Genomic DNA, 67,685 nt, shown 5'->3' on the forward strand with positions numbered 1-67,685 from the left:
TAATAGTTCCTACTCCTTGTCAACATAGACCTGTACGATTTCACAAGATCAAAGCACACTCATGTCAAAGTTTCTTATTGCCGCTTAAAAAGAGTTGAATTAGCTTAGGTACAATCTAGGCTGCATGTAAAATTTGTACAGGAAATGAAGAAGCCGAAATATAACACTAATCATCACACCTACATTGGTAAAAACTATTAACTTACAGTAATAAGAACATTGGCAAGACCAGTTGTACATGATTGGTACCTCTTTTTGTTGCTGAAAGTTGATCTTGAATAGTATTTTTCTTAAGAAAGCATTAGGAAATTTAATTGGACAGCTGCACGCTGAAACCCTCAGCTGGAAAGTTAGAAATTTCCATACATCCTCTTTTCCTTCTTAGTGGTTAAGTTATGCATACAATCACAAATTCAAAGATGAATTGATATTTGAAAATCCTTTTCCAAACAGTTTTTTCTAAAGTAAAAATCAGTAGGTCTCCTATTATGTCATACTTACTATGTTATGTGAAATAGTTGAACAGAGAATCTCTTGATATGCAGAAGGAATAAATATCTTACTTCACTTTGAAAATTGCCAAAAATCGGTGAGCAGATTCAAACATTTAGTCTATATGTAATAATATGCAGGTGAGGAGAACAACTAAAGTATCTAACTTACCAGTAAAGGGTGAAGCAATCAAATTGCTCTCTTTTTTGTGTGCCTGAGGTGACATCACCAGTTATAATGTAATGTATTGCAGAGCAGCTAAAAGGAGTTCTAGGAATTGCTAGAAAAATATATATATATAATCTCACAGGTAGACCCTTACTCCAAGAGTTCAATCGCTTCCATCACTGGGTGCCTCATTACCGTCACTGCGCATGAATACTTAATATGATTGAATAAAAATTCCATCATACTGTTAGACCATCAGTTAAGCTAGATAAAGATATATGTTTGTTCAAAAGACATGTAACTTGTAGCTGTTATAAAGTAAAAACTAAATATTAAAATCGAATTAGTATCGAAAACCAAGAAAGAGGAGAAATAGTAGAGAGAAAAGAGAGGAAACTTTGTATTCCTTAGTTTTTGTGTGTATTTTCCATCTAAATAACAATGCCTTTTATAGGTATGAAAAGGATATAATGGGCATTCATAAAATTATTTATAACACTCTCCCTTGGATGCCCACGTAAAATAAAGGTTTTAGTGAAAGAACAAATATATATAATTATTCTAATACGCATTGATTGCTGCCTCATTAAAAACCTTCTAAGGAAAATTCAGTGGGACAAAACCTCATAAGGGAAAAAGAGTACAGTGCGTATTAACTCCCCCTGATGAGAACATCAATCCAAAGACTTGAATCTTCGCATTCCAAACTTGTGCACCATTTTTTTTAAGGTTGCAGTTGGTAGAGACTTGGTGAATAAATCACTCACACTTTCACTCGAACGAATCTGTTGCACGTTGATATCACCATTTTTCTGGAGCTCATGTGTGTAGAAAAGTTTTGGCGAAATGTGCTTCGTTCTATCTCCTTTTGTGAATCCTTCCTTTAGTTATGTTATGCATGCTGCATTATCTTCATATATAATTGTGGATGCTTTGTCACATTTCAAACCACATTTTTCTCGAATGAGATGTGTCATGGACCTCAACCACACACATTTTCGACTTGCTTCATGAATAGCTATTATCTCAGCATGATTTGATGAAGTGGCTACGATAGACTGCTTTGTAGATCTTCAAGATATGGTAGCACCCCCACATATGAACACATAGTCTGTTTGAGATCGAGCTTTGTGTGGGTCAGATAAATACCCTGCATTAGTATAACCAACAAGATTGTTCTGCAATTGTAAGGATAAAATAAGCTCATATCGGTAGTCCCTTTCAGATACCGTAATATGTGTTTGATCCCATTTCAATGCCTCATAGTAGGAGCATAATTATATCTTGCTAACAAATTAACTGAAAAGGATATATCGGGACTTGTAGTGTTAGCAAGATACATTAGTGCACCAATTGCACTAAGATATGGTACTTCAGGACCAAGAATTTCCTCATTCTTTTATTGAGGTCAGAATGGATCCTTATTCATATCAAGTGATCAAACAATCATCGGAGTTTTTAATGGATGTGCTTCATTCATATAAATCTTTTCAACACTTTTTCTGTGTAGGCAGAGATTGATGGAAATAAATACCATTTGTCAAATGCTCAATTTGCAAACAAAGCCATAATTTTGTCTTTCCAAGATCTTTCATCTCAAATTCATTCTTTAAATAAGCAATTGCCTTGTGAAGCTCTATTGGAGTTCCAATGAGATTTATGTCATCAACATAAACAGCAAGTATAACAAACTCCGATGTTGTTTTCTTAATAAAAATACATGGGCAAATCGCATCATATAACCTTTCTTAGATAAATACTCACTAAGACGGTTATACCACATATGTCCAGATTGCTTCGAGCCATAGAATGATCTTTGCAATCTAATTGAATACATTTCCCGAGACTTTGAACTATATGCTTTTGGCATCTTAAATCCTTCGGGAATTTTCATGTATATCTCATTATCAAGTGAACCATAAATATAGGTTGTAACCACATCCATGAGATGCATATCAAGTCTCTCGTAGACCATGAAACTAATGAGATAACGCAATGTTATCACATCCATAACTGGTGAGTATGTCTCGTCATAATCTACACCAGGCCTTTGTGAAAATCCTTGTGCAACAAGATGTGCTTTGTACCTTTGTATTTTATTTTCTCATTTCTTTTTGTGCAAAGACTCATTTATAACCAACAGGTTTAACACCATCAGGTGTTTGAACTTTAGGTCCAAAAACTTCATGCTTGATAAGTGAATTCAATTCTGATTGAATTGTTTCTTGCCATTTTGGCCAATCATTTCTTTATCGACATTCTACAACAGATTGAAGTTTAAGATCCTCACTATCTTGCATGATTCTTATTGCAACATCGTATGCAAAAACATGATCGACTATTATTTCTGATCGATTTAGATTTTCTTCTATATTAATTGAATTTATGGATAGTTCCTTATTTCTTTGAGTCTCAAGCTCATTGATCCCTTCAAGGATATTAGAATTATTCATATTTTGAATTTCCATAAGAGATTCTTTCATAGTGTCATCTTGATCTTTTCTTTTTCTAGGATTTTGATCTTTAGAACCTAATGGTCTACCACGCTTTAAACGTGCTTTTGACTCATTAGCTATGACACTAGTAGATGGTCCTACAGAAACATCAATCCAAATTTGGACATTCTCTGCAGGAATATGTGATTTAGTAATCCTTTTCAAATTTGTAAATCCGTCTGGCATTTGATTTGCAATTTTCTGCAAGTGAATAATCTTTTGCACTTCTTTCTCACAAATAGAAGTATGTGGATCAAGATGAGACAATGATGGATTTTTTCACAAAATTTCTCTTTTGCTTTCACTATTTTCTCCCCCTAATTTTGGAAAAAGTGTCTCATCAAACCGACAATCTGTAAATTGAGGAATAAACATATCTCTATTTAATGGTTCAAGGTAACGAATAATGAAGGGCGATTCAAACCCAACATATATTTCTAGCCTTCTTTGGGCCCCCATTTTAGTGCGATGTGGTGGTGCTACAGGCACATATACAACACAACCAAAAATTCTTAAATGGGATATATTAGGTTCTTGACCCAAAACCAATTGCAATGGAGAAAACTTATGATAATTAGTTGGCTTGAGATGAATAAGTGTTGCAGCATGCAAAATTTCATGATCCCTCACAGAAGTGGCAACATAGTTTTCATAAGCAATGGTCTTGCTATCAACTGTATCTAATTAATGACTCAGGAAGACCATTTTGAGTGCGAACATGAGCTACAGGATGTTCTACTCTTATCCCAATATATAAGCAATAATCATTAAATGCTTGGAATGAAAACTCTGCAGTGTTATCAAGGCAAATTGTTCTAATCTATTTACCAGATAAATGTGCCCGTAATCGTATAATTTGTGCCAATAATTTTATAAATGACAAGTTACGAGATGGTAATAGACACACATGAGACCATCTAGAAGAAGCATCTATTAGGACCATAAAGTATCTAAATAACTCACTAGGTGGGTGAATAGTTCCACAAATATTCTCATGTATACATTCCAAGAACACAGGGGACTCAATCCCAACTTTTGTTGGTGATGGTCTCACAATTATCTTGCATTGATAACAAGCAATACAAGAAAAATCATCATTTGAAAGAATCTTTAGGTTCTTTAATGGGTGTCCATTTGAATTTTCTATAATTCGTCTCATCATTATAGATCCAGAATGTCCTAAACGATCATGCCAAAGTACAAAAATATTGGAATTAGTAAACTTCTGATTTATCGTAGAATGTGCCTCAATTGCACTAATCTTTGTCCAATACAATCTAGAAGATAAGGCCGAGAACTTTTCTATAACACATGTCTGCTCGGAGACATTTTTGATTATACCCAGATATTGAAGATCCATTTCATCAATTGTCTTGATATGATAATCATTTTCACGGATATCTTTAAAACTCAACAAGTTTCTCCGAGGCTGAGGAGAAAATATAGCATTATTTATTATGAGTTTAGTTCTCCTGGGCAAAATTATAATGGCTTTTCTGAAGCCCTCAATCAAATTAGCACTATCAAAAATCGTATTGACATTTATACTGCCCATATATAAATGAGAAAAATATTTCTCATTTTTGGATATCGTATGCGTTGTAGTAGAATCAATCAAGCAAATGTCTTCATAATTGCTTTGAAAATTATTCATATCTTCAAAAAGAATGAAATAAATCTTTATGAATACTTTATTTATATAATTTATTTCAAAGTAAAAGCTAGATAATATAATAATATATAAAAATGATGATAAATATTTATGTGGATATAATATTTTTTTAAGTCATCATAACAAACTTAAAGTCCTGATTATTTTTTCATCGCAATAGTATATATAAAATCATTACTCCCTTTTATTGTAATAAAGAGAATCAAATAAATTAAATAATAGACAAATTAGTAGTAACAAATCAATACCACACTTTGCTAAATCATGTATAAAGAAAAGTGAGGGAAGTACATCTTATCAAAAAAATGATAAATAAAGTGGAGGGAGACAAAATTTATCAATAAAGTGATAAATAAAATGAGTGGACAAATCTTATCAAAAGATTTTAATAAAGTTGAGGGGACAAATTTTATCAAAAAAAATTTCTATTATCAAAAAAATAAAATTATTCCATTATTATAAAGAAATTTCCATTATCATAAAAAAAAAATATTTCCATTATCATTAAGAAATTTTCATTATCATAAAAAAATATTTCCATTATCATAAAAAAATTTCCTTTATCAAAAAAAAATCTATTATTATTAGTGGAAATTTGTACATTGCTATCTTTAGAATTATTTTATGTCTATTACTAAAAGGTAAGTTTGTAGTAATGCAAGAACAAACATTTATATATATATATGTAAATTTTAATATATATGGACAAGAACAAACATTTATATAATTTATTTCTCAACAGTAAAAATACAACAAACATTAATAATATTATCATTAACAAATATTAAACATGATCATTAAATTTTCTCATATTCACAGAACCAACACCAATCAAATGATCTATCCTTCCTTCAGGGTGGACAAAAATATCTGTCACATCCAAGTATGTGAAGGCATCATGATTTTCGATCATAAAATTAGCTTCAAGATTTTTATCCTTATTTCTTAGTGATGCCTGATAAAGTTCGACCAAATGTTTGGGAGTACGACAATCACATTCATAGTGACTCCTTCCGCCACATCGAAAATAGTTTGTTCTAACTGCTTCATAATTCTCATCTTTTTCTTTTCCCTTTTTATATTGATTTTTCTTTGGTGCATAATTAACACCGGGAAAAGAACTTCATTCTTAGTCATAATTATGGCCACGACCACGTCTACAACTAGGACCACGGCCTCTTCCACGTCTAGCGTGGTGGGAGTACACCTCATTCATTTCAGAAAGTGGTGTAAATCTAGTAGGTCGGTTCTCGTGATTTTTCATTAACAAATCATTATTTTGTTCAGCCACGAGAAGATGGGAAATCAGTTCAGAATACTTTTTGAAACTTTTCTCTCGATATTGCTATTATAGGAGCACATTCGAGGCATGAAATGTGGAGAACATTTTTTCCATCATATCAATATCATAACCGTATCTCCACATAGTTTCAATTGAGAAGTGATTCTGAACATGGCAGAATTGTATTCATTAATAGACTTAAAGTCTTGTAGCCTTAAATGCATCTAATCATATCGTGTCTTTGGATGTATGACCATTTTCAAGTCGTCATATCTTTCTTTCAAGTTATTCCACAGAATGAGTGGATCCTTGACTGTGAGATATTCAATTTTTAAAATTTCGTCAATATGATGACGTAAGAATATCATTGCTTTAGCACAGTTTTATTTTGATGCTTTATTTTCAAGTTTAATGGTGTCTCCGAGAACCATTGCATCCAAATGGATTTCAGCATCTAGTACCCATGAAAGATAGTTCTTGCCCGAGCTTTGAAGGACAACGAACTCAAGTTTAGTTAGATTAGCCATAATAAATAGAATGAAAATTATAATACCTTAGTCTTCAATTTTGAGACGATCGAGTCTTGTGCTGATAACGTGTTATAAAGTAAAAACTAAATACTAAAATCGAATTAGTATTACAAGAGAAAACCAAGAAAGAGGAGAAATAGTAGAGAGAAAAGAGAGAGAAAACTTTGTATTTCTTAGTTTTTGAGTGTATTTTCCATCTAAATAACAATGCCTTGTATAGGCATGAAAAGGATATAATAAGCATTCATAAAATTGTTTACAACAGTAGCTAATATATTGTTATAAACATGTGATGGAAGGTATCTAATTTGGAGAGAGATAGGGAGAAACATATATCCAATAATGTTGGAAATCGAACGCGATTTATGTTGGCCTGGCCAAAGACAGCTTGAAATCAAATATTATAAATGTCTTGAAAATATTTTTCTTGTTTGCTGGATAACACAAATGTATTGGGAGATGCTTAAGAAAACTAAGCTCATACGCTAGAGTTGCTTTCACCAATATGTTCTTTCCTCTATGTTATTGCTACATTTTTCTAAAGATAGGGAGTAGTATTTTTTCTAAATAACATTTAGCATGGCAATGAAAACACACCTAACTTGTAACGGCGTGGATTCAGTTCGTCGAATAATCAAGGCCCTGCAACCAAAGCCATCTGATAATAAGACTTATGAAAACAGTAATAATGAGGCTGCCATTTCATAGATTAAAGTTAAATTCATGGATAGATCACATTCATTATGAACTTAAGTGATTAGTTTTTAGTTTTTCTCATATACATCACATATCTGGTGAACTTGAAGTATTAGATGCTTGCATTAAGAAACTAAACATACAGAGGAGGCAGGTCCTTAATGAGCTCTTGGACTTGAAAGGTTAGTGACTTTTTCATTCAAGCTATCAAATGCAGGATAATAAAGTCCCTTAATTTAATTTTCTACATATTATTATAGTAATTATTATGATCATTTCGTACGTTTTATACACTGATTATGTAAAAATTGGTAAATGTTATTTGGAAAAACACTAGCCATTTTCTCTTAAATACCAGACCAAATCTATCATTTATAGAGCAACATTTAATTCAATAAATTAAATTTTGATCCCTAATCAAAATCATAGAAATTTTTTCACCTTCAGTTGAACTTTTGAATTTCTATGATTTTGATTAGGGATCTTGCCCAGAATCAAGATGCTCAGTCAACGGTCCTTTATCAGTCTTGGAGGATCACCCATTTCATGAAAATCAAAAAAAATAATCGTCAACTTGCACATCTCTTCACCAAATCCTTCAGGGCCATCTCACTTTCCAATCCTCAGCGAGTTGGGTGTCTCCTCCCCACTTTCCAACATTTCTTCCATTAATTCATTATCTTCAAACTTTGATTTTCAAGTAGAGAATGAAGTCGAAGAAGACAAGTGTTCAGTATTTAGGTTTAGATTACATACAATACACGTGTTCTATGCAGAGAAAAAGTGGTTTAGAATATAACCATATATGTGTTTTTATGGAAAGAATGTAGTAGTACAATTTAAGTTGCCTTTTGTACAATTTTTTAATGCTGCGTTCGTCCCTTTGTTGTTCACTTATAAATAAGGGTAATAATATGTTAATTGTTAGCTCATCAAACAGTATTGGCATAAATAAAAAGTAGAATCGTACATTCCCCGGGGGCAAACCACAAATGCATTGAAAGTTGATACATATACTTTTTTTTTTACTGCTTACTTCTTCCATTCGCTCTTAGTTGTGAAATTTGATTTGGCACCTTCGTTAGAATAAGATTGACATGATTATTTTTATCACACTATTTTTATTAATTAATGTTTAATATAATATCTTAAAAAATAATTTAAAATACAAGTAATTAATATTTAATACAAAAGATAAAATATAAAAAAAATATTTTCTTTCTTTTGAGTAAATTTAAAATTTTATTTTTAAAATAGCGAATAAGTAAAAGTAAACAGAGAAAAAAGGAGTACTTTAATCCTATTTAATGTAATTAACCAAAGACCAGTAACTTATTTGAGCATGCTCTTCTCCCCAAAAAAGGATCAGTATGGTCCAACCAAGAGAGACATGGGAGGTTCTCTGCCCAACTGCATCCCTTTCCTGACCTTACTTCGTAACCTAATTTTTAGGGACGGCCTTGCTAGGGTGACACTACACACTGAATTGAATCGGTGCATCACACACTTGGAGATAGGGACAGGGGCATGCTGCTCCCTTTCCCTCTTTCTTTTCCCGCTTTGCTAATCTTCCCCTCTAACACAGGCCGGCGGCTATTCTCCAATATTTTGGCCGTAATGCAGAAAACGAAAAGTCCCCCTATATGAATGAACAAATTTCGATGTCCAACCGCAACATTAAAATTACGTTTATTATTAGCATCATTAGTATTTTATTTTATAAAGGAAGCAAGATTTTAACACCAATATAGTATCATGAAAGTGCCTGAATAGAAATTTTATCCATAAAAATGTAGTCAGTCCAATAATTTCGATGTTGATTAAGCTAATTCATGTAGTCGAACTTGATATTACATCAAAAGAACATAGATTAAAAAAATTATCAGAGAAGCAGAAGCATATGCAGCAAAGAAGAGGTTGAAGAACAAATATCCCTAATTTTAGCATATGGAACAATGAAGAATTGAGTATACGTGAAAAATATAAGAAGATGAAAATGAAAGTAAAAGTGGATGACATATGTCCACACAAACTCAGTGACTAAACGTGTGTCAACAAAATAAGATGTATGAACATGCAATTGGATTGATGCTATAAATAATATGCAAGTTTATTAGCTAAAATAGCATTTTTACCCTCAAAGCTGAATTGAATTCCATAAAACAGACATGTTGATACCAATGTCCATTCACTCTTCTAATATAGTAGAATATAGTATAACTAGATACATAAGTCTGTGATAGCATGGGCACAACATATATTGTTTTTTGTATCTTAATTTATGTGATACAAATAAAATTTGGAGAGTTAATCAATTTTATTATATGATTTTAGATAATTAAAATTGTTAATTATTGTAATTTATAATACTTTTTACGTAATTTTTAATAATATATGTTATTTTTGTCGAGGCTACAGTAAAATGTTTTGACAAGTAATAGAATTAATTTATTGTAATATAATTACTAAAACATCCTCAACACAAATGCCAAGTAAAGGACCAGATGACCTTATTACCAGGCAGACATGTTGACCTCCTGCCTGGTTAAACACTTGAACTAGCAGATGGGAATTAATTTTGTTGGATACATTGACTCTGGTAAAAGGATGTCCGTCTGTTGATGGCTAGCTCGTAAATATAAATATTTGTTGATTGATCTGGGGTCCGAATTCGAGGTTCGAACATCCTTTTGGATCCGAACTTTTTGTTTCTGAGGACAAATCTATCAAATTTGATCAATCATTAACGAGTAATCCTAAGTAATTGCCACACAAGCAGACATGATCATGAAACAGACAGGTCAAGCTGCTAAATGTGGCTTCTTATATAAGGGAATTTTATGAAAATTATTGTATCAATAAAAATATTTTTAGCTTGAAATCATAATCCAATTTTGTCTTTTTATGGCAAGAACAAAAATTTAAGTCATAAGGAAAGAAAGAAAAATGTATACTCCATCGTTGTAGCACACGGTAATCGTGAAAGGGAAAAGGTAATTTTTTTTCATTCCTTATATGATTGGTTGATTATATTTAATTAAAAAAACAAACTTACTTATCTAATATGAACAGTTTTTTAAAAATTTTTTATATCTTAAGGATAATTTTGATTATACATTATATATAAATAATTAAAATAATTACTTTTTTTTTAGTTTCAATTACATGATATATATCCTGAAGAGTTAAAATATTCCAATGTGTATATCATGAAGAGTTAAAATATTCCAATCCATACATTAAAGATCTTGGTATGTTCAGTGATCACATGCACAAGTTCTCAGACCCTCATTTGTGTATTCTATCAATGCCATCAGCAGCTGTTATCCTTGCCAACTTAGGTGAAAAATTCAAAACTATGATTATCTTTATTGAGGCTGTCTCGTTACCTCGATAAGTCAGAGCCTCAATGAAGTTGGAATCAAAAGGAATATCAAACTTTAGATTCATGCAAAAAAAAAAGCAGCTACTATAATTAATATGATCTGATATAAGACCTTTAATTGGGGGCTTCAAACTGTAAATGGAAAGCCAACTTCAATCTTATCCAAATTAATATTTTTTTGTATCAAAAGATGTCTATCTCATATATCCATAAGGCTCTCGATTCGTATAATTATAATTTTTTGAAAATATACAGATTGAAGTGCCTAACTCCTCCACCATATGGTGTAAAAAAATCAATGCCATCAAATTGAATTTTTCAATTTCAAAATTCATGAAAGCAATAAATCTCTGAAATCGAGCTCCTTATGTGATGTGTCATGTATTCAGTGATCACATGCACAATTTAGTGTTTTTTTTCATTTGTGATAAAATAGGAGCTGTGACTTAGTAGTTAGTTAGAAAGTTGTTAGCTTGTTATAACTAAGAGGTTAGTTGTAACTAATTAGTAGTTAGAGGATTGATAAAATATCTAGGACATGTATATATGAAGGACATTGGGAAGTCTCTAGAACAACCACATTTTTAATATTCTTCAATACAGTAGAATGCCCTAATTTCTCTCTTCCTCCTTCTTCCTCTGTATTTTGGTCACTGTCACTAAGTCTCCTTCACTTAGTTACTAATTCGTTATTGTTTTCTTCAATTTGGTGTATTAGAGTTCGGCTATTTTGAATTGCATTGCACAGGGTCTATTTCGGGAAAAGCGCTCTCCTATCAAAGATTTTTTTATATTCATGACTCGAACTCAAAATCTCTAATTAAGAGAAAAGCAATTTCATTCAGATTGGATCCCCAATGACAAGCTAACGGACATTTTCGGGTCCAGAACAAACAAAAGACACCACATTAGTGGTATGTGCACAGTTAGTCAACCACATTTGTTTATTCACTGAAAACTCCTTCTGACATGTTAAAAGGGACAATGGGGTGACATGTTAACAATAGACAATGGGGTGCAAGAAATTAAAGTTTCTTCCCAATTTATCGTGGCCCATTTGAATGTAACATATTAAATTAGGGATAATTACATGGTCATTCGGTAAAAGTAATTATGAAAAAATAGTGATTCATTGTATATACATGTATAGTCTGTGTATATTTTATGTATAGTCAAGCTATATTCAATTTTTGAGTTTATCATAATGTATATTCAGTGTATAACTCATGTATAAATAATATAAATAAAACATGGTTATATTTATTATAAGCTAATTAGCTTATTGTATATATTTGAAATTGTCCCATTAAATTACTTACCTTCGATTTTGTGTTGTGATTGAATGAAATTCCGTTCTCTGTTATTAAATATTTTGAGTTCAAAATATGAAAATGAAATATATATTTTTTTTGATAAAATTAATGTCCCTTTAATCGAATGTCACTCACAGTGGTGTAGCCACCTTAAATACATTCCATAATAGATATTCCTTATGTTTGAATTTATTTGACACTTTTAGCTATTTAGTTGGTGTAAAACAAATTGACACATAAATACATTGCATAATAGATACTCCTTACACATAAATCGGCGTATTTACTTATTTTTATAGTTTGATTTTCTATATATATAAATTTTGGGTCCGTCACTATATATTTAAAGGTGATATATAATTGAAGTCCTGATGCAGATATCGAACCACAGATAAAATGAAAAGGATTAGCCCTCCATTTTTAATGAGAGTTCTTGAGAATTCAAGCTTTAGTACTATAAATATGACGAGAAACACATGTATATGAGAGTGCAAAGAGAAATAAAGTTTTTCTTGGTTTTAGAAACAAGAAAATTATTAAGAAAATGGAAGAGGAATGTGTGAGTGTTGATCACAATGGCAAAGAAATGGAATGCCTTTCAATTGTTCCTGGATGGTATTCAGATCCGAGCTCTTTGTTTCCTGGTCAGTATTCTTTCCTAACACATACATCTCGATTATTTTATCGAATATATGTTACTTTTAATCAGTATTTGTATTAGGTAACGTTTGCACATCAAAACTTAAACAGATGTAAACAAAAATTTAATGTTCTTTTTTTTTATTGAAATTTTGAACCTGAAACCCTAACGATTTACAGTATGGAGAATGAAGTGATTATTCTTGTCTTGACTAATTAAAGTCCCTTTTGCATGGTGAATAAAAAAATGTTAGTACCGGGAGAATTTATGTCAATTAAGATAGAAAAGATATTATTCAAAGGAAGGTCAAAGTACCAGGATATTATGATCTTTCAGGTACTACTTTATATATATAAAATATAATTAATTTTAATTATCTAATTAATTATTGTGGCAGTCGTTAAATTATGGAAAGGTAATAGTTCTGGATGGAATAATTCAACATACAGAGAGGGATGCATTTTCTTATGTTGAAATGGCTGTCCATCTCCCACTTGCTTCTATTCCTAACCCAAAGAAGGTAAACTAATTTATTTATGAATTTATGAACAACTTAAACGATGGAAATTTTGTAAATTTAACAATTCAATGCCTTTGTAAATATTTTTAGGTTCTAATTGTTGGAGGAGGAATGGGATTTTCTTTGAGAGAAGTTTTACGTTATCCATCTATTGAGAAAGTTGATTTAGTTGAGATTGATGACATGGTCATTCATGTAAGTATTTATTGACATAGCTAAGTTGATTTAGTTGAGATTGGTCATTAAGCTAGGAAGGCTTTATTGAAAGCTTTAAAAGAGTGGGAGAAAGGAGACGCATGAGCGTTGGATAATGGAAAGAAGATAGAATTGGTCGTGTAGGTCATGTCTAATTATTATTTTTCAATTAAATATAGGTTTCAAGGAAATATTTTCCTGACATAGTTAAGGGATACGAGGATCCACGTGCAACACTTTATGTAGAAGATGGTATACTCCTAACAACAATTTTTATAAATGATGAAATATTGCCATTGAAATTATTCAATTATAATTAATAGATATAAGGCCAGCCTGGTGCACTAAAACTTTCGTTATGCGCAGAGTCCGGTGAAGGGCCCGATAATTAATACATATATGGGTACATTTTCAATTTTTTTTATTTGTATAATAATAGCTCCATCAATAAAATGTTGCAGGAAATGCATTTGTGAAGAATGCTGCTCCAGGAACATATGATGCAATTATAGTAGATTCTTCTGATCCCATTGGTAATTAATTATTATTTCGTATATAAATTAGAAATAGAATGACATGATTTGCACTTTTGTCCCTATGTTACCAACAGTGAAATTAAATGGAAAAACTAATTAAAAATATAATGTGTATGCAGGGCCATCACAATTTTTCTTTGAAATGCCCTTCTTTGAGGCAGTTTCAAAAGCCTCAAGGCCAGGAGGAGTTTACATAACTCAGGGTGAAAGTGCATGGCATTTCTTGGATATTATTCAAAAGCTTGTTGAAAACTGCACCAAAATCTTCAAAGGCTCTGTCAACTATGCATGGAGTAATGTTCCTTCCTTCCTAAGGTAATCTTCTTCCCTTCCCTATTATTGTGTTTATATTATCAACAAAAGCTTCACTTCACCTGCACAAGCACACGGTACTATACTAATGGAAGCCCTATATAACTATACAAACAATAATTCTAGGAGAATGCCCACATTCAGAAAATGAATGTAGTGGAGAAGAGGATGTTTACATTCATTAGGAGAGATATGATTAGAAATGAAGTTATATGTAGGTGGGAGTGACCTCCGTAGTGGACAAGATGAGGGAATCGAGGCTGAAATGATTCGTACATGTGAAGAGGAGGTGTGTGAATGTGCCCATAAGGAGGTGTGAAAGGTTGACTATGTTGGGTTAAAGTGTGGTGTGAATGGAAAATAAGAATTGAAAAATGTGGAGGAATCAAGTCAAGGAAAAATGAAAAGTCATTTCTACCTCATTGATAGAATAAAGAAAAAAACTTGTCTTTATATTAGAAAACACTTCCTTTAGCTCTTAAAGGGTTACGTAGAGAGTGTCATCTCCCATAGTCGTCGTCGCCCGCTCGGCGGCAAGTAATCGATTGATAATTTTTTAGAAAAAAATTATTTATCAATCTTGTTAATTAATTTCCTTTTTCTTTAATATTAATTATTAACCCACTAAATTATTAATTAATTAATTCATAGAGTTAATTTGAATTAGTTATAACGGAATTGACTACTTAATTCACAAAAAGGAATTAATTTAAAATTCGCGGATTTGGAAAGGATCTATTCCTTCTGAATAGATATTTTCCTTCCCAAAAGACATCATGCCTGTTCTGAACAGATGAGACTGTTCTGAACAGGTGAGTTCGCACCACTTGTTGACTATAAATAGAGAGGCTTCTTCTCAGTTTTCGACATCAAAATTTCTCCCTCTTCTGCATATATTTTCTTATAAACAAAGTTGTATATTTGTGTGATTATGTTGCTGATTTTTGAGTTCGCTGGAATTATCAAAGTTTGAGGTTCCGCTACTTCTTTAATAGTCTATCCGTTTTATCCTGGAAATGGTCTATCCTTTTTATCTTGAGAGGAAATAATCCATAATCTTAGGTATAATTAGAGGATTAAATTCCTTAAGAACATACAGTGAATTATGTGACCCCGGATACTGTTTCTTTCTTTTCATCTTTATTGTCTCTAGTTTGCTAACTATAATACAGAAGATAACAAGCTTAAGGAATTTAATATTTTTTTTGTATTTGAGGTTTCTGGAGATTAAAACCTTTTGGGTTTTCTACTCTGTCTGAATCTAATATTGATTGGAAGAATATATAAAATCTTCATCAGTATTCAAGGTTTAGTCGGTTAACGATTGGAAGAATATAAAAAGTTTCATCGTTAAAGTAGAAACAAGTTGTGTAAAAAATAAATCTTTATTGTTAGTATTCTGAAATACTAAATAATCTGCCTACTTTTATTTGTATTTCCGCTTCATCTTACATTTTGTTTGAGGGTTGGAGACTAAAATCGAAAGATTTCTACTCCAATGATTAACTTGGTTCGAAGAAATAAAATCTACATCCAGTTAATTAAGTTTTTATTTTTTTCTGTTCCAAGAATATATAAAAAACTTCATCGAGTTGAACAAAAATTCTTATTTGGTCATTCTATTGTTTAATACTACTTTTATTGTCAAACAGAATGGGAGATACAAATGTATCAAGTTTTGAAGGAAATATTATGCCTTTGTCTAATTGAAAACCAGGTTCTACATCAATGGCTATTGCAAAAAAAACCTGAAAAGTTCACCGATATTGACTTCAAACGGTGGTAGGATAAGATGTTCTTCTATCTAACAACCCTCAGTCTACAATATTTTATCAATGAAGATGTTTTTGTGTTAGAGGAAGGAACTCCTGAAAATGAAAAGTTTATTATAACTGAGGCATGGAAACACTCTAATTTCTTTTGCAAGAACTACATACTCAATGGATTGGACAATGGCTTATATAACGCCGTCAGTATTTGTAAAATCTCTAAAAAAAACTCTAGTATTCTCTTGAGAAAAAAATACAAAACTGAAGATGTAGGCTTAAAGAAGTTTGTGGCTGCAAAATTTTTAGACTATAAGATGGTTGATAGTAAGACTGTCATGTCCAAATCCAATAACTACAAGTCATTTTTCATGATCTCCTGGCAGAAGGTATGATCAAATTCAATAGTTTTATTGTTAAAATTATTGAATGTGTTACTGATTTTAAATTATCCATTGCAGGTATGATCATAAACGAGACATTTCAAGTAGCAGCATTGATCTAGAAACTACCTTCTTTATGGAAAGACTTCAAAAATTATCTAAAGTACAAGCGAAAGGAGTTGACTCTCGAAGACTTGATTGTTCGTCTAAGGATCGAGGAAGACAACAAGGCTGCCGACAACAAAGCTAAAGAAAACTCAACAATTATGGGAGTAAATATTGTTGAGGCTGATCCAACTAAATCAAAAAAGAGGTAGATACCTTCTTGACTGAAGAACTATTCTAGTAAAAAGAAGTTCAAGAGAGACTGCCACAACTGTGGAAAAGTTGGACATAAGGCTGTGGAATGTTGTGCTCCCAAGAAGGAAAAGAAAAAGATCAAGCCAACATGGTTGATACAAATGGGGATGTTGAAAATTTGTGTGCTATATTGACAGAATGCAACCTAGTAAGAAATTCCAATAAATGGTGGCTTGATTCTGGAGCCACGTCATATGTTTGTGTAGTTCTAGAAGCCTTTGCAACTTAAGCTCCTGCTACACCCAGTGAGACTATCTATATGGGAAATCCTGCAACAGCAAAGGTTGAAGGATATGGAAGGGTATTCCTAAAGATGATTTCGGACAAGGTAGTGACTCTGAACAAAGTTTTTCATGTTTCAGAAATAAGGATGAACTTGGTTTCTGCCGGTCTTCTAATCAAGAATGGATTTAAGTGCGTTCTTATTTCTGACAAAGTTGTAGTTAGTAAGAATAAATGTATGTAGGAAAAGGCCACCTAACTGAGGGCATTTTAAAACTAAATGTAATGATTGTTGATAATAATAAAGTTCAAATTTTGTCTTACTTACTTTAGTCAAATAATTTATGGCATTCATGTTTGGGATATGTTAATTATAAAACCTTGCGAAAACTGATCAAATTAAATGTGTTGCCAAATTTTGAGTGCAATAAATTAAAATGTTAAGTTTGTGTTGAATCTAAGTATGCTAAGCATCCTTATAAATCTATTGAAAGGAATTTCAATCCCTTAGAGTTGACTCACACTGACATTTGTGATATGAAGTCAACACCATCTTGTGGTGGAAAAAAGTATTTTATAACTTTTATTGATAATTGCACTAGATATTGTTATGTCTATTTGTTGAATGGTAAGGATGGAGCAATAGAAGCCTTTAGGCAATACAAAACTGAAGTTGAAAATCAATTGGGTAAAGAGATAAAAATGATAAGAAGTGATAGAGGTGGAGAGTAAGAATCTCCTTTTGCAGAAATATGTTTGGAAAATGGCATCATCCATCAAACTAATGCCACTTACTCACCTCAATCTAATGGAATTGCAGAAAGGAAAATTGAACTTTGAAGAAAATGATGAATTTCTTACTTATAAGTTCAGGTTTACCACAAAACTTGAGGGGGGGTCATGCTTACATCAAATCGAATACTCAATAGAGTATCCCACAACAAAACACAGTCTATTCCATATAAGAAATGGAAAGAAAGAAAACCCAACTTGAAATATTTCAAAGTGTAGGGGTGTCTAGCCAAAGTCCAAGTTTCTAAACCCAAAAGGGTCACAATAGGACCAAAGACTGTGGATTGCGTTTTCATTGGATATGCTACAAACAATAAAGCATGTCTAGTTCTGATTCACAAGTCCAAACATTTAGATATTCATGACAATACGGTAATTGAATCAAATAACGCTGAGTTCTTTGAACATATCTATCCATATAAAACTAGACTTGAATTATATAGTGAAGGGTCTAAACGATCTCGAGAAAAACCAAAGGAGAATGTACATAATAAAGAGATTCAAAGACGTAGTAAATGTCAAAGGACATCTACTTTCTTTGAATTTGATTTCGTAACATTTCTTCTTGAACATGAGCCTCAAACATTCAAAGAAGTTATGTCCTTGCGAACTCATCTTTTTGGAAAGAGGTTGTCAATAGTGAGATTGATTCAATCATACTTGGAAAGTGGTTGTTCTTCCTCCGAGAAACAAATATTTGGATTCGAAATGAATCTTCTAAAGAAAAATGAAAGTTGATGGAACTATTAGCAAATACAAAGCAAGATTTGTCGTCAAAGGCTTTAGACAAAAAGAAAGCATTGACTATTTTGACACATACTTACCTGTAACTAGGATTACATCCATTCATATGTTAATTGCACTAGCTGCGGTATATGACCTTGAAATCCATCAAACTGACGTAAAAATAATTATTTTAAATGGAGAATTAGAGGAAGAAATTTATATAGAATAACCCGATGTCTTTGTGGTTCCTAGTAAAGAAAAGAAAGTGTGCAAACTTGTTAAGTCACTTTACAGACTAAAACAAGCACCCAAACAATAGAATGCGAAGTTTGACCAAATAATGTTGGCAAATGGATTAAGATTAATGAATGTGATAAATGTGTTTATATTAAAGACACTCCAAACAAAGTTGTCATTATTTGCTTATATGTGAATGATATGTTGATAATGAGTAACGACATTGTTAATATAAATACTACCAAATGTATGCTTGCTAGTAAGTTCGATATGAAAGTTCTAGGATTTGTCGATTTGATATTGGGAATTAAGATTCACAAAATTTCTCAAGGTCTAGGCTCAAAAGGTACTTGAAAAATACAAGTACTTAAATTTCAAAAGTGCAAAAACACCAATTGATGTGAATTTTGATCTTGCTAAGAATAAAGGTAAAAGTCAGGCTCAATTGGATTGTGCTAGAGTGTTGGGAAGTTTGATGTACATCATGAACTGTACATGACCTGACATAGCGTGTGCTATAAGTAAATTGAGTCGATACATAAGTAATTCTAATCAAAATCATTGGATGGCAATGAAACGAGTTTTGGGGTATTTAGAACACGCCCAAAACTTTATTTTGCATTGTAACAAGTATCCAACAATTGTTGAAAGATATAGTCATTCAAATTGGATTACTGTGTCAACTAAAACTAAGTCCACAAGTGAATACGTTTTCACCATTGGTGGAGGAGCAATTTCTTGGAAATCATCCAAACAAACATGTATATCTCGCTATACAATGGAGTCTGAGTTCATAGCCTTAGACAAGGCCGGTGAAGAACCTGAATGGCTTCAAAATTTCTTAGAAAATATTATATTTTGGCCCAAACCAATGGATCATATATGCATACATTGTTATATTCAAGCTATAATAGGAAAATCTAGGAGCGTTATGTATAATAGTAAGTCTCTTCACATACGACAAAGACACAATACCTTTAGACAACTACTCTCTAGTCAAAGGATAATGTGTCGGATGCACTTACAAAAGGCCTAACTAGAGAGGGAGTTGAGAGATCATCAAAGGGGAAGGGACTATGACCAAGGATAAATCATTGTGGCGGTAACTCTACCTAGAAGACTAGAGATCCCAAGATCTAGGTTTAAAGAGATCAAACAAAGTCACTGATGACAGTTCAACATTGTCAAAATAATTTTTATGATCCATTCTCATGATGGACAATGTTCAGTAATAAGGATAAGGCATTAGGACCTTTTAATGATATCTAAGTTTGATACAGGGCATATCAAATGGTGTTTATACGGGATAACACATTTAGAGATCACATATGTAAGTGTGAAATGTAAGCTGCTTCAAGGAGAATCCGGTAAGGCCAATTTTCTACTCACTTATGAACCAGGAAGTGTTCATAGCTAAAACGAACAAAACAATGAGAACCAAAAATAGTTAAAGGGTTAATTGTCTTACTTATGTTGTCTAGGTATACACCAAAGCTTGACGGTTCAAAGATATCAAATCTACCGATTGACCGAATATATCTGATATATGTTCACTATGGAAAGTTCAAAGGTAAACTTACTTATCCATATGCAATTAATCCTTACTTACAAATAACATAATTTTTTATATACATGTTTTATTCCCCATTCATGTGGGGGATTATTGGGTTAAAGTGTAGTGTGAATGAGAAAGTAAGAATTGAAAAATGTGGGGGAACCAATTGAAGGAAAAATGAAAGGTCATTTCTACTTCATTTATAAAAGAAAGAAAAAGTATTATTCTTATATTAGGAAACACTTCCTTTAGCTCTTAAAGGGTTAAGCAGAGAGTGCCATCTTGCGTCGTTGTTGTCGTTGCTCTCTCAGCTCGGCTTCGGCTTTGGCTTTGAAAAATGATTGATTGATTGATTGACAAAATTTATTTATCAATCTCATTAATTAATTTTCCTTTTTAATATTAATTGTTAATCCGCTGAATTATTTATTAATTAATTAATTCATAGAATTAATTTGAATTATTTATAACAAAATTAACTAATTAATTCACGAAACGGAATTAATTTGAAATTCGCAGATTTGGAAAAGACTTGTTCCTTCCGAACAGATATTTTCCTTCCCAAAAGACATCATGCATGTTCTGAACAGATGAGACTGTTCTGAACAAGCGAGTTCTCACCCCTTGTTGGCTATAAATAGAGAAGCTTCCTTTTAGTTTTTGACATTGAAAGTTCTCCCTCTTCTGCATATATTTTCTTACAAACAAAATTGTGTCTTTGTGTGATTACGTTGTTGCTTTTTGCGTTCCTGGAATTATCGAAGTTTGAGGTTCCGCTACTTCTTTAATGGTTTATCTGTTTTATCCTGCAAGGAAATAATACATAACCTCGGGTACAATGAGGGGATTAAATTTTCTTAAGGACACAGTGTGAATTTTGTGGACTCAGATACTATTTGTTTCTTTTCATCTTAATTGATTTTTGGTTTGCTAACTTTAATACAGGAGATAACAGACTATAACAGAAGTTAGGAGGGTCTATTTTGCATTATTTGTTACGCCTATTTTTTTTTCCTTTCTTATTTCCTTAAAATCGTGCTTTCATGAATTCCTCCATTCGTTTGAGTCGAGGGTATATCGAAAATAATCTCTGTGTCCTATAAAGGTAGATGCAAAATCTGCATATATCTTATCTTCTCCAAACCCCACTTTATAAAAATGCATTGGGTATATTATTGTTGTTATACAAACAATAATTCTAATATATACCATTTGCCTCGGGAATATTGGTTTTGTTATTTGTTCTACTTAGGGGCCTCCAGTTGGTTTCAAGAATCCTATTAACAAAGTTGATGTGGATATCATCTCTACAAAATCTGAATCACCTTTGAAGTAGTATAACTCAAAGGTACCTTCTTCTTTTTCTTTTGAATTAAGAGTTTAAATTTATATTTAGTCTTCTAATAATACTACTTTTTTTCTTCATTGACTCAAAGATTCATACTGCTGCTTTTGCTTGGCCAACTTTTGTTGAAAAGGTGCTTTGCTCTAAAAGTTGATTCTTGTTGGAGGATCAAATATCTATTTAATGTTCAAATAAAATTGCAAATCTTATTTTCTTGTAATAAATGTTACTTTGAGAGGATTTCTAAGGTTAATGCATTAATTGTAGGTGTTCGGGCAGTTTGGATATGAAAATTTCAATTTGGATTTTCTGTTTTTGGATCGAAGGAATGACAACTTAAATATCAGATTGGATTGGATTTTTTAAAATTCATTTTCGGATTAATCTATTTGAATATTTTGAATTTTTGATTTTGACTTTTGAGGTTTTAAGGTAGGCCGTAATAATTAACAACATCAATTCACCTGATAGATTGTTCCTTAGAACGTATGATTTTCTACCGTTGACAAGAACTGAGGCCACTTTGTCGCTCATACTATGTAATTTCATATTAAACTTAATATAGGAAAGATCTATATATAATTAAAAGGAAAAAAGTCTAGCCTAGAATTATGTCAAGTGGCAGCATAGGATTAAGCCATGTGTTAATTTTAGGACAAATTAGTTAAGTTAGGTAATAATTAACTAACTTTTAAATTTTTACAGCTTTTTTTTAAAAAAAAAATAATTAATTTTGATAGTCATTTAAAATATTAAATTAAATATGTTTAAATATGAAAATATATTTTTGTAGTTCTTAAAAACTTATTGTAATCTAAACCAAAAGATAAGTTTTAATTAAATTAATGTACCTGAATTTAAGTTAAAATATTAACAAAGCGGCAGCGTGGGATTAATGTTACTGTGGTTATTTTCAAACTGAATATTATTGTTTGTCTTTAATTTTTATAGATTTTAAAAAATAATTCACAATTTAATAGTTATTATAATTTGTAAACTGGAAATGGTGAAATTTAAAAATAGTTTTAGTTTTAAAAGAAAAAAGAAGAACTTGGGTTGTTAGGTTTTTTGTTCTTTTTAAACTTGATTGTTTTTTAAAAAGTTAATTTGAATGTAAGATAGGATAAGTTTTAATTTTATGTACAGTTAACCAAATATAAAAATGGTAAAATTCAAATTCATTAAAATAATAAAAAATTAATTGACTTAAATAACTTCAACCACACCTAAGTAACTTCCCATTTCTCATTTTCCTCTATTACATGCACACAATTGCACACCACACAAATATATATTACACTTCCAAGAAATATATGAGCACAAATTTTATGTCAGGAAGAAAAATAGGCAGAAGGGCATCATGCTATATTATATCACTTGAAGTGGGATAATTTGTTTCTTATTTAATTTGAAATGATTGTAAATAATATTTTAATAGTTTCTCATAATCAACTACTTATTGGCTTGTCCCTTTGCCTCTTTTTAGGTTATTTGATTATTTTGTTGTTGAGGCTTCTTAATGTCTAATTTTATTTGTATTATTGTAGGTACCTAAAAAGTAATTATATAAGATCAAAACAAAATATTATCTTGGAAGCAAGAAAAAACCACACAAGATACATGACATAAAAATCCTTTTAAGTTACTTTTCTCCATGATGTATGGTTGAAAGATTAATAGGACGGCTCAACATAATTAGAGGTCTAAAGCGAAATTTCAATGATCGACGTAAAATATAAATAAATTTTATATGTATTTATTTAAATTTCAATTTTTAAAATGTTTAGATGCAAATTACTATTTAATATTTTTGTTATACATGACTTCTTTAAATACTTTTTTTAACTGAGGCACTCATTATATGAATTGTTGACATAATTCTAAAAGTAATAAGTCGACTAACTTTAAATAAAGATAAGAGTTAGAATCATAGAATCTGATTCAATAATTTGATAACTTGGTATACCCTACTTTAATATGTTTGTTGTAATGCTTGCTTGAAAATTAAAAAAAAAAATTAAAAAAAAAATACAATTCACTTTGTTCAAAACTTTTAGGCTATTGATTCATAGTTTTGACAGATTATTACTCTAACTTATCAAAACATTGAAGAAATATAGTGCAAAAAGGAGTTTAAAAAAGAAGAAGATAAATAATGTGAGTGTTAGCGAAGAAAATGTAAGAAGGCAAAACAACGTTTAATTTATTTATGTTATTTGAATGGGTTTAAAGAGAACAAAATAATATATATACTTTTTATCATAAATAAATTTTTCATAAAAAAAATACATATAATTTATTCTTGCTAAAAAATTGAAGCCCCCCAAGACATATGCTTTAATTTTTGAAGATAAAAGCCCGGCTAAAAGATATTATCCTTGGTTTGAGTTTTCCCTTTGATTTTTGTCAAATTTTGCTAAAGTAGTAAACATGAATTATGGTTAGTTAGCATTTGTGTATAGACTAAAGTTTTTATAAAAAAAATAGTTAAATGCATCAATCAAACCATAAATAACATTTATATTATTTTTTAATTATTTTTTTTTGGTGCGAGTTTGCATTACAAGAGAAAAAAAAAGTGTTAAAAATATGTCACTTGACAATTTTAAAATGTTGAGATGAAATAATTAATTTTCAATTTATTTTGAAAGAAAAAAATATTTAAATAAAGATAAAAAAATAATTAAGAAACTAATCTTACTCACACAACCTTAATCTCATCTACTGAAAAAAGGAGCCCCATTGATCACCTGAAGAGATTTTTAGGCAGAATTGGCATAGCTCACTCAATTCCTTTTTAAACTTTCGCAAAGCTCTCCTTTCCGCACAACCCAATTCCCTATTCTCCCACGATATACACGCACATATATCATCACATACACATTCAAGATGGAGGAGGGAGTTGTCAGAGGAAATTATGAAAGAAACAGAGAACTCATTTTATACAAAAATATCATGACACATCCATATTTCTACTTCGGCTAGAAAAATGATCATGAAGGGCCTCAACCTGTTTTAATCATTATATCATTTGAACTTTGAAGTTTTAAGGGATTACTTTGTTTCTGATTCAAATTGAAAAGGTGGTAAGTGGTATTTTAATTTTTCTCATATTCAACTACTTACTACATTATTTTTCCCCCCTCTTTTTTGATTGCTTATTTTTTGACTAAAATTATTGTTTTTTGGAATTAAAGGAAGAATTTATAATAATAAAATTAAGTAGCAGAGGATAAACACTAATATCTTATAAAATTATTGATCATTTTGTCATGGATGTAATGGAGAATTTTTGACTGGCTCACTAAAAATATTTTATTCCAATATTCATCAGAAGTTCATCTATGAGCCAGTCACACAATTTCAAATAACTTTAATTTGATAATAACTAAATATATCATTGAGATGTATTTGATTTTTCAGTTTTTGATAAATATCGGAATTGATTATTTAATCATTATGAAGCTAGACAATAAAAATAAATAAACTATTTTTGAGCAAAATAATTATAAATTTAACACAACTTTTAAAAAAATTAAATATCATATTTGTAATTTGGTGTTGAATTGGTTCAAATATTTGTGATGTGCAAATAGTTGTATTACTATGCTGATATTCATACCTCAAAAATTATTGATGAACTTCTATCATCAAATTTCATTAACTGAGTGCAATACTAAGATTTTAGCTATTCAAAACTTTTTAGAAAATAAATAAATTATTCTTACTTTAGTTTTGTTTTTTTTTAATAAAAAAATTATTTGATATTTATAGCTATATATATATATATATTAACTCAAATTCTAATCTACTGATTTCAAATAAGAGAATATTTTAAAGTAATATGAATATTAATTTAAGTTTAAGTGCTTCAGATAATTGTGCTAGAATTTAGCTATTAATAATTTTACTTAAATTAAAAACACACGTTCAGAAATGAGTTTCAAGACCTATTTTTGTGAAATTTAAAATACTTGTGCTTCAATACAAATTATTTAGAGAGACTATTTTTGTGAATCATATTTCCACAACATAGTCCTAAAAGATAATTGCACAAAGTTGATATCACATAACTAATATATTAAGTTTTATTTACAATGCTTAAAAGAAAAGAAAATATGTTTTCTTATAATTTAGGTTTTAATAAATAAGAAAGTGATTTATAAATATTTTTACTAACATATTAATTTGCTATATAGAGAGAGAGAAAGACAGAGAATTATGATAAGCACATTTTAAATTTTATAAAGAAAAACAAAAAGGAAAGGATAAAATAAAAAATAAAAAATAGGAGAAAAAGATTATATCTCAAATAATTCATTTCGTAATAGTAGGAATTTTCATGACAATTTTTTATTTGAAATTTTTCCACTTTATCAAAATTTTAGGAGTTTTTAAATTCAAAGATAAATTTCTAAGAAAGAGTTACTATTTTATCTAAACACCAAGATAAAAATTTAAAATTTGAATTTAATACTTACAGTTTATGGGACGGTTATAACTGCTTCACTTCATCTTAATTATATAAAATAATAATAAAATACCCCCAAAAAATTAACTAACCTAAATCAACTCTAAAACTTTCACCCACATATCCTTAACCTCCGGATTTCCCATTTTTCACATGCATTATTACACGCAATAAATACCACAAGAAATCATATTCAATATGTAGTTTCTTTTAACATGTGATGCATCATATTAAAAATATTTTTTCCATGCTTATTGCATATATTAAAATAATGATATTCATTAATAATAACAAACAACAAAATTTATAATAAAGTTAGTCAAGGACTTTTCTATTTAAATTTAGTTTTATTCAAAATTTATAACTTAAAATAAACTATGATATTATTAAAGAAAATAGTTAACTAAGATATCATAGAGAAATTGATCTATAAAAGAATTATAATGTCAGGTTATTCATTAAAATAATTTGACCACTAAGATAAAATAAATAAAGAATACATAAAAGAAATTAAATAATAGATAATGCAACAATGATATGCAAAGAATGGAAAGTGAAATAATATTGAAAATATTTGATACAAAATTTGAGAATGTATTGAAACAATTAAAAATAAAGTATAAATCTTATCTAAGACATGAAGCTAAAATTCAAAAGTTATGTTGTAAAAATAATTAATTAATAATTGCACTGCATATTTTTGTAACAACAACAGCAACAGAGTCATTGTTATTTAATAGGTAGGGTTTGAGGAAGTTAAAGATTTACTAAAATCGTACTTCGATTTTTATGAGATAGAAAGTTTGTTTGTGATAGACCTTTGAAATGATGAAAAAGTAAATTCTCACTTAAGATTTTTGTTTAGATAAAAATAAAAATTATATTTTTTTCTATCAAAAAAATATTGAAGAAATGAAAAGAATTAAAAGAACTTATTTTGAGAGATTGTCAAATATTCTCTAAATTATAGTGTTCTTATTTTTTAATCATTTTATACTTTTGAATTGTTTGTATTTAATTATGATATTTGGAGTATGTCGAAAAGTTATTTGATGACTTTATTTATAAATAAAATTTGTTCTCAATTATTATTAGGTATATTGTATTGCAAATAAGATAATAATTAGGTATTTTTTGATTTAATATGATCTAACATGTTCAAAACAATAAAATCATAATCATAAGTATATAACATCCGCGCATCGCACGGATACTATATTAATTACATAATATAACAAACATATGTTATGTATTAACTATACATGGTTATAATTTTAAAAACTTACATTTTATAACTATACTTCATTTCTTCTATCATCTCTTATCTCCTCCTCCTCCCTCTCTCTCTCTGTGTTTCCTCTCGTCCCTCCCACTCTCTGACTTTTTCTTACAAGGATAAAAGATAAAGGTGCTTGGATTAATATAATTGAAAAAGAAAATTACTAAAGAACTAAGCTTATCTTCTTATGATAATCCCTCTCATTCACCATGTGGAAACACTGAATACAACGAATACAATTGCTTGACACTTTAAAAATATTAAAATTCAATCATCCGCACAACTTGAAATATAAGGACTCCAGAAAATATTACTTGATTATTTCAAACTCAAAAAAAAAACATGAAATTTAAGTTCATTTATATAAGTTTGAACTACAAGATTTATACTAAGATCTATGACAAGATCGTGGAGTTTCATCAACTATATTACAAGGAATTCTTTCAAATGTGAGTTCTTCAATATCTCGGCTGTTCAAGAAGTTTGCTTGATATTCCAGGACAGTCTTGGGGTTTAAAAATGTAACATGGATGAAATAAACTTTTCACAATATTTTATTTATTTATTTCACTCATAATATCTGTTTTGAAGACTATATATTCTATTGTTAGTATCTTACTCTCTTGAGGTATGCATGGAAAAAAATAGTCCTTAAAACATCAAACCAAATAATGGATCACAACATTACTAATATCCTTATTCAGTACTAATCTTATACACTCTACCAAACGACCCAAAAGTTACAAAAAAAGGCTCTTTCTTTGTTCGAATGAGATAGAATGTTTTTTCATCACTGTTTTTGTTCCAGTGAAATTTACAGGGAAAATGACTTTTTAAAGAGAACTAGCTTTACATATTCCATGAATATTTCCAATAAGCTATTCACTTCACCAAATCAATTCCATAATTCATATTCTGTGTGATAGCAAAATCTCTATGAACATCACTAAAATTTATCCACCTTAAATACCAGTCCACAGAAACACAGCTCTTCCCTAAACTATTATTACAACATCAACACAACAATGCTAATATATTATTGTTTCCGATTCTCTCCCCTATTTGTATTATCGAGCTGCAGAATTTTACACGTGGAATGAATTCAGCTGTAGGTAAAACATTGGACTCATCTGAATGGTTCAACTGGTGCAGATTCTTGGAGAAGTTCAGCAGCCTCAAAACACTCCGCGGCTTCGAGTGCAGATGCACCATTTTCACTTTTGTAAACCAACCCAAGATTGTACCAGGCGGAAGGATTTGTTCTGTCAAGTCGTAAAGCATCGGTCAGAAAGCTTTTCATGACAGGCAAAGATTGGCCATCGAGGTGTCGAAGAACAATGGCAGTGGATACCAAACTCGGAACATGGTTGGGTTCTATGTCTAAAGACTTCTGAAAAGATTGTAGGGCTTCTTTGTAGAGTCCCCTAGCTTGATAGAGTAACCCTGCAAAATGACCACCATTAATTGTGCCTTTATCAAAGTTGGCTAAGAGAGCTCATGTAAAAGACAGTGAAATTGCAAGATAGAAAACATGAAACAAAATCATGTTCTTTACTTAACTTCTAAAGATTAATCGAGACTAGTCAGGGTGTCAATCAAAAACTTGAGTTATGGAGAAGCACTTTAAAGAGTAAAGGATTTAGGATGAGTAGGAGTAAGATAGAATACAGACACAATACACTGCAAGTTTAGCTAGAGAGGTAAGAGTGATGTTGAGGTGAGATTAAATGGAATTGAGGTATCTAAATGTCGACAATCTAGATTATGGAACTCAAATTTTCAGGAGAAATGTAATAATAGATGAAGAATTGCACATAGGATTAAATTGGGATGGTTGAAACGGAGGAGCACCACACACTACTAAAAAAAGACGGACAATGTCGCTCCTAAAAAGCAACGAAAAAAGTGATACTGTCCATCGTTTTTAAATTATTTTTTTTACAAAAAAGCGAGAGACGTGCCTCTATGTCCGGCATTTTTTTGGCGGATTTTTGCACCAAAAATATATGTAATTAATAATTTAATATACGGCGTCGCTTTCAATAAAAAATAATTATTTATAAAATAATTGTTTACGTCACCGTCCGTCGCTTTTAATTTACTATAATTTATAAAAAAAAATATAAAAAGCGATGGACGGCGTCGATTTGTCCGTTGCCTCTAGTCAAAAGAGTTGGTCAAATATTTTAAAATAGCAACGAATAGTGTCACTTAGTTTGTCGCTTTTTTGGTAAAAATATTGGTCAACCATTTTTAAAAAAGCGACGGACATAGCGACCTCGTTTTTTTAAAAATATCACAAAACCAGATCGGGATTTTCTCATTTCCCTCTCACTCGAATTTCTCTCTTCTCCTCTTCCTTCTCTCTAAACCCCCCACTCCCCACGTCCCAACGTCGCTGCCTTCCTCTCGCGCTGCCACCGCCCCCAGCAGTCCCGCGCCACCCAATCCTCGTGATTTTGTCTCTTGTTGTTAAGGTTAGGGTTATTAAAGTTTTTTAATTTTTTTCATATTCGAGTAATTTGTGGTTTGTTAGTTAGTTTATTGCATTTAGTTTGTTGAATCTATGTTATTAACATAGTTTGTTTGTATATTGGATCGTGAATTAGTGATGAAGTTATAATTTTGATTTTAGGGCTTAAGTTAGAATTGGGGTTTTTTGAATTAGATTGTAAATTGAGCATTTTTTAATTGGAATTGGAAGTGTTTTTTAAGTTGGAAGTTAGAATTAGTTGAAGTTAGAAATACTTGAATATAGGATGTTTGAAAGTTGAACTTAGAAAAATATTGGATTGTATGAGTTTTTTATTTTTAGAACTAATTAGAAATTAGATATTCAAAGTAAGACTTTTCCAAAAAGCCTTCGCCCGTCTATTCAATGGGGCTATGAGAAGCTGCTTCGTTCCTTGACTTTTTTCTCGGTCAAGCTTCCTTGTTCCTTAGTGTAGTCACGGTCCATAGTGGAAGACTCCGTTCCTTATAGCCTAGTCTATATCCCTGACGTGACTCCGAGGAGAGAGGGAAATGCGTCGAGCAAGACAACTACATTTTGGCTTTTCCCTCCATGAGATGAGCCCAGTGCATTGGGCCGATGGATAAGAGGTCATGAACTTGAAATTTAGGATTTTTGAAGTTGAACTTAGAAATTTTTTTGGTTTGTATAAATTTTGAACCTTAGACTTTAGAATTAATTAGAACTTAAATACTTGAATTTTAGGATACTTGAATTTTAGGATTTTAGAACTTTATAAATTATACTTTTGGAATTTTGTACTTCAACTTAAAAAAATTCAACTTGAATGTTATGAACTTAGAACTTAATTAGAACTTGAATTTAGAACTTGAACTTAGAACTTGAAATTTTGTTGACTTTAGAAATCTTGTCGAATTGTAGTCCTTATGAACTAATTAAGCTAATTAGAGTTTAAAAATATTGAATTGTAGTATTGTTTGAACGTATTAGAAGTTTTGAATTGTTCATGAATTTATGAACCTAGGTTTGAACTTTAGAAATCTTGATGAACTTTAGACTTTAAAACTAATTAGAATTTAGAAATTTTTTTGGTTTGTATAAATTTTGAACTTTAAACTTTAGAACTTAGAAAAATAGAACTTTAATGTCATGAACTTGAATTTTAGGATTTTTAAAGTTGAACTTAGAATATCTTTATAACTTAGAACTTGTAAGTTCAACTTCAAAAATCCTAATATGTTCTAAAATCTAAGTTCTAATTAGTTCTAAAGTCTAAAGTTCATCAAGATTTCTAAATTTCAAACCTAAGTTCAAAATTTCTAATACGTTCAAATAAATACTACAATTCAATATTTTTAAACTCTAATTATCTTAATTACTTCATAAGGACTACAATTCAACAAGATTTCAAGTTCAAGTTCTAATTAAGTCCTAAGTTCATGACACTCAAGTTGAATTTTTCTAAGTTAAAGTAAAAAATTCTAAAAGTATAATTTATAAAGTTCTAAAATCCCAAAATTCAAGTATCTAAAGTTCAAGTATCCTAAAATTCAAGTATCTAAGTTCTAATTAATTATAAAGTGTAAAGTTCAAAATTTATACTTCAAAAATCCTAAATTTCAAGTTCGTGACTTTGAATATCTAATTTCTAATTAGTTCTAAAAATCAAAAATCATACAATCCAATATTTTTCTAAGTTCAACTTTCAAACATCCTATATTCATGTTGATGTGTACCAACAATTTGAGAAAGAAATTAAGCTAAACCTAAAGAACAAGTTGGTTGAATTGTTCTTGAACAGTTGTGCCCTACAGAGAAACTGAGAAGGAGAAGAGACGAGTTTTATTGAATCCTTCTAATTCAATGCCTTTACAAAGGGAGTTAATCTCCTATTTATAGAACTGTAAAATAGAATCAGAATCACATAGTTAGTTATAACTAACTGGGCTACAGTGATATAACAACCTAACAAACTATCACGTACCACTCACCTACCAATTAACTAAACTAACTGTTATATTCCAACTGAATTTTGGAATTATTAATTGGCACATATCAATATTTCCCCCTTGAGACCATCCTCAAGGATGAAAAGAAGGAAATTGTTGAATCAATGGCTGGTAATCCTCCCATGTACTGTCTTCTTCAGCAGTGTTAAACCATTTGATCAACAATTGAGTGAGTGGTTTGCCATGTCGCTTGATTAATCGCCTGTCAAGAATAGCCTTTGGAGCCAGCAACACATGCCCATCATCTGAATGAACCAAGGGCAGAACAGCAGAAGCAATGTGGGATCCCAACTTTCTCTTGAGCTGAGAGATGTGGAAAGTAGGATGGATCTTAGCATCGGGAGGCAAGGCTAAGGTGTAAGCAACAGGGCCCCTTGCTATGACTTGAAAAGGTCCAAAGAACTTTGCTGCCAATTTTTGGAAGTTATAAGCCTTCAAGGACACTTGTCTATAGGGCTGCAACTTCACATACACCCAATCACCCACTGCATACTCCCTTTCAGTCCTTCTTTTATCAGCCTGTGTTTTCATCCTATTCTGAGCTCTTGCTAAGTGAGACTTGAGAGTCTTAGTGTAGCCCTGGCTTGCAGACTTCTATCTACTAAGTCCAGTTGAGAGTCAAATGCCATGTAAGGGAGAAGAGGGGGTGGTTTCTGTCCATACACTACTTCGTAGGGGGTTAGATTGATAGAGGTGTGGAAAGTGGTGTTGTACCACCATTCAGCCAGTGAAAGCCATTGTGGCCACTCCTTAGGTTTATCAAAAGTCGTACACCTCAAATAACCTTCCAAACACCTGTTGATTACCTCAGTTTGCCTATCAGTTTGTGGATGGTAAGCAGTTGAAGTTAGGAGAGACACCTTCTGCAACTTAAACAACTCCTTCCAAAATCTGCTAGTGAACACAGCATCTCTGTCAGACACAATTGTCTAGGGCATGCCATGGAGTTTGAACACTCCATCCATAAACAACTGAGCCACCTCCAAAGCTGTGTAGGGGTGCTTTAGATCCATGAAATGAGCAGCTTTACTTAGTCTATCTACCACCACAAAAATAGCTTACGTGCCAATTAATAATTCCAAAATTCAGTTGGAATATAGGAGTTAGTTAGCTTAGTTAATTGGTAGGTGAGTGGCACATGATAATTTGTTAGGTTGTTATATCACTGTAGCCCAGTTAGTTATAACTAACTATGGTATTCTGATTCTGTTTTACAGTTCTATAAATAGGAGATTAACTCCCTTTGTAAAGACATTGAATTAGAAGGAATCAATAAAGCTTCTCTCCTCTTTGTTAGTTTCTCTCTAAAGCACGACTGTTCAAGAATAATTCAGCTAACTTGTTCTTTAGGCTTAGTTCAATTTTTTCTCAAATTGCTAGTACACATTACTGGTATTAGAGCAAGAGGTTCTCTGATCTGAGGCAATGGGGGATCACAACACAAGAATGCAGGAGCTGAGTAAGGAGGTCAACAATCTCAAAAACTCCATGGAAGGAGTAACCACCTCAGTCGCTGAGATTCGACAGTCCGTGAATGCTAGTGTGGCTCAGGCCATGGAAGAATTTCGAAGGTTGTTATCAACGTTTATGAACACCAGAGACCAGTGCAAGTAGCTCCCTTTCATATACTGATGAGGCTTGGTTCTTTGCACACAGACCTTGGCTGGAAAAAGCAATTGGTCTATTGTCTTGAAGCAACAAAGCTCCAATCCCTCCTCCTGAGGCATCAGTTTCCACCACAAAGCTTTTGGATAAGTCTGGAAGGGCCAGCACAATATCTGTTATGGCAGGAGGTGCTGAATTCTTTTCATTGCTTTTGAACTTGCACACTCTTTTTAACATGACTCTTTTTTATTCATTTTCTTCTTTTGTTTTTCTTTTGCATAAAAAGCACTCTCAATAATTGTGTCTGATCTAAAAGCTCTTTGAAAGTGCTATAATCTAACAAACATTTGCACGGAGCGTTTGTAAGGTTAGTTCTTTCATTACAATATTTTTGATAAATCATACGTTTCAAATATGATTTCATTTTTCACTGATCAAATCTAGTTCTCACCAGTGAAAATTTGAGGGGCATTCAAAGAGATTGTTGCTAGCCATGTTTGAAAAATAGGTTGAAAATTGATATTGGTTAAAAATGGTTAGCAAATGATTCTTGAGAATAAACTCACAAATCCCGTAAGACTAGTAACTCTGATACCACTGTTGAGTTTTTAATAATGGTGGAGCAGCAAAAAGATTAAAAAGGTAAAAATTGTCTCTTAAATTTTATTAAGCATTAAGGGCTTTAAATAGAAAACTTAAAAAGAGAAAATCTGCATAATAGAATTCATAAACCTAAAATATTTCAACAAAACTTATCAAACTAAGAGCCTGTTTGGCATTGTTGTTGGAAGGCCAAAAACGCTTATTTTGAGACATAAGCACTTTTTTGGAAAAAAAAATTTGTTTGGCTAATCAATAAAACTGCTTTTAATTGGAAGCAGAAGTAGAAGCAGAAGCAAAAAATTATTTTTTTTCAAGGCCAAATTATCCTTGTCTTATATACATATTTACCAATATATCTCTCACATTTATTTATTACTATGGTGAATTTTCGTATGTGATGATTTAATTTGTGGAATAAATTTAAAATTTATTTTTCTTGATATTTTAATTATATTTAAAAATATTATGTTAATATTGTATCAATATTTAATTTATTTTTTTATTTATCTATGTATAATATTGATTGAAAATTTGAATATGAACATTTATATTTAATAAGAATAAAAAATTTAATTAAAATTTTTGTAATAGATGTTTAAATAATTTATTTTTATAAAATAACCTTAATATTTTTCGTAATTTGACTCTTAAAAGCACTTTTTATTAAAAAATTAGTCAAACACAATATGCTTATCAAAAGCACTTTTCAAATGAATTAGCCAAACACAAATTGTTTTTTTTTCAAAAGCACTTTTCTAAAAAGTCATTTTGAAAAGTACTAAAAATAAGCATTTTTTTAGCAGCAATGCCAAACTTGCTCTAAATTTAAACAAAGACTCCTACCACTAAACTACTTATTATTCTACTTATTAAGATGGATGTGCGTTCATACAAGATTAGACATGATCATAAATGATCACATCTGTTAGAAGGTGCAAGTAGTATATATAGAGGATAAAATGAGAGAATGTCGCTCAATATGGTTTAGCCACGTGTTACGAAGGCCTCCAAAAGCAAGGTTCTTTGATGTGATACATTATGATTGAAGGTCTTAAACGACAATAAGGTAGACAATAACTACATGGGAAGAAGTTATAGTAAAAGATATCTTAATAACCAGGCAGATCTATCAAAAGATAGAAGAAAATGGAAGTTGAAAATTTGTGTAGGTGATAGTATGATACCAACTAGAAGACTCTTAGTATATTAGATATACAACCACTAGCGTATATTAGAGATCCCCTAGTGTTGGATATCCATAATTACTAAGTTATTGAAATATTATGGACCCAAACAGAGCATTTATGAAATCAAGGCTTCATACCGTCAACCCCAACAAGCTTGGGATTTAGGCGCAATTGTTATTGTAGAGATTCTTTTCTTTTTTATAAAGATAACATCTTGTAGTCATATCAAATGCAGAACCTGGAGAGTGCTGAAGGGGTAACTACAAGCTCATAAAAAGAGCCATGGTGAAGCTGTCAAAAGCTAGTCAAAAACTAGTCGGCTGCATCATAGAAACTGCGGTTTTGAATAATGCTTGTTCCACTAAAATCACATACTAAAGAAGAAGTGGTATATTATTCTATTGGATCAATAGCCGATACATGCGGCAGTTAGGCAATCCAAGTGCAAGTCCATTTCAAAATCATAATCTTAAGACTTAAAAAACAGCAGTGATCAAACCCACTTTGTCCCTAAGAGATCACAATCTAAATCTTGGTATAAAATTTAATTGCAGAATATCAAATTTCTCTTCAATTGGTTCGACTTTGCAAAACTTCTCAGTTAACGCGTTGACTAGATAACCTCTATAACACAGTTTCTCATTATATCTGTTCGTTGGTATCGATAAATATCTCTTTGTGCAAAGAAAAAATAATTTGGTTTAACTTCAACCCTATATTTAGTACACTCCAAGATACATCTTACAAGAAAAGAACATAAGCCAAGATAAGTGAATTAAGTAAGTAATACCTGTGGAGTGGCACCTCGAAGCAGAATGAGGATTGATAGCCTCAGATTTGATGAGGCAAACCTCTGCATCACGCCACTGAGACAAGTTTGTGTATACATTTGCTAGATCATGCCATGTTTCCATTTCTAAACTTCTACTGTTGTTTCTCATGTTCTGTGGGTTCAAAGGGCATAATGAACAACTGATGAAAGATGGAAAACTAAAAGGATAAATTGAAGTAACAAAGTCAGGAATTTAAGGAATACTAGATTGAATATTCAACAATGTCATGCCTGAAGAAGCCAAATAGAATTGGAGAAGATAATCATGTTGTCCAAGTTAATATTTCATATCGCGAGGAACCATACCTTTAACAACTTTTTCTGAACTCCAAAACTTTTTCTCTGAACCTGGAGTACTGCAAGAAGATGAGTATATGTCTCCACGGCATCCCGCAGATGACCCTGGGCAATCTGTAGTTTAGCCTTAGTGCGGAGCAGTTCTCCTTGATTCCATTTTCCTGTTTCGTCTATTGCAGCATTAATTATGCTTTCCGCATCTATATACCTCTTTTGAGCAGATAGTATGCGAGCTAGAAGAAGCCATCCTTTGACAGTAGAACCCCCCTCCAACTTCAACAGCTGCTTTGCATAGTAGAGAGCAACGTCCAACTTTCTCTGCTCTGCATTCTCCAAACTAAGGTAGAAAAGAACATTAGGATTTCTTCCTCCGGTCATCTTATGTGCCGAGTCAAGTGATTCAAGAGCCTCACACAATCTTGACGTTCTCTCAGAATCAGACACAATGGCACGAGATCGACCTGAGAGCAGAAGACCAAGTAAGCATTTTGCAACACTAGCCATCTGGTTACATTTCCCTTCAATTTTTGGGAGCACTTTCCGGGCATACCCCATCCCTTCTTCCAATAAATTAGGATACTCTGCACAAATTTTTGCAGCAAGTACAAACTCAAATATGCCGTTCTTATTGTCCCTATTATTCATCAAGTTCCTTAACAGATTCAAAGTGGCCATGTCATCACCTTCTGCATAATAGCACAGGGCAAGGATAATGTACTTTTGTCTTCTAACCACAATTCCAGGGAGCAACTCTTCAACCTGACGGGCAAGTGCCCTAAACTCACCTGCAATGGATAATGCAAAACTGAGGTGATCCAAGATCGATGGATCCCATACAATTTTATTGAGGATGTATCTTCTTAGAATAACCAGAAGCAGCAAAATAGCTTCTTCTATATTGTTTCTAGGTATGAAGGAACCTTCTGCCTGTGCACGAAGATTTGGAGGAGCTGCATCAGTGCCGCTGTATAAGAGAAATACAGCATACTCCTTTTCTATTTTGCTTCTTGTTTCCACGTCAAGATTCCAACAATAAAGCAGGGCCCTTCTATACGACAAAATTGCTTCTTGAGGAGCACAAGCTAGCTTCCACAGCTCAGGAAGTAACTCCACCGCCTTGTTCAGCGTTTCCAACAATTTGCAATCAGTAGAAAAGTTTTCAGGTAAGCCATCTGGCAAAGCAGACTCCACTGTATCCAGTATCACTGTACATGACTGAGCAGCTTCTGCAAAAGTCAGAAAGGAAACGTTTAATGCTCAATAACAAATGATAATGCAGGAACAGCCTTAAAGAAGCACAAACATGCACAGATAGAGGTTTTGTGGCAGTAAAATTGAAAACACCCCAATGCAGGCATCTTCTTGACTCAATATTCCACAATAGAGTCGGTGGAATTACAGTTCCCAAGGAAGAAGATAATGCAATAGAATAAACACATATAATGAGCTTAGCTAATAAAATGTGAGGAAGCACCTGTGAACCTCCCAAGAGCCTGCAAGGATGTTGCTTTGAGTAAAATGGCCTCAAAGAGCAGACTTACTGCATGCATTGACATAGGTGGGACAGCATCACTAAGCGAATTCCGCCTAGGTAGCTCACCTCTTCTTGCGATGGAAAGTTTTAACTTGGGAACCACCGCAGCAATATCTATTCCCTCAAATACATGAAGAGCAGCCTCAATGTTACCTTTTTGATATTCAAGTCGACCTAATAATGCTCTTGCTTCCTAAAATAAAAGTGTCTCTTAGCCCACAAGTAGAAAATGAAGGGAAATAGAAGTTGAGAAGTCAAGAGCTTTTATTGGTGAGGAACCGAAGTTAGTTATGTCTTCCACCTTGGAAATGCAAGTTCACATGTTGAAACATTATTGTAATTCAATATACAGCGACACCGTGTTAATTTCCATTGATATGTTCGATATCTCCAGTTTTACAAAAGATATTAGTGATCCATTACAAATTAAAATATAAGCATTCCATGACAGAAGAGTGGAGAGTAAAAACAAGGGTTGTTCATGTAAATAAAGTGGCAAAAGCAATATGTACGACTTCGTGCTGAGATATAAGAAGATCACTGAAAGACCCATATATTAAAAAATCTGCATGTAAAGCAGCGTGTTTCCTCTTGAGAATTCAATTTTACTTTCACAGGCTACTGAGCCATCCCCTTAATTCTTTGAGCATGCAATCATGAACTCTATTTCAAAAATTTTAAATGTTAAAACTACTAAAGAAAAAGGGCAATCTGGTGCACTGAACTCCAGTTATGCACAGGGAAGAGCCGTACTACAAGGGTGCATTATACGCAACCTTACTTTACATTTTTGCAAGAGGCTGTTTCCTCAGCTCGAATCCGTGACCTCCAAGTCACATGGCACAACTTTACCAGTTACATCCAGGCTCCTTTCTAAATGTAAAAAATACAGTGTCTATCAAATCATAGGTCTGATTATGCATATTCTAGACCAAATACACGGTGGAAAACAAAAACACATGGCAGGTAACATGTGTCACACATATGCCCGGTAAAAAAGAGTTAGCAAGACTAACTCTATAACAGTGTCTTAATAACGAGTATAAAGCCCGCAAATTGCATTTCATTTGTTAAAGAAATCCTTAGAATTGCTACTTGAACAGAATGACACATGATAATGCATACAGAGCAGAGACTTCTCTTCCCTGTGCCTCAGTCAAAAAAAAAAAATCTCAGTTTGCCCATAACCAGTTTAGCCATGGGATTTATCTATAAGTAATAACAGAACAAGATTTGCAGTTATCAACAGAAAAATTCCCTAGTATCCAGCTTGTATAATATAACAGCTTCCTTACAGCATCAAATCAAATTGTGGGGCGAAAATTGTGATGATAACATCTGATCATGAAAAATATATTAATTATGGGATCGAAAGGGAAGCTAACTTCATCATAAGCAACTTCTGTGACACCAACCTCATAATTCAAAATGCCACTCTCACGAAGTGATGATTCTGCTTCTTCTATGTTACTGGTGTCTGCCTTGGCGTCATCACCGGCTCGCGAAGAATACCCACTAGCTGAATAGTCCCGAGTTGCAAGAGACTCGGATGATGGAATAATATCTTCAATCCTTAATTGTTCCCCTGAGCAAATGCACTTCATCATCTTCCGCAATCTAAGGCTTAAACTAATTTTCTGCTTGTAAACCCAATACTTAACACTCATCCTGTCTCATTACGCTGAAATGTTGAATCATAAAAGTTCACAAAATATATCAGAACCCAAAATGAAACATGAATCAGACTCAGTAAATGAAGATAAGATATTTTATCCTGTAAACAACAGTATAATAGAAAAAAGAAAGACTAGGCCAAATTCAATCTCTTTCTCCTGATGGAATTGTGTTGAATTCACATATACCCAACTAAACAAAAATTTATACAGTTGAAGAAATGCTGCACCTAAATTATGCGGATCCTAGACTTAAAAAGACCCTAAAACAAATAAAACAATATCTCCAAGATTTGTAAAGCCCTAACATAGTGAAAATTGAGCAAAAGTAAGCAAAATCCAGTTAAGGGAAGAACTAACATTACCGAAATAGAGCCTCAGTTGCAAAGAATATGTTGCATCATTTAGACAACTTTTTTAAAGCTAAAATATTCAAGAAAAAGAAAAGAACAACAACCCCATTTCATCAAATCACAGAAATGGGTGAAAGTAATCAATTTCAAACAGTGAAGTGAAAGATAGGGTTAAATCAGACCACCAAAAAGTACCTTTTGATTAGTAAAAAGCATTGACTGAGCTGAGCCCACAAGCCTCCACTACCCATTTCTTCCAATGATTAAAGCTTTTTGGCTTGATTTTCTTGGATGTAAAATCTTTAGAAAAATTACAAGTTTTCAACTTGTTCCTCTGTGGCGTTTAGCGGAAATGTAGAAGAGAAGATTCACAAGTCAGACACAAGTAGTGAATGCATTAAATAACACCCAACAAACCCTGAAATTTCTCTTCCTTGACAGAAAAGTTGGAATGCAACAATTCTTTTATTTTTTATTGTCCCAATTTATGTACACAATTTCAAAATTCAACCTTCTTATGCATATAATTTGAATTTTGTTTGAAATTTAAAATAAGTCATAAATATTTGTATGACTATAACAACAATAACAACAATGATTTAGTGAAATTTTACAACGTGGAGTTTGGAGAGGGTGGAGTGTACGCAGACCTGACTTCTACCAAAGTAGGACGCTTGTTTCCAAGAGACCCTCGGCTCAGTAAAAATATTTGTATGACTATAAATTATTTATTATAAATAAAATAAATATTAAAATTAAATTATTACTAAATATAAAAATATGTCCTTTTTTTTCAACTAACTAAAAAGAAAAATGATATAAATTGAAACAGAGGTAAAAACTTTAAGTCTTTTAAAATAAAATTTATATATTTAAAAAAATTAAAATAATTAACAATTCAAAATATTTAAATAACGTATAAAAATATTTCAATAAAAAAAAATATTTAACTCTCAAAATTTTAATTCTGTCATGTAAATTGTTAATTGTGACAGAGATTGTTCTTAATAATTCTTTACACTAAATAGGTAATGTCTTGACAGAGTCTTGAATTCCTTTACAGGTGCTAAACTGATTTAATTATTTTTAATTATGATGATGATTATTTTAATGGCTGCTTTAGGAAAAGGCTAAATAGAGTGGGGTCTCAATGTTGAATTTTGGGTTCGAAAGGCCTTCAATTCAAAATGTTTATGTCAGTTTGCCTAATGTGTTTCGAATATAAAAGTGATTTTTGATTTATTGTTTTGTTTTGTTTTTTCTTTATTTTAAGAATATTTATGAGTTGTTTTGCCCATTTGCACGTGCTTTATTTCATTTTTTCTATTCTAACGGAGTACTGCTTTAACTAAAATTGATAACCTAAAAGGGAAAAAAAATACATTGTTTCACATTGGAGGGGGAAATTATATGTCCCTAAAGTTGGGGAAATTTGATTTTAAATGTAAAGTTAGAAGAGAAAATAATTAAGAACTAAAAAGAAAGGTTTCATCTAAGTATCAAGTTTGGGAAATTTGATTTAAACCCCTTGTTTAGATGGTTGTTATCCGTTGTATTGTATTGTAAGTTGAAATACAATATTTATTTTAATTGTTACTTAAATTATATTGTATCGTATCATTTAAATTCATTGTAACGATAAAAAGACTCATTTTGTGTAACAATCGATTTGATGTGATCGCTCGTTATCTTAATATTTTCTTCTCATTTTGTCTTTACTTATTATTAAATAATTCTATTTTATCATTACGCTACCTTTTCATAGTAGCTCTACCCCATATCCTACAATTTATTGTAGGCTTATCATTCAAATTATGGATATGTGATATTATGTAACGATGGAGAACGATACAATATATCCAGACATTGTATTCATTAAAACAATACAGTACGATACAATACAACACAATACAATACGATACGATATATTATGAAACAATACATAACAAACATCCAAACAAAGTGTTTAAAATAAAGTTAGAGGAGAAAATAATTAAAAATTAAAAAGAAAGGTTTCATTTAAGTATCCGTTGAGGAAATTTTGATTTTAAAAGTAAAATTATAGGAGAAAATAATTAAGAATTAAAAAGAAAGGTTTCATCTAAGTTCCCCCGGTTGGTATGCAATGATACCAAAAATAGAATTGTTCAAAGTTGTACTCACTTGCTCTTTTATCAAATAAAATAGAAGAAAGTTCACAAATAGTTAAGAGTTGAAATATATTGAGCCTTCTAAATTATAATTTGTCTATTTACGTAGTGTAGTTATAGTTTTAGTAACTATGTGTTACTCTATTTGTATATCTCCCTGAAAATTTAATTTTTATATAAATTTGACTCTTTAACTTAATTAATGAGGCGGTAATTTAGATTATTAAAACGGAAAATAATCTCACAAATCATGATTATTATATCTGATTATCAAATATGACTTGTGCAAAATACAAAAAAGTTAAATTTAACTTTCTAAATAAATATGTCAAAAAATGACTTAATAAATATACAAACCAAATATACATGATATTACAAAGAGAACATCATTTTTGCTTACTCTATTTCCTTAGGGAATGGAACAAGCAACAGGACTGAAGCTGAGGCCATGCTTTTTGGACTCAAATATAATGGTGTATTAGAAATGGTTTTGACATGGCTATATATAGAAGAGATAGATAGAATCAATGCTTCTAGCAAAATGCATCAAAATAGAATGGAAAATAAACAGCCTTGCAACATTAAGTCACAGAATTGATGATGGAATTAGGACTTCAATATCTTTTCTGATCTTCCTAAACATATCAAGAGATTAGTAAATATGAACAAATGAAACTTGCCCTCATTTAACAACAAAAAATCTACTAAACCTCCCAATATTATATACAACTCTCCTTAAGCAGTAGTACCCAAAATAGAAGTGAAAAATTGTCCAAAGTTGAAATTGCATGCTCCTTTTATTAACTAGCTAGTACAGATGAATGAGACATAATGAGCCACATATAGAATAAATGAGTAGTACAAAGTTTGTTACATATTTTTACGGATAGATCAATAAGAGCTACACAAGATTATATTTCCTTTTTTAAAAAATTATTTTAGAATAGAATTTGTTAGAAGAATATAATAATAAAAACGAGAAAGAAAATTTCAAAGTGTGATAAAATTCACATGTCATTAAAGAAATATTGCATATATTGTATACTTTTGGGAATTATACACAAATGTTCTCAAAATTCTTCAAATTGAATTATCCACTTCATATATACAAGTACAAACTTCATATATTTGATATGAATTTCAAATATTTGAGCCTCAAGTTAAACTTAAGAGTCCTTAACTTTAAATTTTATATGTCTAAAGTTAACACTGCCTTAGAATAACTTCAGATCGAATTCACATCAAATTAGCCATATAGAGCGAAATTCAAACATCAATTGAGATAAGTGATGACGGAAAAAGAAATTCTCAAAATTTCTCCAATTTTCAAGATATATATTATGAATATTTTTTTACCAAGATATGGCAATTCTTGGAGAAGGTGTCTTCACTGGGACTACTTATTGAGAGATTTGGTGTGCATACCATTTTGGTTTATCAATTATGAGTGTGTAAATCTGTTAAATCGATAATCAAATCATTAAGATATATGATCGCTTAATTGGATAGGAGTTGTTAACGGTTCATTTACTATTTAATATATAGATATGGTCTGACAATCATTATTTTTCAAACATCATAAAGAACTGGAACCAAAAGAGATCCTTAACACTGCACTAGATATCTATGAGAAAGTGTACACGGGATCGTATGCAATATTATTTATCCAAAAATTATAATTCCACAAAAAAAAATATAAAGACAAAAGACGATTAAGCAAGTAAAAAATAATTATCATTTTCTATGTTAAACCAAACACTTGATAATATTTTGATTTTTGAGAAAATTATAACTAATGTAGAAATATTATCTAATCTAGAAAGCAAAGTAAAATAATCAATTGTCAAAAGCATGGATACAAGGAAAATCACTCTCAAGTAACGATCCAATGTATTTTACGATTTTACGAATAAGAGTGAATTTATGTCAATTAGCCTCAGATAACAATTCTTTATTATTTCCTTTCGGATACTACTAACAAGACTGTCTAACTGGTAATTTCTAATCCAATTAGGAGCATTAAGCACAACGGAGTGCCCGCGGCTACAAGTAGTTCGCTTATTTCTAACTCGAACTATTAGATATAGGGATGTACATGGATCATGTTGGTTCGGATTTTTTATAAACCAAATCAAATCATTTGTGTCGGGTTATTAAATCTATAAACCAAACCAAACCAATAAAAGTCGGGTTTTTCGATATCAATTTTTCTCGGGTTTTTCATAGTTTCTAATAAAAAGCACAGAGCAGTGCTTCTTAAAAAGAGTTCTAGTACAAAATATCAACATATAAGATGGAGACAGAACTCTGTTTGAAGTTTTAACTTTATAATATAACGTTATAAAATGGGCTTTTTTTGTATATTATTTACTATAAATTACCCATTTACACATGTTATATTACCATATTTACTAATACTCCCAACTAGTTGAAAAAATATCAAAAATCCCTATTTTTTTAACTCTCTCACTCTTTCACTGATACATCACTTTTACCTTATATCAGTTATCCTAAATTCACGCCTATTCTTCAGCCTCCTCATCGGCAGTTTCTTTTTTCCAATTTCAGTTCATCTATTACTCAATTTCAAGCTTATAAGTAAGGTATATTCAAGTTTTTCCTTTACTGGTATCTCACTTCATTCTCACCTCCTTCGATTTCCTCTGTTTTCTTTACTTATATTGTTCATGATACACATGAAATCTGCTCCATCTTTTAGTGTTGGTCTCACTCAGTTGAATAAAAATTAAGAAATTTTTGTTTCACCGGACGAGGTTAGATCCAAACGTCGTAACGATCCATCAGTGATGGATAAGCTATGTGAAAAATTGAAGTCGAAATCTCAAATTCAACATTCACCCAAAGAAGCCGACAAGAAGATTGAAGAGGTTTCAACACGCCCTAATCTCCCAAAGGTATGAGTTCATCTAAGATGTTTTTTTAATATCGTTTTTATGAAGATTTACTTCTTTTGATACATATAATTTTATGTATCAAATTCGTATGTATCAACCTTTAATGATTCTGATACATTGAGTTTTTGTATCAAATGCTCATGTTTCAAGATTTACTACTTCTGATACATCTTATTTATGTATCAGGTTCTCATGTATCAAGCTTACATGAGAATCTGATACATCCTGTTTATATTATTTTTTTTAAAATGTCATTTTTCTGAAGATTTACTGATTCCTGATACATCTAGTTTATGTATCAGATTCTTATATATCAAGCTTTAATATTTTTGATACATCGTGTTTTTGTACCAGATTCTCATGTATCAAACTTTAATGTTCCTGATTCATCTTGTTTATGTATCAGATTCTCATTTATCAAAGCTATAAGCATAGTTTATGAGTATTAACAAATATGCATATTTAAATCATTACTGTGTCAAATTTAAAATTTTTTAAAGTTGTGTATTCATTTTTTTTTGCAGGGATTGTGATGTTTTCATGGCTATTTTTGCTGAATATCTTAGTGATGGAATTTCTATTCCAACTACTGAACTACATGCCGAATTCTTTCGTTCAAGATATGCCGCACTATTGTGGAATTATGGTTATCGAAAGGCCAAGGATGGTTATGTTAGCGACAATGACAATCCAAAAAAATTTAAGAGAGATTTCATATCCCCTGGTCAAGGAGAACCAATGGACGTCGAGTAGTTTTTTTTTTTAATTTTATAGTAGTAGAATATACACTTATGTTTTTGCACCAATAGTAAACATTTTTTTGGCTATTCAACAATTTAGCAGACTTTTAAGTTTTTCTTATATTTATGTATCATATTCTGATTTATCAAACTTGAATGCTTCTGAGACCTCTTATTTATTTATCAGGTTCTCATTTATCATTCTTTAATACTATGATACATCTTGTTTTTGTATCATATTCTCATGTATCAAACTTGATTGCTTTCGATACATCTACTTTATGTATTAGATTGTAATGTATCAAGATTTAATGATTCTGATACATCTACATATATATATAGAGAAGAATATCATGTATCAATCTTTACAACTTCTGATATATATACTTTATATATCAGATTGTAATGTATCAAAATTTAATAATTCTGATACATCTACATTTATATATGAGAATATCATGTATCAATCTTTATAACTTTTGATACATATACTTTATGTATCAGATTGTAATGTATCAAGATTTAATGATTCTGATACATCTACATTTATATATCAGAATATCATGTATCAATCTTTACAACTTCTGATACATCTACTTATGTATCAGATTGTAATGTATCAAGATTTAATGATTCTGATACATCTACATTTATGTATCAGAATATCATGTATCAATCTTTACAGCTTCTAATACATTGTTTATGTATCAGATTGCAATGTATCAAGTTTTACAAATTCTGATACATCTACATTTATGTATCAGCATCTCATGTATCAAGCTTTAGAGCTTCTGATACATCTAAATTATGTTTCAGATTCTTATGTATCAAGCTTTACAACTCTTGATACATCTATTTTATGTATCAGATTCTCATGTATCAAGTTATAATGTTTCTGATACATCCACATTTATGTATCAAATTATCATGTTTCAAGCTTTACAGCTCTTGATACATCTTCAACCTATATCATTACAACATGTTGTGTATCAACCACAATTCAGTTGAAAACTAATACAACAACCTTTAAAGTATCAACCCTTAATACGTTGAATGTTTATGTATCCGCTATTCTCATGTATCAGATTCGAAATTACTATCAATACCAAGTAATTTACAATGAAAAAAATTACCAACCATCCATTTATCAATTATTGATATTCAATTACTATTCTGGTTAATTGATATATGTATCAAATACAACTCACACTGTAAAAAAAATTATATAGATGAAAGTACATGATCCAAATAGAATGTATCCTGGCATAACAAAACATCATTTCTCTTTGGGAATGAAATTACAAGTCTTTATGTTGTGGCCTTCATGGCCACAACGACTACAATAATTTGTGCTCATTCTTATCTTCTCACTAGAATACTTTTTTCTTCCTTTCTTTGGTCTTCCTGGCATCCTTTTGTATCTTGGTGGCAAGACGAATTCTTCTAAAATTTCTTTCGGAACAGACCAATCTTTCTTATCTGGCATTGGAATCATTGGCAATTGATAAGTATTTGCCAACGCCTCTGGCTTGTAGTAATCATAACAGTATGGGTGCATGTCTGTAATATTCTTGCTCTTCAACACTGCAATTGCGTGTGGACGTGGTATCTCGTCTAGTTGAAACTTGCCACAATTATATGTTTTTCTTTCAAAACACACGATGTATCTTATACCTGACTCATAAACAGAATAAAGATATTCTGATGAAGTAACAACCTGCAGTAAATAATTATCACGGATATGTATCAAAACTGATGTATCAAATACAAAACTGATGTATCAGAAAATAATGATCACAGAAAATACAGAACTAATGTATCATATAGCTATGTATCAAGTAGATATCTACTTAAAAAAAATAACTGGTGTGTACCTTCATTCTCGAACATTTCATTGTGTTTGATACTAGGATATCTTCGAATTTTCTACCCAAAGTATGTTTTGTATAAGCTGTTATTTCCATATTTTTGCAGTTCCAAGCACCAAATAACATTCTCGTTTGCTCCAAAAAGTCAATTATAGGTAGCTCTCGTTTGAAGAACAATGTTTTCACTTTTTACGGTCGATAGCTATCTCAAACTATATATGTGTAAACACTTCTCGAAATATTAGCTTGTCTTAGTGATGCTGGATCAAAACACACACACACAAATTTAGGTATAGCATCGTTTAGTTCTTGAATAAAGTTAACATGTATCAGATATACTTACTATGTACCAGTATGTATCATGAATATTAACCAACGAAAATTAACTCTACAAAATCAATAGTATATCTGAAAAAAGTATTGAACTGACTTATATACATAATGTTATGATGTATCATGACAGGTAAAAATAAAAAAAATATTAACATGTATCAGATACACAAAGATTGATATGTATCTGATACATTCTGAAAGCAAGTTTTTGAATTATTTTACTTGATACATAATACTTAGTATGTATCAGTATGTATCATGAATATTAACCAACGAAAATTAACTCTACAAAATCAACAGTATATCTGGAAAAAGTATTGAACTGACTTATATACATAATGTTATGATGTATCATGACCGGTAAAATAAAAAAAAATATTAATCTGTATCAGATACACAGAGATTGTTATGTATCTGATACATTCTGAAAGCAAATTTTTGAATTATTTTCCCAGAACTTATGCTAGAACTTATGCTCTGTTTTTGAGTTTTCCTTCATAGTCAAAAAATTTGTATAGTTCATAACTCACCTCGGGTTTCCCAAACTCCAGAATGTCTCAGTAGTATCGTGATATTCATCTTGATTCGCTTGATGAAACTCAAAATTTGGATTGAATTTTTTGTTAGAACTTATGCTCTGTTTTTGAGTTTTCCTTCATAGTCAAAACTGTTTCGTTTTTTAAAAGGATTTTTTGCCTTAATTAGCATGGTAATTGATTGAAACAATCAATTATAACTTGATTTACGTTACTACCCATAAATAACCCAACAATATTAATTATTTTACACCCAAAACCTGATGTATCAGCATAGTAAATAATGTATCAGAAATTTAAAAAAAAGAAGGAAAAGTCGGGTAATTTTAAAAAAATGAGGGATACATTGTAATTGGGCCTTTTCATTATAGGATTTAGGTAAAGTTTACTATTATTTAGATGGGCTTCTCAAGTCCAAATCTAAATGTAAGAAAGAAAACAAAAATTATGAAAAAATTTAAAAAAATATTTAGAAATTACATTTTAATAAATATTTTTATGTATAACATAATTTAAAAGTAGTATATCTATAATCGGATCGGTTTGGGTTCGGTTTGACTTTTTTTAGTTAAAACCAAACCAATCCTATAATGGTCGAGTTTTTTTTCCAAACACCAAACCAAGTCAAACCAAACCACTAGTCATTTTTTTTTTCCAATTTGGTTCGATTTAACGATTTGATGCGATTTATCGATTTGTCCTGTACACCAAATTCTTGTTAATTAATTTTTTTCAACCTCGATTTTTCTCTTCCGGGCAAAGTAAATAAGTGAGTCCCACTGTTAGCTACTCCTTTATGAAACATTAAAGAGTAAGATTAATTAAAGAAACATTAATAAAAATCATTCATTACATAAGCAAAACAAGAGATTTAATCCAAACTTTGATAGTAAATATTCTCATAAACAAGATTAAAGTCATCGAATAAAATAATACATACACTTAAACATTCAATTATAACAAGAAATTAAAGAAATGAAAAAAAAAGATTAAGGAAATGTTCAACCAAATATTCAAATCTCTCACCTCCAAGTGTGGGTGCAAGAGCCCTAGCTCCAAGACACGTGTTTTTTCTGTCAAAGATGCCTTCCAAAATAGAAGTAAATCACATTAAATGCACTATTTTCTCAAATAAACATAGCAAAAATATATCTAGGATTAAAGAAGAGATAAATGGGTAAAATAACAACTTATCACTAATCCAAATTAAAGAATTAAGGTGATAAAAAAATAGTAACTCATAGGGTAAAAGTATAAATGTAACAAACTTTATTGGTTCATCGATCAAACATTTGAGGAAATTTAAATAATCTCTATCCAAACTATAAGTACAACAACAACAACAACAACCCAGTGAAATCCCACAACGTGGGGTCTGGGGAGGGTAGATTGTACGCAGACCTTACTCCTACCAAGGTAGGACGGCTGTTTCCGAGAGACCCTCGGCTCAAAAAAAAAAAAAAAAAAAAAAAAAAAAAAAAAAAAAGCGGAAAAGGGGGTCAGATAAAGTTAAAAAAATTCAAAGCGCTATAGAAAAATAAATCACGAAGGCATCACAGATAAAATAGAGTAATCAAAAGTACTGAAAGCAATAAATAGTAACAGAAATAGCAGAAATGAGAGTACAAGGAATTGTAATGTGCTAGTGCGCCTATGAATAGGGAAGAATAACGATACTATGTACTAGCCTTCTACCCTAATGTGGGTCCTCCACAGCCTCCTATCTAAGGTCATGTCCTCGGTAAGCTGTAACTGAGCCATATCCTGTCTAATCACCTCTCCCCAATACTTCTTCGGCCTACCCCTACCTCTTCTGTAGCCATCCATAGCCAACCTCTCACACCTTCTCACTGGGTCATCTGTGTCTCTCCTCTTCACATGCCCAAACCATCTCAGTCGCATTTCCCGCATCTTGTCTTCCACCGAGGCCACTCCTACCTTGTCCCGAATAGCCTCATTTCTAATCCTGTCGCTCTTGGTGTGACCACACATCCATCTCAACATTCTCATCTCGGCAACTTTCATCTTTTGAATGTGAGAGATCTTAACTGGCCAACACTCTGCCCCATACAACATAGCCGGTCTAACCACCACTTTGTAGAATTTGCCCTTAAGTTGTGGTGGCACCTTCTTATCGCATAGCACTCCGGAAGCGAGCCTCCATTTCATCCACGCTGCCCCAATACGATGTGTGACATCATCGTCAATTTCCCCGCTGCCTTGCATGATAGACCCAAGATACTTGAAACTACTTCTCTTTTGAATAGCTTGGGCACCAAGCTTAACTTCCACGCCAACCTCGTGAGGTGTCTCACTAAACTTGCACTCTAAGTACTCTGTCTTGGTCATACTCAGCTTAAACCCTTTAGACTCCAAGGTATGTCTCCAATCCTCCATCTTAGCATTAACTCCACTACGAGTCTCATCAATCAGGACTATGTCATCCGCGAAAAGCATACACCATGGCACCTCACCTTGAATTTGTCGCGTCAATGCATCCATTACCAAGGCAAATAAAAATGGACTTAGAGCTGATCCTTGATGCAACCCCATCCCAACTGGGAAATGCTCTGAGTCCCCTCCTACTGTCCTTACCCTGGTTTTGGCTCCCTCATACATGTCCTTGATCACCCTAATGTATGCCACAGGTACATCTTTAGCCTCCAAACATTTCCATAGTATCTCTCTTGGAACTTTATCGTAGGCCTTTTCTAAGTCGATGAATACCATATGCAAGTCCCTCTTCCTCTCCCTATATTGCTCCACCAGTCTCCTCATAAGATGGATGGCTTCTGTAGTTGAGCGTCCCGGCATAAATCCGAACTGGTTCTCTGAAATAGACACGCCTCTCCTCACCCTCATCTCCACCACTCTTTCCCACACTTTCATAGTGTGGCTTAGTAACTTGATACCTCTATAGTTGTTGCAACTCTGGATATCCCCTTTGTTTTTGTATAGAGGGATCATTACACTCGACCTCCATTCTTCGGGCATCGTTGCCGTTTTAAAGATGACATTAAATAACCTAGTCAGCCACTCCAAACCTACCAAGCTGGCACTCTTCCAAAATTCCCCAGGAATCTCGTCAGGTCCGGTTGCTCTTCCCCAGCGCATCCTACGAACAGCACCCTTAACCTCTTCGACCTTAATACTCCTGCAATATCCAAAATTGCGACGCCTCTCTGTATGTTCCAAATCTCCCAACACAAAGTCTCTGTCCCCTCCGTCATTCAAGAGTTTATGGAAGTATGACTGCCACCTCTGTTTAATGAGAGTCTCTTCTACCAATACTTTTCCATGCTCGTCCTTAATACACTTCACTTGGTCCACATCGCGTTCCCTTCTCGCCCGCACCCTGGCTAGCTTGAATAATTTTCTATCCCCACCTTTTTCTTCTAGTTCAGCATAGAGGCGTTCAAAAGCTATCGTTTTTGCCGTCGAAACAGCCGACTTCGCCTCCTTCTTCGCCATCTTATAAAGTTCCTTATTCGTCCACTCCTCCACCTCATCCGTGCTTTCTATCAACTTCGCGTATGCCATTTTCTTTGCTTCCACCTTCCCTTGCACTTCTACATTCCACCACCAGTCCCCTTGATGTCGACTACGACTGCCTGTCGAGACTCCCAACACTTCCCTTGCTACAACCCTAATACAACTAGTCGTCCTATCCCACATACTGTTCGCATCCCCACTACTATTCCAGGCCCCCATGTCCTTCAATTTCTCTCCCATCTCTAGAGCACTAGCCGTGGTCAAACTCCCCCATCTGATCCTAGGTCGATCATTCCCGACCCTCTTCTTCCTCGTCATCTTGATCCCTAAATCCATTACCAAGAGCTTATGTCGGGTTGTAAGGTTGTCTATCGGAATGACCTTGCAGTCTTTGCACAGACCTTTATCATCCTTCCTAAGGAGTAAAAAGTCTATCTGAGTCTTAGCCACCGAACTACTGAAGGTTACCAAATGGTCCTCCTTTTTTGGAAAATTCGAATTAACTATCACCAACCCAAAAGCTCTTGCGAACTCCAAAAGTGAAACTCCTCCTCCATTTCTGTCCCCAAAACCAAAGCCTCCATGCACATCGTCATACCCTCCCGAAATAGACCCGATGTGCCCATTGAAGTCACCTCCCACGAAAAGCTTCTCAGTAGGCGGTATGCTTCCTACTAACTCGTCCAAATCCTCCCAAAAGCGCCTCTTCTCCTCCTCTACTAAGCCCGCTTGCGGCGCATAAGCACTAATAATGTTCAAAGTGGTCCCTTCATTGACCACCTTAATCGACATCATCCTATCAGTGATTCTCCTAACCTCCACCACCTGATCCCTTAGATCACTGTCTACTAAAATGCCTACCCCATTCCTATACTTTGATCTACCAGAGAACCAAAGCTTATACCCATCTACCTCCTTAGCTTTAGTACCTACCCATTTGGTCTCTTGGACACAAGCTATATTAATCTTCCTTTTCTTAAGAATCTTAACTAGCTCTATTGACTTTCCCGTTAACGTCCCAATGTTCCAAGAACCTACTCTTAGTCTAGACTCTCCTTTAACCCATTTACCCCTCCTTACCCTCGTCCCCGACCCTAAATGAGAACATGACCCTAATCCACCATCACTATCCAAAGCCACGAAAACGCGTATGAACTACTAAAGTATTAAATGGTCTAAAGTCAGCAAAATATAACGACAAGTGTATGAACAAAGAATATTTGGAAACCGGAGGTACCAACTCCAGTTGAAAAGAACCTGGTTCACGCCGGAAATATTGTTCGCGCGCTGGAAACACTGTTCACGTGCCGGAAACACTGTTCACGCGCCGGAAACACTGTTCACGATCCGGAAACACTGTTCACGATCCGGAAACACTGTTCACGCGCCGGAAACACTGTTCACGTGCCGGAAATACTGTTCACTCGCCGGAAATACCGAAATACCTGTGCAAAAACTGCCCGAAAATCTACTGGTGGAGGATTTTCGATCGCAGTCAAAGAGGAAAAAGGAGAAGAGAAAAAAAAATACAAAGAAGAAGGAAGGAAGAGATGAAGAGAGAGAACAGAAGGGGGGAGATCTGGCCGGAAATAGTCTTCGCCGGAGGCCGCTAGGGGAGGTGTTGGCCTGGGTGTAGGTGGGATGGAGATGGGGGGTCAGGGGGGTCGGGGGTGGGGGTGGGGGAGCACTTACCGTTGGAAGATGAGAGGAGAGAGAAGAGAGCAGAACTAGTAAATATCATAAAATATCAATAATAATAATAATAATAAACCGTTATATTGATAAATCGATACCAATAAATTACTAATATATTTTTTTGATTCGACTTATCAATTAAATCAAAATCTATCCACCCTTAATTAGTCTCCACCACCGTTCGCAACACGTATATGTCTTGGTTAAATTTTGAAATATTTAATGTTTCTTGGCATGTATATATAATCGGAGTACTGCCTCATAAAATAATTCATTTGGTGATTGATTATGATTTTGGATGTAGTTGTTATAGAATTATAACTAAGTAGTAAGTACTACACTTAGTTAATTGCGTGGCACATAAATTTACTCAACCATTTTTCTTTTAGGATAATACTGATTTGGAACAATAGATTTTTCTTGCACATCAAGTAACGGTACATACTCTCAGTCTTTCACCTTCATGCATTTGATGAGTGCAATACGTGCATGATAAAACCAAACATTGCATGTATTATGTATATAGTATTTTCTTCGTCTCAATTTATGTGGTGGTTCTTGAATGAACACGGCGTGGAGTAAAAGAAATATAAAAAAAATTTAAATTTATTGTTAACAAGTCATAAATAATTTTGTGACCTTTATTCGTAAATCATCCCATCAAAAATAAAAAAAATCTAAAATTAAATTATATTTTTAACAAGGAGATATGACATTCTTTTTTAAATATATTTTTAAAAAAATTATGATACGTAAATTTATATAAAAAAATATATATTTTGCATGAAAGATGCCAAGGAACAATAGACGACTAGGTGAAGAATTAAAGTACGATCGATTTCATTTCATTAATAACTTGTTAATAAGCAAATACTAGTGCTACATAACACATGAAAATTAATGATGAAAAAAATATTCTCTTTCTTAAAAATATGCAAGTCCGGCATGTTTTGAGTTCATGCAAATCGAAGACATTCACTTTAGTGATGTCCACCAATTATTCCACCTCCAAATCCACCAACTTTGCCAAAGCCTCCGCCAACTCCTCCACCAATGCCGACATCTTTGCCAATACCACCTCCAACACCAACATCTTTACCAAATCCTCCGCCTACGCCACCACTAATGCTCCCACCTTTTCTAATGCAATCTCCGCCCCTTGTATATCCTCCACTACCAATGCCTCCACTTTTGCTTATCCCTCCTCCAATCCAACCACCCTTTGTGAATCCTCCTCCAATACCGCCACCTTTTTCAAATCCTCCTCCAATGCCACTACCAAAGCCGCCACCGTTTCCAAATCCTCCTTCAATGCTGCCACCTTTTCCAAATCCACCTCCAAAGCCGCCATCCTTTCCAAATCCTCCTCCAATGCCACTATCAAAGTCACCACCCTTTCCAAATCCTCCTCCAATGCCGCCACCCTTTCCAAATCCACCTCTAAAGCCACCACCCTTTCCAAATCCTCCTCCAATGCTGCTACCAATGCCACCACTTTTTCCAAATCCTCCTTCAAAGCCACCACCCTTTCCAAATCCACCTCCTATGCTGGCACCCTTTCCAAATCCTCCTCCAACGCCACCACCAACTCCACCTCCTTTTCCAAACACACCACCGACTCCACCATCCTTACCCATGCCTCCACCTATTCCAACCCCACTACCATACCCTCCACCGAATCCTGCTCCAAATCCACCTCCCTTATCCATCCAAAAAAACTTTTCATCCTCATTTTTAAAATCTCTACCAAGAACCAAACTTCCCCCTAGGACATGAAGCCAAACAAATGCTAACAGTCCTATCCTCATTCCCCTGCCTATCATCTTCACGGAATTCATGTGAATTAAACAACTTTTTTGTTCTTCTCTATTTTAAAGTCATTGCCTTGGCACTAAGAGGCAAAGGGCTTTATATATATAGTTGCTTGTATTTTAGTGGGTAGTACTTTACATTCTTGCTGTTGCATTGAAGCGCTTTAAGTATATAGATTCAACTACTACCCGTTAGCCGCATTCACAATTTTAGATGCCAAAAACAATTATGGAACTTACTTGTGCTTTCCAATTTATTGCTGCCTCTCTTATTCTTTCAACATTAAAGAGAGCAAACCTTTTTATCTACTTCATTCGATTCTATTTACTTGTCAAATATTTTCTAATTTGATTTTCCTTTTTACTTGTCAATTTTGACAAATCAAGAAAGAACAATTTTTTTTCTATTATATCCTCAATTTATTAATATTGAGTTAATGTCTTTGAAAAATATAGTGAGTAAATATATTTAAAACTCTATCAATTAATAAAAGTAAAATGGTAAATTTATTATATCAATCATTATTTTCTTAATAGATGTGTCAAGTCAAAATTTGACAATTAAAAAAAATGGAGGAAATAGTTAATTAGCATAATCTATGACTAGGTAGCAGAAATGATTTTGTTTTCAGTGTTAAAGTTAAAGGTTTATGCACTTATAAGAAAAAAACGTATTCATCTATAACATAATAAAGTAAATTTATATGATAGGGTGAAAATCGTATTTAGTCTATTCTCATAGATTAAACTATAAATCTATAATGATATAGCTTAAAAAATCTTTACATATAGTGTACATATATAGATAATTACTACTTTCACTTATTTCTGTTTTAATTTATGTGGCATTATTCGAATTTTGAGAATCAAAATTTTTAATTTTAACTATGAATTTTGCACAAAGATCCTTAAATTTTTTGAAACAAGATTTAGGTATCTAAAAAATACATAAAAATAATATAAGAACATTAATTGATAATTTAAGAAAAATTAAAATGCTTATAAAAATTATAACAAAGAAAAATTTATTAGAATCTTGAAATTTGGGACGAAGGAGGTAGTAGTATTTAAATCTATTTGTCATTTGGTCCATAGAAATCTATTTGTATAGAAATGCCGTTCTTTCAGTTTACACTTCGCAATAAAGTCTTCCATTTAATTTTATTTTTGTTGTTGCTATATAGTACTTTATCCGTCGGTTCATTTTTATTAGTTCATATTTGATATGATACATTTTTAAAAAATTATTTAATAAAATAACAAGTTTTTATTATATTATTTTTTGAAATTAATAAATGTAATTATTAGAAAATACATTAAAAATAATTATAATTAATAATAAAAATAAATTAAAAATTAAATGATAAATTATTTCTTAATTTTTTAAACTGAACAAGTAAAAGTATACGAAAGATATTAAAACACTAGAACTAGCTAGGCAATTTTTTGCAACAAAGTACATGAATAATGAAGTGGATAACAATAAATTAATTGTTTCGTTTGGATCTCTCTTTGCACCGTGAGAATTTATTTCAGCAGTGGTGTGGCTTCTGAAGAGCATTTATATATACTTTGTGGTCACATTTTATTAATTTGAACTATAATTAATTTACTCTTTTTGAAGTGCTTCTTGTAAAAATGTGGATTAATACAAAAATATATATGATCAAAATAGTAGAAATAAAATGGAAAGTAATGATACCAAAAATTTTATATGGAAACCCTTTAAAATAAGGAAAAAACCATGGCCAAGAAGAGCAACTGATATCACTATAGTAAGAAATTTTACATTTGGTAGTACCGAGTACAATATTCAAAAATGACTACCACACACTCAAAATGAATAACACTCTTTTGATCTCCTACCTTACTAAATATATTGCTCACACTCTATTTTTCTTCACAGACTATTTTCTTATATATAGTTTATGGAAACCTCACAGCTCTCTAAATATTTTTCTCTCTGTTTGTGAATTGGATGTGTAAAATGAGGAGCTGAAGAGCTCCTTTTATGGAAACTCTTCCTCACGAATCTCTCCACTTTCTTTGACAAACATCAGCAATTTGCAAATTGCAGTCATTTTTGACAAAGGAAAAGTGAGTGTCTACATCCTACAAGTTTGAAATAAAAGGGGATTGGACCCCACAAATCTCCCCCTCCAGTCCCATTCACTAGAAGGAGATATATTTGTCTTATCAGAAAGAGTTCATGCCAATAAGTTCTTTATACAACTCAAATTTGTCCTTTGTTACCACTTTGGTCAGCATATCTGCAGGATTCTCATTTGTAGAAATCTTTTAAACCTGCATGAATTCATCTTCTATCCTTTATCGAATCCAGTGATATCTCACGTCTATGTGTTTTGTCCTTACATGGTACATAGAGTTCTTGATCAAGTCTATTGCACTTTGACTGTCACAATAGACAACATATTCCTTCTGATGCAAGTCAAGCCCTTGAATAAATTGCTTAAGTCATATCATCTCCTTGCCGACTTCAGTAGCCGCAATATACTCAGCTTCAGTTGTAGACAGTGCAACACACTTCTGCAACTTCGACTGTCATGATATAAATTCCCCTGAAATAGTAAACAAGTATTCAGTAGTGAATTTTCTGTTATCAAGGTCACCTGTCATATCAGCATCTGTATAGCCTTTCAAGATTGGATTTGATCCTCTAAAACACAAACATTTATCTGAGTTTTCTCTCAGATACTTGAGTATCCACTTTACAGCTTCCCAATGTTGTTTTTCTAGATTGTCGAGAAACTTGCTGATAACACCAACTGCATGAGCAATATCAGGTTTAGTGCATACCATTGCATACATTAGACTTTCGATGACGGAGGAATATGAAACTTTGGCCATGCTCTCGTTTTCCTCCTTAGTTGTAGGACACATCTTCTTGCTCAACTTCATATGACCAGCAAGAGGTGTGCTAACAGGTTTAGCATTCTTCATGTTGAAGTGCTCCAGTACACGTTCAATGTACTTCTCTTGTGACAGATATATCTTCCTTTCATTCCTAAGACGAGTAATTCTCATGCCCAAAATTTATTTGGCATGACCGAAGCCTTTCATAGCAAAAGACTTACACAACTCTTTCTTCAACTCGTTAATCTTGAAAGTATTCCTGCCTACAATCAACATATCATCCACACATAGCAAGATAATGAAAAAATCATCGTTAGAAAATTTTTGTACAAATACACAATAATTTAAAGAAGTCTTCTTGTAGTTTTGCTCCTCTATAACAGATTCAAACTTTTTATACCACTGTCTAGGAGCTTCTTTTAGCCCGTAGAGACTCTTTTTGAGTTTGCACACCAAATTTTCTCTATCATTTACTTTGAAGTCCTCAGGTTATTCCATATAAATTTCCTCTTCTAGGACACCATCTAGAAAAGTCATCTTCACACCCATCTGCTCAATCTCTAAATTAAGACTAGCAGCCAAATCAAGAACTATACGAATAGAGGACATTTTCACGACAGGAAAAAATATTTTGTCAAAGTCAATACCCTTCCTTTGACCAAATCCTTTGACAATCAATCTTGCTTTAGCTTCAAGCTGTGTTCTTCAACCTTTACTTTGAACACTAACTTTTTCTTCAAAGTTCTCATGCCCTTAGACAATTTCACCAACTCATAAGTGTGATTCTCATGCAAAGATATCATCTCATCTTGCATGGCTTCAATCCATTTATCCTTATGCTCATTTTTCATGACCTCTTCATGACACTCTTGTTCACCCCCATCAGTGAATAGTACATACTCATTAGGTGAATAGCGAGAGGAAGGAATACGCTGTCTTGTGGACCTCCTAAGAGGATTATTTGCTTCTTCCACAACTTCATGAGCAAGGGTATCATCAATAACAATATCATTGTTATTATCAATATCAACATGTTGATCTAGAATATGATTTTGGGCATCACCATAATTATCATATTCATCAACATCATGCACACTTGTATAAGGTACTTGATCAAGATGGATTATATCGTCAGAACCTGAAGATTTTAGCTTTTTTGCTTTGTCAATATTTTCAATAATTTGATTTTTCATGAAGGCGATATCGCGGCTTCTTACAAGCTTCTTTTCAATTGAATCATATAGCCTGTAACCAAATTCATCAAGGCCATATCCAATAAAGATGCATTGTCTTGTCTTGGCATCTAACTTTGACCTCTCATCTTTTGGTACATGTACGAAAGCTTTGCAACCAAATACTCTCAGATGGTCATAGAAAACATATTTTCCATACCAAACTTTATTTGGAACATCACTTTGCAAAGAAACAAGGGAGATAAGTTAATAACATATGTAGTGGTCAAGGCCTCACCCCAAAAGGAGTTCGGCAACTTTGCTTCAGAAAGCAAACATCTAACTCTTTCCATCAAGGTTCTGTTCATCCTCTCAACTAACCCATTAAGCTGAGGAGTCTTAGGAGAAGTCTTCTGATGTCTAATAACTTGAAGCTTGCAGTATTCGTCAAATGGTCTATAATATTCATTACCATTATCAGTATGAATACATTTTAGTTTCTTTTCAGTTTCTCTTTCCATTGAAGCCTAAAACTACTTAAAGACACCTAACACTTGGTCTTTAGTCTTCAAGACATAGACCCAAAGCTTTCTTGAGCAGTTATCAATAAAAGTGACAAAGTAGAGTGCACCACCCAGAGTCATTGTCTTCATTGAACCACATAAATCAGAGTGCACCAACTCAAGCAACTCTGTCTTTCTTGAAGGAGGGTTAAACTTAAAGAATCTCTATTTTGTTTTTCAGCCAAGCAGTGCTCACACTTTTCTAATTTAGCACTTTGAAAATCTGACAGTAATTTCTTCTTGGCTAGAACATTAAGTCCTTTCTCACTGATGTGGCTAAGCCTCTTGTTCCATAACGTTGAGGAGTTATCGCTTTCAACTGCATTTATCATATTTGCATAAGTAAAATCCGTAGTCCAATATAGACCACGACGTTTGTTACCACGAGCCACAATCAAGGAGCCCTTAATAAGTTTCTATTTTCCACTACTATTGGTACTAACATATCCTTCTTCATCTAGAACACCAACAGAAATTAGGTGCAAACGAACATCAGGTGCATGTTTTACATTGTTTAAAACTAGTTTAGTTTCAATACTAGTTTCCAAATAAATTGTACCAATACCAACCACCTTAGATACAGTCTCATTATCCATACTCAAAGTTCCAAAGTCACCAGGAGTATATGAAGAGAAAAATTCCTTTCTTGATGTCACGTGAGATGCGGCACCAGTGTCCACAACCCAGTTTGACTCATCACAAGCAATATTTATTAGATCTGCATCAAGGACTGTAACAAGATCTTCGGTGGAAACTGTGGCTAGGCAATTTTCACTGCCATCTTCTTTATTTTCCTCTTTTTCTTTGTTCTCCCTCTTCAATTTACGGCAAAACCTCTTTGTGTGTTCTTTCATGCCACAATAACAACACTTAATATCCTTAAGTTTGCCTCTAGATTTGCTCCTGCTATGTTCTCTATTCTAAGAACCACGATTTTTATTTCTCCCCCTGGAGCTAGTTACTAGGACATCTGACGAAGAAGAAGAACCTTGAGATTTTCTTCTCATCTCTTCGTTCAAGAAACTATTCTTGGCGGACCCCATAGAGATCACACCATCTAGAGCAGAATTGGACAATGAAGTTCTAAATGTTTCTCAAGAGTCTGGTAGAAAACCAAGTAGAAGCAAGCCTTGAATTTCTTCATCAAATTTAATGTCCATAGCAGCTAATTGGTTCATAATTTCCTGAAAATTATTCAGGTGATATGTCATCGGAGAACCATCATGATATTTTAAACTTAACATTTGCTTTATTAAGAACATTTTATTGTTCTTAGTCTTTCGAGCAGCTTTCAAGATGCTCCTATAGGGTACGAGCATGTGTCTCTCCAGAAATATGGTTCAACACATTATCGTCAACCCATTGCTTAATAAATCCACACACCTGTCCGTGCAATAAATTTCACTCTTCATCTATTTTATTATCAGGCTTTACAGTGGTAAAGACTAGTTGATAAAAATTCTTAACATAAAGCAAATCTTTCATTTTCCCTTTCTAAATGACATAATTAACACCATTCAAAGTAACCATTCTACTAGTATTGGTTTCCATCTTTTCTCCCCCCAAAAATATATTAAATCAAAGTAAATCTTTTATGATGTGGAAGTTCAGACTATGCTGCAACATTGAGCATACTCAGCTAAAACCTTACTCTAATACCAGTTTGTTGGAAAAATGCAGACTAATACAAAAATATATATGATCAAAATAGTAGAAATAAAATAAAAAAATAATGACATCAAGAATTTTACATGAAAATCCTTTTAAATAAGGGAAAAACCACAGGCCAAGAAGAGCAACTGATATCACTATAGCAAGAAATTTTACATTTGATAGTACCGAGTACAATACTCAAAAATGACTACCACACACTCAAAAGGAATAACAATCTTTTGAACTCCTACCTTACTAAATATATCGCTTACACTCTTTTTTCTTCACCGACTATTTTTTTATATATAGTCTATGGAAACCTCACAGCTCTCTAAATATTTTTCTCTCTGTCTGTAAATTGGATGTGTAAAATGAGGAGTTGAAGAGCTCCTTTTATAGGAAACTCTTCCTCATCAACCTCGCCACTTTCTTTGACAAACATCAGCAATTTGCAATTTTTGACAAAGGAAAAGTGAGTGTCTACCGCCTTCAATTTTAAAATAAAAGGGGACTGGACTCCACACTTCTTAGTTATTACTTTTGTGAGTAGCTTCTTGATATATTGTTTTTACTATTTCTACTTTTTTTGTGGAATTTCACTGAGTATATTGTTGTATTTCTTATTTTTTTTGTTGAAACAATTAAGTTAAAAGTAAATAAAAACAGCATTTCTTGGAAACAACAGATAATTGCAAAACAATTCTTTTAACAAAATAAAGACTCGAGTATTAAACGGCTCTATCGAGTAAAAAATTTATGGTATCCTATTTTGGTGGTTTCATTTACACTTTGTTCGGATGATTTTGAGTAATGTTTAATAATTTATCGTATTGTTTAATGAATACAGTGTTTGGTTAGATTGTATCGTTCTTCGTCGTTACATAATGTTACACATTTATAATTTGAATGATAAACTATAAGAAACGTAGTGTAAGGAGTAGAACTACTAAAATAGTGTAATAAAGTAGAATTACAAAATAAGAAGAAGGTAACGATGCGATCACACCAAATTAATTGTTACACAAAATGAATATTCTCTTCATTACCTTAAAATGAATTTAAACGATATTTAAACGAAGATTACAATACAATAGGATAACAGCCATCCAAACAAGGTGTTAATTAGTACCGACGCTTTGTGTTTTATTTTGTACGAATATATTAAGAAACTAAACATGCAATCCGTATTTGTTCTCATTTACTGCGAATATATTTAGAGCAAAACCGCATATGTATTTGAATAGTGCAAATTACATCAATTTATATACTTTAAGATATATTGTTATATATAAAAATTAGGCACTGGATTCAATTAATGTAAGAAAAAGTAATTCTCCCCTATACTCCTCAATATATCAATGGCTAAAGAGCTAAAATGAGCCAAAGATATGCTTTAATTATTGCTACTTTTAAAAGTTCTCTTAAATAATTTTATACGCCGTAATGCAATAAATCGCCTATTTCAAATTGAATGTCTGCTTTAGTTTACTAAAGCCATCTCAAAATCAATTTTCTAAACTAGATCTAGTTGTACATAATACTACGCCTATTGTTTGGTACGCGGAATTAAGTGATATATTTTACAATTAAATTTATACTATTAACCAAAAATAGTATCCAAACTTTTGAGTATACACCTTATATTATAAAATTTGAAATTATTTTGTCTCATTAGTCAAAAAATTATAATATTTTTTCAATTTTTAAAATTTAAAAGGACATCAAAAATGTTACATACATTAATTGGTACTCGATTTTCATTGGAACAAATAATCCATATAAGTTTTAATTTTAAATAATAGAGATAATACAAAGGGCGGAGTCAATGTATAATAAATTACGGGTTCGCTGAACCAAGTAACTTTAATCTAAATTTTATGTTTGTCTTTAAAAAATTCATTAAATACAAATTATTAATTTAAAATTCAATAATTTAAAAATTAAAATTCTGAATCGTGACTCTGTCTCTCTAATAATACAATGGAGACGCGTGATAAGATGTAAAAATGGGAAAGCATCAAAGTTCGAGTAACCTCACCATTTATTCCTAGTGAATTTGAAAATACACATAAAACTATCAATTTATACTCATTTGGAAAAATGTATAAGAATAATATTGAATATAAGATATATTAATAATATTGATGTGAATAATATTGTTATATCTTATCAATTATTTGGCTCGATATATTAAAGATTGTTTTGTTCTTAGATATGCTTATTCATGGACAACAATATCACATAGCATGAAGGGTTAAGATTAAAGAACACGTTATTCATGAGCTGTTAGCAAGGCGGACCTATGTGGGTGCCAGGGGTTCACCCGAACCCATTTGGTAAAAAATTACATAGTATATATAGGGTAGATTTTTTATATTTTTTACATATATTAATTTTGAACCATCTAAATTAAAGAGAAGAGATATCCTAGTGGTACTATTCTCAATTTGCAGGTTCGATTCTTGTTGGGTGCACCGACTACCTAATTTTTAAAAATTGAATTCTTTGATGGTGTACAACTACTACTTTTAAAAAAAGGGATAATAGTTCAAAAAATACTCTAACTTTGACGAAATTTGCTGTAACAATCTCAAACTTTGGACGGGCCCTATTACCCCCCTGTACTATTTAATAATGCATTTTAAAAGTATATTCGTGGTTGAGTTAATCCAAATTTTTGTGGGTTTGATAACTATTGACATTATTGTTGATTTTGAACTCAAAATTTTAGATTTTTCATTGACTTCAAGGATATTACATTCAACACAAAATCAAGTTCATTGACATCAACCATACAAACTACCAAACATAAACACTTTCAAACTTACATCAACACACGGAAATGCTTCAATTTGCTATTTTGATCCAAACAACAACACTTTCAAACTTAACTCAACCACAAATATACTTTTAAAATGCACTATTAAATAGTTCAGGGGGGTAATAGGGCCCGTCCAAAGTTTGGGATTGTTACAGCAATTTCGTCAAAGTTCGAATATTTTTTGGACTATTATCCCTAAGGAAAATGTTAGGAAACTTTTTCCCTTTGATGTTTGTATTTGCACTCTAGTTCACACATTTATATTTTTATTTTTCAACCCCCTGAGTGAAAATTCTGGATCCGCCACTGATTGCTAGCCGGTGAATATGTACTTTTGGATTAGGAAGGTTGCTTCTTGGATTAAGAATTCAGAATTCAATATTTATTAAAGTTTTAGACATAATTTTTCATATATATATATATATATATATATATATATATATATATATATATATATATGTACTAGTTTTGTTGCACGTGGATGTCAAATTATGTAGTACACTATTTTTTAAAATAATATCAATATTATTAAATTAAAATTTAAAGTAAATAATTATAAATGAAATAGTAAAGTATAAATTCATTTGAATAATGAATGTAAACTTTCTTATGATTAATCACTAATTGTGTGCATACTGAAATTAATATCTGAAACATCTATATCTATTCTATTTATAACATGTAAAAAGGTTTAAAATGCCCTTGTACTTTGTGAAATGAACAAAAATGTCCTCCTTTTAATAATTTGATCCAAAAATATCTTTGTCGTCAATTCTTCATATTGTTTTAGGATCTAGTTTTTTATAACTCATTATTCTGATACCATAAAGAATATAGAGTATTCAATAGATTTAGAGAATCCAGAAGTTAGTAATGAGAAAGAAAGAATAAGAAGATGCAATAGAGGAAGAAGATTAGAGAGAATAAAGAATTATCTCTTGAGAGAATATCTCATTCACTTGTTGTATTGTACATCGTGTAGGTTGTATATATATACACATTTACACACCACATCTGTTACTTACTCTCTTTCTAATGATAGTTTATCTCCCTAATTACATTGCTCATTGGCTAACAGTTTATAACTAATTTTAACCAACTACACAGTAAATAACTTAACTAACTAGTCACATAGTTAGTTACTCTTAGGCCTCATTTGTTTCCATTAAGATTCAGACGTCTGCATCTGAATAAGCAAATGAATATCAAGATGTGCATTAAGATTTAGATGTTTAGATCTAAATATACATCTGAATATTAAGATGTAGTCTCTAGATTTGAATGCCGATGATTAAGATTGATTGTTTTCAATATCTGAATGTGTATGAGACAGAGAGTTTGATGATCAAAGAATCTCAATAAAATTAGTTGCCTAAAGCAAAATTATAATAAGAGAATATACATAGTTCAACAATAAGTATATAACCTGGAAAAAATTCTTTTAAGTTTAAAAAGGTTAGTCATTTGTTGCAATATAATACGTTGGTTTTAGTTCTCAAAAATATTAGTAGTATATTAACTTTAAATAGTTTATTTTAAAATTTAAAAATATCAAATAAAATTCTATAGTTACTTTACTAAAAACTTTTTAAAAAATTGGAAAGACAAGTTACGATAGTACTAATGTCAAAACTATATACAAGGAAATATTGAATATTTTTAAATATTAATTGTGGTCTAAATCAAAATTTTAATAAGAGATCTCAAATATATACCTAGTTCAACAATAATAATATATCTAGTGTAATCTCACAAGCAGATTTGATCATACAAGCAAGTTTGAGAGTTTGAAAATCAAAGAGTTTCAATAAAATTAGTGGCCTAAGATAAAATTCTAATAAAAGCTCTCAAGTATATACATAGTTCAACAATAATAATATATCTGGTGTAATCTCATAGAGAATTTGATCATACAAAGTCTCAATAAAATTAGTGGTCTAAAATAAAATTTTAATAAAATACATCAAGTATGTACATAGTTCAACAACGATAATATATCTAGTGTAATCTCACAAGTAGATTTGATGATCAAAGAGTCTCAATAAAATTAATGGTCTAAGGCTAAATTCTAATAAGAAACCTCAAATATGTATACATAGTTATTTTTTTAATTATAGCTAGTATTTTTTTTTCTCTTAGAAACCTTGATAAACATCAATATACCAAAAATATTATTGCAACAAGAAATTTTGACAAACATCAATACACCCCATAAAAATTGTTAATATTAAAAAAAAAATACTTGTTAAGTTTATGAAAACTTATCAGTTCAAGAGGAAAAAATTGATGTTTGATTGAGAAAAGAGAGAAAGAAAGTTTATAGCAGTGAGAGAAAAGTCGTGCAAAAAGCGAGAGAGGCGATTCGTAATTATTTTATAGCGTACTTAATAATTCTGAATGTTGTTAAGACTCTCCTACAAATCTGATTCGTTTAGATCTTTTCAGATCCATTAAGAGGATTTTTTAAAAAAAAAAAAACAAATGGACTTAATGGACTGAATCTGATTGGTTCAGATTCAGACCTAAAAACCAAATGCACTTAATAAGCTGAATCTGAATGATTAAGATTCAGACCTCCATTAAGTGCAAACAAATGAGACCTTAGTGCCTGTTCTACTTAGCTTATTTTAAGCAATGATAAGTTAAGTCAAACGGACTCAATTATTTTTGGGAGCTTATTTTAAGCACAAAATAATTTTAAATTAACCAGTCAAACACTTTAAAAAGTTGAAAACAGCTTATAAGCAACTTATTAGCCAATTCAAAAGGCCTCTTGGTCTCTTTTAGTTACTTGGCTCAACAACAAGTCCAATACGGGCCAAATTTTGAAGCCAGCCCATAGCTAAAGTATGAGGGATTTGCACAAATAGGATCATTTAAAATCGTTAACTTTTGTCCCCAAGTAAGAAATTTGTGCAGAAATAATCATAAATAACCTCGCGGTTTATGAATTTTATAAATGGATCATAATATTTTTCACAAATTCTGTCGGGTGAAAGATGAAAAATTGAGCTTTCACATATTCGGTTGACGAGGTCTTTTTGAAAAATTCATGCAGATTTTGGTCAAAAAAAATAATACCATAACATGTTAAGAGTATTTTTGGACTGGCATAGTCCAATAC

The 67,685-nt window shown here is 32.0% G+C and overlaps 3 protein-coding genes and 1 pseudogene across 6 annotated transcripts; 1 reads left to right on the plus strand and 3 right to left on the minus strand.

The window, feature by feature from the left end:
* Window positions 1-12,577: 12,577 nt before the first annotated feature.
* Window positions 12,578-21,776, plus strand: LOC129899566 (spermidine synthase 1-like; annotated as a pseudogene).
* Window positions 21,777-28,041: 6,265 nt separating this feature from the next.
* On the minus strand, window positions 28,042-40,428 carry LOC129899163 (protein NPGR2-like). 4 transcript variants are annotated; one of them, XM_055974004.1, is made up of 7 exons: window positions 40,134-40,428; window positions 39,328-39,593; window positions 37,853-38,105; window positions 37,299-37,604; window positions 36,388-37,163; window positions 36,040-36,193; window positions 28,042-28,815 (listed from the first exon to the last, which is right to left on the minus strand). In XM_055974004.1, the coding sequence occupies exons 2-7, from the start codon at window positions 39,577-39,579 to the stop codon at window positions 28,499-28,501; spliced, it is 2,058 nt and encodes a 685-aa protein (XP_055829979.1). In that variant the 5' UTR covers window positions 39,580-39,593; window positions 40,134-40,428; the 3' UTR covers window positions 28,042-28,498. The 4 variants fall into 4 exon arrangements, with proteins under 4 accessions (XP_055829979.1, XP_055829976.1, XP_055829978.1 ...); XM_055974001.1 differs by having other exon boundaries at window positions 36,388-37,604; XM_055974003.1 differs by lacking the exon at window positions 40,134-40,428 and adding an exon at window positions 39,951-40,080 and having other exon boundaries at window positions 36,388-37,604.
* A 6,591-nt stretch (window positions 40,429-47,019) lies between these two features.
* Window positions 47,020-47,623, minus strand: LOC129900007 (uncharacterized). Its single transcript, XM_055974998.1, has 3 exons — window positions 47,618-47,623; window positions 47,418-47,460; window positions 47,020-47,327 (listed from the first exon to the last, which is right to left on the minus strand). The coding sequence occupies exons 1-3, from the start codon at window positions 47,621-47,623 to the stop codon at window positions 47,020-47,022; spliced, it is 357 nt and encodes a 118-aa protein (XP_055830973.1).
* Window positions 47,624-54,647: 7,024 nt separating this feature from the next.
* LOC129900008 (glycine-rich protein 23-like) lies at window positions 54,648-55,490 on the minus strand. The gene has a single exon (XM_055974999.1). The coding sequence runs from the start codon at window positions 55,488-55,490 to the stop codon at window positions 54,648-54,650; it is 843 nt and encodes a 280-aa protein (XP_055830974.1).
* Window positions 55,491-67,685: the final 12,195 nt, after the last annotated feature.

The sequence above is a fragment of the Solanum dulcamara genome, chromosome 8, assembly GCF_947179165.1.
Source record: "Solanum dulcamara chromosome 8, daSolDulc1.2, whole genome shotgun sequence".
Lineage (NCBI taxonomy): Eukaryota > Viridiplantae > Streptophyta > Magnoliopsida > Solanales > Solanaceae > Solanum > Solanum dulcamara.

Excerpts from the sequence above, each read along its gene's own strand:
- LOC129899163 (XM_055974001.1), bottom strand. The coding sequence starts at position 39,579 with ATGAGTGTTAAGTATTGGGTTTACAAGCAGAAAATTAGTTTAAGCCTT. Across the intron at positions 36,194-36,387 it reads TTCAGAAAAAGTTGTTAAAG|AACATGAGAAACAACAGTAG; the intron begins GTATGGTTCCTC and ends TTGAACCCACAG. Across the intron at positions 28,816-36,039 it reads TTCGAGGTGCCACTCCACAG|GGTTACTCTATCAAGCTAGG; the intron begins GTATTACTTACT and ends GTCATTTTGCAG.
- LOC129900007 (XM_055974998.1), bottom strand. Across the intron at positions 47,328-47,417 it reads TTATTCTGTTTATGAGTCAG|TGTTGAAGAGCAAGAATATT; the intron begins GTATAAGATACA and ends ACGCAATTGCAG.
- LOC129900008 (XM_055974999.1), bottom strand. The coding sequence starts at position 55,490 with ATGATAGGCAGGGGAATGAGGATAGGACTGTTAGCATTTGTTTGGCTT.